General features: G+C 35.2%; 1 protein-coding gene and 2 non-coding genes across 3 annotated transcripts; 2 read left to right on the forward strand and 1 right to left on the reverse strand.

Annotated features, from left to right (window-relative positions):
* Positions 1–9,750: 9,750 nt before the first annotated feature.
* Positions 9,751–25,566, reverse strand: LOC149167687 (ubiquitin-conjugating enzyme E2-17 kDa-like). Its single transcript, XM_089433088.1, has 4 exons — positions 25,213–25,566; positions 15,689–15,816; positions 10,381–10,485; positions 9,751–10,251 (listed from the first exon to the last, which is right to left on the reverse strand). Exons 1-4 carry the CDS (start codon positions 25,280–25,282, stop codon positions 10,108–10,110), a joined length of 447 nt encoding a protein of 148 aa, XP_089289214.1. The 5' UTR covers positions 25,283–25,566; the 3' UTR covers positions 9,751–10,107.
* Positions 25,567–31,364: 5,798 nt separating this feature from the next.
* On the forward strand, positions 31,365–31,496 carry LOC149167688 (small nucleolar RNA snoR135). The gene has a single exon (XR_016261049.1). It is a non-coding gene; the product is annotated as a small nucleolar RNA snoR135 (small nucleolar RNA).
* Positions 31,497–31,811: 315 nt separating this feature from the next.
* Positions 31,812–31,941, forward strand: LOC149167689 (small nucleolar RNA snoR135). Its single transcript, XR_016261050.1, has one exon. It is a non-coding gene; the product is annotated as a small nucleolar RNA snoR135 (small nucleolar RNA).
* Positions 31,942–72,089: the final 40,148 nt, after the last annotated feature.

A 72,089-nucleotide genomic window follows, 5' to 3' on the forward strand; every position in this document is an offset into this window, starting at 1 on the left:
ATTGGTCGTACACCATCACCAAGGTTGTAGGGGTCAATGCCTTTGAGCTCAGTGTTCCACAATTCCTTGGCCTGCACCCAGTATTCAATGTGGACCGGCTGCGACCATACTTTCCCCCATTTTTGGACACATCCGACGTTGTTGAGAAGATGAAACCAACAGAGCTCAACCCAAGTTGCATCGAACAAACCACAATTGACAGGATCATGGACACACATATCAAGAACACTCTCCAACAAAGGATCTAGCTATATCAAGTTGTTAAAGTAGGCTAACTCCATGATTACAATAAAATAAATAAAATCATGATTACAATAGACATTATGAAGACCCGACCTAGTTACATATTTCAACATCAAAGAGGTTTGGGAATTTCTTGACAAATTTTCACTTTGGTAAGGTGTTGGTTGTTATATACCTTGGATTTGAAAACTTGTCAAAAATTTCTATATTCCTCTATAGCTCCTACTAGTGGGTAAGTGGGCCCAGGAAAATTGGGAATGAGGCTCAGATCTACATCAAAATTTACCCAACTTGAGATTGATATATAAATGGTTTATATTTCCATTGGATTGATTAAAATATTACACATAACAACAATCTCCCTTTGTCTAATGCGCATATGAACCTGGAGTTTTACTACTTGAAACATGTCATCTTGGAATTTTCGCTATAAATTTTTTATGGGAGTTGTAAATGATCAAACCTGGATAATATTAAGAAGAAATCTTGAATAATATACACTCAAATTTTATATATTTGTTCACGATACTTTCAAATATATACTCTAAGGAAGTTAAGGTCCCTGAACTCACCTAAAATCAGCATCAAACAGGTCAATTTGGCATTTTTGCTATAACTTCTCTTGAGAAAGGTTTCAAATAGTGAAACTTGGAGAACACTTAGGAGAAATATTTGGAAAAATATGCTTCAAATTTAAAATATTGGTACACTATGCTTTCAAATATATGAATTAAAAAATTTAGGGTTCCTCAATTCTCCGAAAATCGGTTCCAAGCATGTTAGTTTGGAATTTTTGCTATAGCCTTTTCTTGGGAAGTTTTGGACAGTGAAACTTGGTGCATATTGAGGTGAGATAGTGGTGAACATATAGTTCAAATTTCATATATTAGTTCGCTATATTTTCAAAGATATGCTCTAAGTAATTCAAGGTTTCTAAATTCTCCTAAAATCAATTTCAAACAGGTCAATTTGGAAAAAAAAAAATATTTAGGAGATTTTAGAGGTGAAACTTGGATCATATTGAGGAGAAATGTCATTGAACATCTAGTTCAAATTTTTGATATTTTTTCTCTATACTTTTGGATATATGCTCTAAGGAAGTTAAGAGTTCCTTAATGCTCCTAAAATTAGTTTCTAGCATGTCAATTTGATATTTTCGCTATAACTTTTTTTCTAGGAGGTTTCAGATGATAAAACTTGGACCATATTGAGGACAAATTCCAAGGAACATCTGGTTTAAATTTTAGAGACTTTTTTCCCTATACTTTTGGAGTTATACTCTGTGGAAATTAGGGTTTGTGAAGTATCTTGAAACTAATTTCAAACAGATCAGCTATGTATTTTGCAATAACTTCTTTTTAGGGACTTTTCACATTGCAAAATATTTAGATCTTATAAGACATAAAAGTACCTTAGATACAAATTTTAGAATTATATTGAATAATTAGACATGTGGCACGCTATACAAGTTGGCTTGTGGGAAGAGACCAAAAATCAACACATTTTTAGGTCTAATGGGAGATCCAAGCATTAGAGTGGTCTATTTATTCAAATGTCGACTACTAATTTTGTGAAAAAAATATGACCAAAAGGATCATCTACGGCCCACATAACATGTGAGAGGTAGATACACAACCAAATTGGGATACATGATGATGTTTATTAAAGAGTGGTGGTGGTACAATATCTAACTCATCAAAGCCCCACTAAAAGTAATATATTTTATGCAAATTGATATTTGCAACAAAGTGCTTACCTGGGATATACTTATGGAAGGATTATTGTTAATTGTTAAGAGAAAAAAAATATTTATCATTTGTTGGTAGGTTTTCATTATTCTAAATAGGTTTGGGGAAAAAAAATTATCCTAACAATAGTGGAAGGTTCTTGGAAAGGCGACTCCATAAAGGAAGCACTAATATCATGTTAGAGGATATATTGGTTGTTGAGCACAAAGATCCTCCTTTGCAATATGCTAAGCCATATGATTGTCAAGAAGCGGTATGATATTTTAGGATCTCAAGTTATCTCCACTACAAGTTTTCTTCAAGATTCCATATTCTTATGAGAAGCTCCAAGATAGGTTGGTCCTTTTGAAATTGATGAAGGGAGGCATTGGGGTCTAATTTGATGTGGTATCAATTGAGAACCCATGTCTCTATGGTATTGGGGGCATCCTCTTTTTAACAAATCCACACTACTTGACCTTTTCTTATGGGCTTCATTGTAGAAGTAACAATATGGTGTAGTTCAAGTCCATTATGATTCTAGTGGGCTTAGCTAGTAACAATGACATACTAGGTCTCCAAATATTAAAATGACATACTAGATCTCCAAATATTTAGGGACCCCAAGTTGGTTGTAGATTGGGTTCTTGTCAAACTAGAAACCTTAACATTGGAACTAACCATTGCATTGAGAAAGTGAAGACCTAAATCTCTAGGTTTACCTCTTGTCTAGGCACTCATATTTAGATAATTAAATCACGTAATGGATGACTTGCCCAAACAGAGAACGAATGGGACTAGCTCTATCCATCCTAGCAAACATCCATTCGAATAGTCATCTCCGTACTTAAATTTAGATTTGACTCTATTTTATATGATCAATTGTGATTCAAGACCTCTCATGATCTTTTGGTTTATTCTCTAATAGAGACACTAGTAGTCATTAACAGTTTTATAGATTCTTAGATGAAGGTAATAAATGAGGTAATGGTTACAAACTTATTTAAAGATAAAATATTGAGTAGTGTTAACAATAGTTTGGTTGCTACTTGCTAAATGTAATGCCACAATTTCAGTTGTTAATAAAGATATTACTACATTTTTTCTTGTTCTTGAAAAATACACTTTCCAAGGGATCATTTCAAGAATATTCTAGGCATACCTCCATATATTAAGGGAGGTTCAAGTGTCCCTTGACCTATAACCCATTTAAGGCATTGAAATAAGCTTATAATAGGAATATTTCAATGTCCAATCAACCAAGCATGTGACCAAAAGTCACCCTTAAACCTAACTTGGTTTCTCGAACCCCAATTACTATTTCACTCATTTTACTTATTTTGGAGGCAAGAGGAAAGCTAATTTGGTTTTTCTAGGCACATAAGGGAACTACCAAGCATTCCATTGTCAAATTGTCCACCTTTGGAGAATTCATAGCAAATAATCTCAAGCCATGGACATTGTTGGGCTAAATATTTGAAGGTTTGTGATGGAGATCTAATGCAAACAATGATTGTATTAAAGTTTCTTCCCTCTTTTTTTATAAAGTAAAAATTTCCATTTCTGTAAATCACAAATTTATATCAAAAATCAAAATATTATGTCTTAGTCTCCCACTAAGGAAATGAGATCAGTCACGAAATTTTAGTTTCCTTAAAAACCATAAAAACATGTTTGTGTCTTTGAGCCACATTAGAATGAAAGTGCTCTCTTGGGCAGATTTTAAATTGAATACTAGGTGATCTAGAACTAGAAAATGGAAAACCTGCTAACAAAGATGTTATTTTAGGATTTGATTGAGTTAGTAGCTTCAACCAAGATGGGAATCAGGGTTAGGCCAAGGTGGATCTCCATTCTTCCGATTTTGTTATCCATGGAGGGCATGTGCACCTGAATCTAGTCCCATTGAAAGAGGATTTATTTTTCTTTAATCCATTATATCCCTTTAGCATGTGTAGTTTCCTCTTGGACGAGGTGGAGTGAGTTCACAATACCGAGCAATGAAGTTCTCAATTCAGTGTTGAGCTCAGTAGCCTTCTTGCCCCTGATAATAGGTAGTGCCTTGTTAGATCTGAGCTCTCTAGTAAGACATGATGAAAGTAGGAAGGGGAGAAGGGTCAAGGTTTGCAAGGACGAGCAAATCCAATGAACCAGCAATATTGAAGAGGAATGGGAGGGCTAAGAGCTTTGAACCATATGGTTGGAGAGGAGGCGAGAGGATGGAAACTAATGAGAGGGTCTGGGAAATGAGAACCCCAACGAGAAAAGTGCCCTTACCACTATGAGTGAGGTCAACTGAGAAAGCCACTGGAGGAGCACTAAAAAGCATACCCGATAGCAATAAACCACCAAACCATTCTACAAATTACTTGAGGCCATATTTGAAACACTAATCATATCCATGTCCTAATTACCCAAAGAGCATGATGTGACACACTGGATTTTGCATCATCAATGCATCTTGTACTCTAATTAAACCCATTAAGCTACATGAAAACCAACCGCCTCCAAACACAATCAAGAAGCACCATAAGGTGGAGTAAAGCCCAACTAAAATATTGAGTGCATCAAGAGAGCACCATCAATAATGTCAGGCCAAGTAATAAGAATACCCTCATAAAACTGACTTGAATCGCTGAGAAAGCCAACGTGATGGGATGTATGTCACATTGATCATAGGGGGGAGGCATTGCCACTTCCACCCATATTATTAATTGGTGGGACAACAACATCAAGTCCACCCACTTGTTGCACAATAGGCACCCCATCCAAGGAATGATTGTGAAGTTATTTCCACTAAGAGATTACCAATTTTATAGTCTTATATGAGCATTTTTAATATTACATCATTGGGGTAACGGTGTCTTTTTAATATATGTTATACAATCTTCTCTACAATCACTTTTTCAAAGGAAATTTTGGAAATATAGCCATTGTGGCGAGATAAATTGTCTAAAATCAACCAACCAATTACTCAAGAAAAGTAAAATTCAATTAAGTACAACACTTAGAAAACTTATTACAATATGTGAAATTAATCACCGAGAACCAAAAAAGAAATAAGTGACTCTAAGGAATGGTTATGTAGTTTTCAAACCATGCTTTTAAGGGCAGCTAGGCCATAGTTTACCAACACTTCTAGGCATTCTCAATGAAGGAATGAACACATACACATGTTTACTTTGAAAAGGAACAAAATAACTATGTTTCACATGGGTTGCCATAGGAATAAATGTAGACAAAATATTAGATTGCTCCCCTCCTTTAAACAACCTAAATTTAAATAGATAGTTATCCTAAGTAAATGATAGAAATTGGATGGCGGTTAGTGTCACATGTTCTCTTTATGACAATGAAATGGTGACGAAAATCATAGATCCCACTTCCAATTGTATTCCCTTTGGTTAGAATAAAATTAGGACATTGTTAAAAAGTGGGGTCTCAAGGATGCAAGGGTTAATGGAAGGCCCTAAAAAATATCAAGTTTTGTCATGATGTTAAATCATGAATGAATGGATAGATATTCAAAAGAGACCCTCATTGAACATTATTTCCACCTTTTAAAAAGGGCCCTGCTTCTTAAGGGAAATTAATTGTACTAGAAAGATGAATGATGCATCATTACAATTTGAGATGTAAATTATCTAAATGAAGAGATTGGTCCTTCTAATGTAGTTTATCCTATCATGGCATATATTTTGAACTCTCAAATGTGTGAATGCTCGAAAAAATGCACCCAAGGACATTGGTGAATTTCCCCTTATCATACGTATTATTTTGGATGCAGAGACACAAATGTGGGGTTGAATGCAAATATGTTACTTCTTTCACAAATCTATGACTAGGTACCCATGATTGATAAGATAACCTCAATTATTCGTATTCGTTACATAGACCCTTGTTTAGAGCTTTTCAAACAAATTCAAAAGTTGATTAAAAAAAAAGGTAGAACATGTTGAACACCACTCTTCAAATGATTCTATATGTCCTTACTTTGAAGTGGTATATAGAAATGCTAAACAAGGTTGCAACAATAGATGGTAAAGAAGGTATCTAAATTCTTGATATTTTGGAATTATTTAATTTGCTTTGCAAGCCCTTTGTTCTTCAATATTTGCACAAGAGGAAGAAAAAGAAACCATTGTTGTGATTTGTGATAATAATTAAATATTGTGGTAACAATGGTCAATTATGCAAGCAATTCAAGATACACTTTAAAGCAACTACACCAAAACAAATGTAGATTTTAAAACGGAAGCAACAAATATAAATTTACTTTATGCACCACGTCCCTACTCATAAAAATAAAAGTAAAAAATTATGATTGTCATTTGTAATTTTTACTTTTTACCTTTACTATATGGTGCCATGAATTCTAATCATTTTTGTTATACCCTCAAAAATTAGGGGAAATATGGTACAAAATCATTATATCATTGTCTATATCTCAAACTTGATAGATTAGCCCTTGTCTTCCCTAGCATGCTTTAGTGTGTGCAACACATGTACTCAAACAAACAGCATATGGTAGATGACAGTTGGGATGAGATTGTATTGAATATGCAATAAGAGAATTCACAATCTCAAAAACAAGTGCCAAAGAATTCACAAAATTGGAAACAAGTGCCATAGCCAAATCGATATACAATGATATGTAAGATGCTAGTTCTATTTATAAATAGCTCAGGTTCACATGGTTTCAAAGAATACAATGGTCTAAAGATACTTACTAGCTAGCAATTTAATATAATATATCAAGTGAATATTTATTTTATTACAATACAATACAACGCAAAATTTTAGCAGTCTTTTGGAAAATACAATACTTTGCAAATTCTGTGATCATTATATTACACCATTTTCTTAGATATTAACTACTTCGCAACAAATGAGACTAAGGCCACTTAATCTATTGATTTGATCACTATTATTCAACTTCATGGAATTCATTAATATTTCATGCTTTTGCACCACCACCTGCACAAGTTGCATTGCACTAAAATATGTGATTGAACTTGTTTAAGCTCGTGGCATCCAATAACTTCTCATAGTCTACCATCACATTTGAATAGATTACAATGAACACTTCATGTAAAAGAGACCAAAATTCTTAAACCCCAATAAAATAACACTAGATTCTTGAACAAAACCAACGCCACTATAAAGATATTGAAGCAAATTTTCGCAATCATATGTTCATTACACCCTTTTCTTAGATATTGACTTCTTAGCAACAAATAATACTATGGACACTTAATCTCTTATTTCCCACCACATGCACAAGTTTGGGATCCAATAACTTCTCATAATCTCCCATCCAATAATTTTTTGCAATCATTTATGAAATACAATACAATGCAAATTGTGTGATCATTACACCCTTTGCTTAGAAATCACTAATATTTTCATGCTTTTGCACCACCACCTACACAAATTATGGCATCCAATAACTTCTCATAGTCTACCAAATATAAAAACAAAGTGTCAATAAAATATGCTTTATTGCTAGCTATATATTGATTGTCCCCAATCATAATCATTGCTATAATAACATATGCTTTATTGCTAGCCATATATTGATTGTCCCCCATCATAATCATTGCTATGAAGAAGAGACTACACAAAAAAAATTGCTATAGAGGAGATAAAAAAAAAAGAGATGACAAGTATAGCATAAACACCTAACAAACCCATAGATTGTTTTTTAAACCACGGGTCTGACCATCCCAGGATCAAAGATATATCCTTTCCATGGAAAAATCTAAAGTATGAACAAGAATGCTTACAAGACTACCACCTCTATCATGCCCCTTGTTACCCATTAACATCGGCTACCACCAACTTTGAAAGGGCCCCTTGTTACCCATTAACATCGGCTACCACCAACATGGAAAGGATTCGTGTTACAAGAGCACTATTTCCTAAAATGCAATATGTCAACCAATCCCAAATTATCATATAGAGTAACAAATACACTCAGTCCCAAAATATATATTTCATTTAATAAATTTGAAAATACCATAAGCTCAAATAACCTCGAGGAGTAGCATAGCGGGTTTAAGTGTAACATTGTTCGATCAATTGCCTATAGGTTGGATTCTTCGATGAATGAGAAAACGCTTAATCTACTTCGATAAAAACGAAAAATGAAAAAATTAGACTAAAACTCACGATGGTAAACATAACGGTGCAAATCTGAAATGAGAGCAAGAGAAACAACCCCTTATCTCCTTTAGGTTGACAACGCATCTCATCGATAAGAAGGCTAACTAAATTTGGTCATTTACATAGAAAATATTTGGTCATTTACAAAGATAATATTTGGTTTTAAAAAAAAAAATCCCAAGCTACAATCCAACCAAAACAGTGACCGGTGTTATCAAAATTGATAGATTCTGTCATTTTACTCCTGAACCAACGTGAACTGGTGGTATGAACCAGTTTTGGAATCGTACAACACAACTAATCCAATCTACTGCTTAAACGACCAAACTTACAAGTCTCTTGATGTTCAATGGGCCACACACAATCACTATCAAGAAATAAAAAGAAAAAATGGAAAAGTAGACGTGATCTATCAAACAAACAAAAAGCTTCCACCCCATGCAGGAGAAACCTACTCTCTTCATTGTCCGGCGGATCACATTCAGCCTTGTCCTACTTTAACATTAAAAGTTTACAAAGGACCCACATTTCACCAATTATGTGTGATGATGGAAGTTGGAACTAACCCATGGGGACCTCACGAATGGAAGATAACAATTGAAGCGTCCTGTAACATTCTGGCCGCTGACCTTGATTTTATAATTATGTGTGATGAAATGAACCCATGGGGACCTCACGCATAGAAGATAGAAATTTATGTGTTCTTTGAGAAACAGCGCTTAGAGCATTTCAAGATATACACAAAATAGGGCTTTTATATCTTCTGCATGCACCCCTTGTGCTGGAATTTGTGGCATTCTAAAATTGAAACCTGAAAGGGGAATACGATGTTCAATGGTGGACACGGATAGGAACCTGTAGGCTTCCCAAAGGTGAAAATTATCTTAAAACATTAAATGGCAATAGTTGTTGAAACCAATCAGCTGGAGAAAAAAAATCACAGATCCCTATATTTGATCATGTTGGTTTAAAGCTAGGCTTCAAGCTAGACTTCAAATGAGCTATGTACTCCAATATAATTTTTGCAAACTTTGCATATTTGGTGCCTAATGATTTAGATTTATATTCATGTATATGAATACATTTCTTATTAATATTTGAATATTTCATATATTTATTTTGGATGTGCTTATCCAGGTTCTCAGGCTGGTCCCAGTCCAATTTGCAGTTTTGAAGCAAGATGGCTCCAATCTTATCCAACTATGGGACTTACTAATTTGGCCCTTTCTACCATGGCTGAAAACAAATTTAACGAGTACAATTACTAAATTCATTTTCTTTTTCTGCGCATTAAACACACTAAAAAATGATTCAGCAAGTGGTTAAGTCTAAGTCACATTAATGGACCATGACAACACTCATTACCGTTTGATAAATCGAGTCATTTTATGTTTACGTGGCTAATAGTCCATTCCAAAATCTAACAAAACAGAGATCTACACCTGAGCTTGGCACCCCATCTCAACCATGTCACGAGATAAATTAGAATATTAAGGGTCACTTTAAGCAAGATGCACCAGAACCGAATGACAAAGCAATGTAATGGATTACTAACGTCTAAATTACCATTTATCAACACCAGCTTCGGGATTTCAACAGACTATTTACAAAAGCCTGACAATACTAAGCGTTGACCATGAAATTGAAGAAAAGACCATTACAGTATGAAACTGTAACCTCATTAACTGAACTCACAAAACTACTCGAAACAACTAGTCAAGTGCACAGCCAACAGTTTAAAAACCCGTTTGTTTTACCGAAGTCAAATAAACATAATAAAAGCGCTTATGATTTTACAAGTCAGAAAGAGAGCTGCATTTCTAAAGGAAATTATTACTTCAGTACACGCACAGAAAAAATAACAATTCCATGTAAAGAGTGTAACTTTCCATAAAACCAGAGAAGAATGTCCTCGACCTTAAAAGACATTCTTAAGCAGGACTAAAACTCTGATTGCTGAAATCGTGTTTTCTTAACCCATTGCATACTTTTGGGTCCAGCTCCTAGCAGTTGTCTCATACTTAGACCTGTCTGTTTTGTACATGTGAGCAATCTCTGGTACAAGGGGATCATCTGGGTTTGGATCAGTCAACAAGGAACAAATTGAAAGAAGAACCTACAATGAAACAAAAAGAACCCTCGTTAAATCTGGATCCACATTATGAATTATAATCCAAGAATATTTTAAAATGGAAATATTCAATGTAACAGCATTCTACATCCCATTAAATCAAAACTCTACAACCTTAGAGATGGTCAATGCAGGACTCCACTGTTCCTTCAAGATATCAAGGCAGATACTGCCATTGCTGTTGATATTAGGATGATAAACTTTAGTCCTGAAAGCAACCTGCATGATAAACAATGGTTGACAGAGTAATTAAACGGAATCCCCTAGAGGCAAATTGCTCGTCAGCCAACTTCATAGATATGTTCAATGCCAGAGAAAAATACCCTTGAAATAAAATCCTAAAACCAGTGTACCTAAGTTCAGTTTAACATGGTTCTCGCAGAGTCAAGACAACTTATCATAAAACGTTTTTTGTTGAACTTGAACGTTCCAAAGGAGCATTGATGAGAGAAAAGGTGAATAATTTTAAATCTCTATCAAATAAAGAGACCATTTGCAATCACGGATGGACCCAGGCAGAACATATTTCCTTTCTAAATATTTCACAACTGCATTAGATTACGGGAAAACTCAATAGAGCAGTGAAAGATAGATTATGGGATAGTAACCAATTTGTGTACGATCAAGATCCATAATTGAAGACTGGACAATGAACATGGTAAAGGGCCGACAACATATATAAACAGCATAAATCCATCTTAAATACGGATCTAACATGAGCCGAGGAGGATCCAATTTCTTCACGTGCAAATTTTTTTATGAGCGGACATTATTTAAATGTTTTGTATAGTTATTTAATTTTTTTTACTTTTAAATTTATTTGGCCGACATGAGCAAAATTTCAACTTTGATGATGGACGGACAGGTTTACACATCATACTGGGCTGTAGAATGAGCCTCTCAGCTCAATCAAATTCTTACTTCAGTTAGTAGTATCATGGAACATACATGATGAAAACAAGCAGAAAGGAACATCCAGTGCCAACCATGGATAGAAAGATCAATAAGGATAACCAACATATAGCAAGAACAAAGACAAAATACGTCAAAATACGACAGCAAGATCCAAAAGTGATGGAGAACTAAGCACATTTAGGGAGTAACAATCAAGGTTGCTCCAATGCTTTGGTATGCACTATCTGGTCAACACAAGGCTGCCAAAAGACATCCATAGACTAAAACAAACAAAACATGTTAAAAGCAGCCTTATTGGAACCCGCTGGTCCAGATCGTTTCACACTGCACTGGGTCCAAACTGGTTGCCAAACAGGACCTACAGGTTGATTCTATCCTAAACCAGTCTCATCCATACACACTGCAACCCTAATCCACACATCACCTGCAAGCCACATCCACCTAACAATGTCAGCAGAGTTTATCGGCAACCCATTATGCTCAGAGCACAAGCCCCAAATCGCACCTTGCTCACAACAAATCCGCACCTGTACAACCCCACACTCACCAGTGATTAGGGAGGACTTTTAGAGCCTCGATGTCTATGTAGTTTGTCTTTGATATGTATTCCACTCAGTTCCATTTTGCTATATTCCACCTGACATGCTATATACATTATAAATCCTTGCATATTCGGTGTCTAATGGTTTGGATTTATTTTGATATGTATGAACTCTTTTAATTAAAATTTGCATATATTATGTATCATCTAGTCAACCAGTTCTTCAACCCAGTTTTATAGCTGGTTCTTGTCTCTTCCCTTATTTAGCCTAGCCTTCCTTTTATAAGTTTGGGTTATTGACCGAATCCACAACCCTAATCTACAAAGTGATTTACCGTTGAAATTAGATCTCAATTTCACTTGAGATCAATGGTTGAGATTCATCTAATTCACTAATGCAAGTAACCTTTGAATTTCATTAAATTAACTCACTTTTTCTGATAACTCACCATTACCTTCTTCCTCTCTTACTCATTGTGTGGCAGGTATTGGGCTAGTTTCTCATATCAACTTTGGGGAGTTTAATTCTATGTTTTTCAATGGGGATTCTATCTTTCAATTCAAGAATTTTCAGTTCATTAATGGTAATAGTGGGGTTTCGGGCTACTTTGTCCTGAATCCTGGCTATTGGCAACCTCAAACTCTGAATCTAATCAGAATTCTGACTGGCTATTTCTTTCTTGTTACTCGTTTGGGTGTACAGAAGGTTTACCTTGGACCTTTTGTTGATTTCTTGGATTCACCAGATTGTTGTGTCCAGGTGACACTTGTTGGGACGATTCTGATCTACTTTTTCTCTTTCCCTATAGTGCAAGTGACCTGCTTATTGTGATAAGGGTCGACAGTAAAGACTCCTACAGAATTTCTTCTTGGCTGTGATTTGGCTTATGTTCTGTTCAGATGGATTACAGAGAACTCCAAGAGTTTCAACAAGCTCTGCGGAGACATGAGGAAGACATACTGAGCAACCAAAGCTCAATTTTTACCACTTTTGAGAAAATCTGTGAGCAGTACAAAGTTACAAACATGTCACCTCCCAAATTGTGCCTACAATGAGTAACCTGGTGCAGCAGAAACATTAGATAAATGTGGTGGAGGCAGCATGTAATACACTCGGGAATATGGTAGTCAGTTCATCCAAGGGTAAGCAGTGTGGAGCCTTTAACAAGGTGCAAACAGTTAATTCAAATTGTGGGAGACAATGGGAACATAATACAGTCCATCTGCTTCCCAGAGAATTTAGAATTGGTCAAGCAAGCTTTGGATTCAGCCAAGGAAGCAGAAAATGAAGCCTCCAGCCAACATGCCTTCTGTTAAGTTTGAAGGTATTTCAAAGTTCTTAGATTTTTAGGTCTGTTCTGTAGAATGTATACTACTAGGTTTTTTGGACTGTCATGTATCTGAAAATACTTATGTTGAACAGCTTTATGCTGGTAGTTAGCACCATTTTGAACTTTGTTAGCACTGTTTTGAAACAGATTATGATGTACTTTTGCTGTGAGCATTTCTGCAGCTTTTGCTTAATATAGAATCTTCCATTTAAGTTTATATATATATATACACTGTAGACTAGATGAGAGTAGCTTCAGAACACGGCTGTGAAATCTGAGGTTAACTGATGATTATGTAAATGTCTTTAAAGCGAAGCCTTAATAGCATCTCTCCATATGGATGAACGTAAAAATATAAATGGCAGTTTTTTCTAATTTTTTATGCTCATAATGAGCAATACCTGAGTGCTCCAAGGCACATACCTATGTATATTTTGCATTTCTACTTGAAATAGTAAATATACAGTTTTTTGGTGGGGAAGAAACCAATCAGATCACAACATTTTTCCATTTGATTGAATGTACAAAATCTGAGATTCGAAATATATGAATGTAAGAGAATGTAGGCTTTCACAGTGATTCATATAGAAACTTTCAGAAGAAAACTGTGTCTGAAGATTAGTTTGTCCAATGATTAGCGAGTGCTGAGAAGCCTTAAAGAGATAAGGACACAAAGTAGCCGTTACAGGATAATTAATGGATCAATGAAAAACAGAGAAATTTTAATTAAAAAATTTAAACGAAATTGGAATGAAACACATTAATATTTTTTTTATTATATTGAAATAATAGATAAGGAATACCAAAAAGACAACGGATTAGAAACCATTAATTGAAATGAGGAAAGATTAGGTCAAGATAGAAGTAAAATATTAAAAATAAATATGAAACTAAGGTGTGTGTGTGTATACACGAGGAATGAAATATGAAAAGGTAAATTGAATAAGAAGAAAGAGAAAGGGAAAGGGGGGCTATACCAATTTTGGGGGAAACCAAATGAAGAATAATGACAATTACTGGGGGGGAATAAAATAAGGATATATAAACATAAAAAAAGGAGATAAAAAGAATTCAGATTAAGGGGTTAGACTTGAGGACAGGAAAAAAGGAGGAGAAAAGGATAAAACAAAAAGGGCAAAGAACCAAGGAGAAGAACAGGGGGGCGCATAAAGGAGAAAGGAGGGAAGAGGGGGCACAAACTTAATGTGTGAGTTGATGGATGACAGATTGCCAGGATTGGCTTACCTGTAGCCATCTTCCCTGTGGAAGCTGTTGGGGTGCTTCTCGATTTTGAGAACTTCCCGGATGATCCGAGACTTATAGAGAGGAACACTTGATCAAAACAGATGAGATGCTTGGATTTGTAAGTGTGCTCAGCTAAGGCAGATTTTGACCAATTAGATTCCCTCTAACTTCTACTTTTGTACCTTCTAAAATTTTTAATTAAAATTTCTCTTTGTTGACCATTGACCTATTAATTATCCTGCAACAGATACTTTGTGTCCTTATCTATTTAAGGCTTCTCAGCGCTCGCTAATCATCATCGAGCTTTCTAGTCCCTGATGATGGGTGGAGTGTCCACCCGAAACGTTGGACAAGCTAATCTTCAGACACAGTTTTCTTCCGAAAGTTTCTAACTATACGAATGTATCATGTATTTTGTTCCAACACAGCACCCACAAACTATGCTTCATCTGAAATCACGTGGGAGTCTCCAGCCCACAATCTATGCTGCATTTTAAGTCAGATTGCGTCTCTAGCCCACATCTTGAACATGCTATTCCTCTGAACCCTAGCAACCTTAATCTACCCATGTAATAGATGTGTGTGTGCATTATCCATAATAATTTCAACTTTGATATGGTACTACTAAAACAATGTCTTTATGCCAATCATACAGAAAGTGAATTTGTAATACTCTGAATCAATGTATAAAAGCATACAATAATTCTTGACTGCAATTTTATTGAATGGCAACCTTTACACATGCAGCTACATGTTGCAGAGGTGGTCCTTGCAAACTTAATTATCCTAGCGTGGAAGTAACACAAACAAGGCAGCATTTCTAATCCATGCTCGATTTAGTTTTGTGTAAAGGTAGAACTCCTCATCTGATGAATAGAACAGAACGCTAATAGTTATCCTTTAACACGGTCAGATACCCGTCAAACAACTATTTCAATCTATATCAGACATCACAAAAATGAACACAGATAGATGGGTCAGATGGCTACAATAATTTGTGTCGCCAATCCAATGCACATCCAATGGAAACCCATCCAACAGTTCTCATCATTCTGAGGATGGTACCTAGGGTAAACCGTCCAGTTACAGTTTTGGCAACCCGAACTGGTGGGGACATGAGTAAGACCCATAATATTCACAGAGGCAGCCACCCAAAGGACTTGACCCCACAACCTACTGCAAATTCACAGCACCCAACCAATCCCGCTAAACCACCAAGCTCAGATGCCTTAGATAATCTGCAAATATTTTTGGGAGTAAATTATCTGGTTTTTTAGTGCAGGCAATATCAATCATTGTCAGTCAAAACTCAGCATAAAGAACAAAATTAGATGATATTGGAGGCAGTTCATAGTATGCACTCACTAAACATGATGAATAATAAGTATACCTTAGGTGGCTTGAATGGATAATCAGGTGGAAAATGAATTGTCACCAGAAACACACCACCAGCATATGGACTGTCAGGAGGTCCCATAATTGTCGCTTGCCAATGGAACATATCATCTGCCACCGGTCCTATACAAGCATGGAAGTAAATAAATAAATTTTGACCTAATCCATTGCAGTATAAAATATAACTAGAGCAAGTACAGAATATTGTTATCTTTAAAATGCAATCCTTCTATTTAATTAGGACCAAGTCAAATCAAATATAGATTTCTAAATTCTAAGTTAATTTCTAAGTTAATTAACCAACTTACTAAGACCAGCTTGCATGGCTGACAAACATGCCAAATTATCATTCAAATGTGAAACTAGCATTCACAAAACCATAAGCACAGCAATCAGGAACTCATGATGCTGAGAGATCCTATTTTTCAAGATAGTACTCAAGGGTACCATTTTATTTACCTCAATAGTAGCTATACAACAAATGTGGCCCCTCGATTTTAGGAGATTAAATTTTGAAGAAGATACACAAACAAGGGATCAACGGTTATAATTCAATGTATCTCAGTCAAATAATTGATTGATGCTAAGGACTGGGATCCCTAGTAAGGTCAATCGAATATTAAGCCGTAAATTGGCATTCCATTCTCATTGTGGTCTGCCCAGTGCATATTTACATTCCTATACCGTCAGCCTTAATTCCTGGTGCAAAGTACCTACTTTTCCTTGATGACTTCTCTAGGAAGATGTGGGATCACGTTTTTATAAGAAATCTCATGCTTTCACTGAATTAAGATGTTTAAGGCAGCAGTATATCAGGAAGAAGGTACAAGTATAAAGGTCCTTCCATCTAAGAATGGAGTGGGCTTTCACTATAATCATCTGGCTATTTTTTGTAAGAATGCATCTAGACTCTAGAGACAGTTTTCTGTGCACACACACTCAAGTAGTAATAGCATGACGTTGCAGAGAGAAAAAACAATACAGTTGTTGAAATGGCCAATAGCATGTTACAGGGCAGAGAAGTTCTAGATAGGTCTTGAGCAAAAGCAGTGCATATTGCATTGTACTTTCATAACAGGAGTCATACTAAAGTTGTGCACGATGTTACACTACAGAAAGCTTGCTCCGGTAGAAAACTGCAGGAAGATCATGTTTGATCTGGAGGGTAGAAGAAAAAGACAAGTAACAAAGTGGTACTACAATGCTTTGGAGGATGTGAGGGGGGATGAACTTCAACCTAGACAAGAATGGCCAAACAAGAAACCAAAAAGGGTAGGTAAACAAAGTTCAAACTAGACAGAGGGTTTATTATATATTACTATCCTTTGTGGCAAATTATGCCACTCAGAGATGCAAATTGCAGGAAAGAAGGATCTTAGTAGTAGGAATCTCTTCAAGTTCCAACTTCCGATAGATTCCAAAGGCCTAGTTTTTCACGTTAGAAGATCATGCAACCGAGGTGTAGATAAGAGGCATTTATTGGAGGTAAAATCAACATCTGCGTTTGTGGTAAGTGGGCTAAAATTTTCAATCAACATTGATTCTCATCTGACTAGCAAGTCAATAGATGGATATGAGCTCGAGGTTTTGACATGCCATATCAACCATGTAAAATACAGGGCATACAATTAAGTTTTATCTCCCATATGATATTTTGTTTTGATTAGTAAAATTACAAACATTCTTTTGGAAAAAAATCATAATATGCATATCACATTAAAATAAATTTAAATAACAATGATTCATATTCATAACCATGATATTTCAGCGCATATAATTAATAAACATATAAAAGCTTAGGAACTTTAATTAATAAACATATAATTAGAAATAAGAATATTCCTATATATAGAGATGTGAAATATATATAAAATATAAATAGTAGTTATAAATTAAGTTCCATTTTACCATATAAATTAAAATAATGATTCATATTCATCACCATTATATTTCATAACTTCATCTTTAAGTTTATTGGATAGGAGCTTGAGGTTTTGACATGTTCCGTATCAACCGTGTAAAATACAGGCGATACAATAAGTTTTATCTCCCATATGATCTCTTGTTTTGATTAGTAAAATTACAAACATTTTTTTGGAAAAAAATCATAATATGCATATCACATTAAAATAAATTTAAATAATAATGATTCAAATTCATAACCATGATATTTCAGCACATATAATTAATAAACATATTAAAGCTTAGTAGCTTTAATTAATAAACATATAATTAGAAATAAGAATATTCCTATATATATAGATGTGAAATATATATAAAATATAAATAGTAGTTATAAATTAAGTTCTATTTTACCATATAAATTAAAATAATGATTCATATCCATCACCATTATATTTCATAACTTCATATTTAAGTTTATTAATAAACATATAAAAATTATGAGCAGTGATTTCAAGGAAACTATATCTATCTGAAAGAACCTAGAAATTGGAGTACCAGTCTTGGGGATATTTCAATTATAAGGTCAACATGGAGACCATTCCCCACAGTTAAGCCTAAAACAACATGTCAACTTAAAATTGGCATTATCTTTGCTAGAGTATCCAAATTAGGTTTTAAAGGCATTACAAAGAGGAAATAGATTGTAATATCAGTGAAAAGTAAATATTTGGATAATCATTGTAAAGAAATTGTCTTTCAAAGTTAGACATCAAGGAGGAGGCCTATGGTTAATGTTTTCTCAAGTTAGACAGATAGTCAAGATAGTAATGTACTGAAAGCTTCGAAAAGAAATAGAAGAGACTAAATTAAATTGTAGGAAGGAAATTGAAAAGAAAAATGATGAAGTATTCAGATTGCAGAAGAAATCTGAAAAACTAAGAGCTTTTGCAAAAAAGGAATCAGTTCTTCAAGTTGCAAGGCCTTAATCAAGTGCTAGGAGGTTGTGAACTTAAAAGAAGGAAAGGTGAGCAAAGTCAATAAGGACAAGGATAATTCAACAGGAAGATATTGTGGGTAAAAAATACCAAATTATGAAACCATTCTCGAACACTGCATGAAGAAGTTAAAAGATTAAAGAAAAGAATTAACATCAGCAAACCCAAAAAAATCAAAGATAATAGATGAAGAGACAACCAAGAGAATTGAAAATGAAATATGTAAGAAAGTTGAAGAAACCCTAAATATAGATTTAGTCCAATAACTAATGCAGACAAGACTGGCAGGAGGACAGAGGAAATTGATGGATAGCATCAGCTTTCAACTTCAAAAGGAGAAGAAAAAGAAGGTACAAGGTGGTCATTGGAAGATAATTGAGTAAGTCCAAGTACGAGTAGTCCAAATATGGTTGTCACTGTTTCCTGGGCAAGACAAGATTTATCAAAGATTTTATTTGCCTCTTGATAGAAGAGGGATTCTCTTTGGAATGGAAGAAATGGTTAACAAGATCTGGTACACTCAATAGTTGGGATTGAATGCTTCATGGCCATACTATCTTATCTCAACGCTTTCTAGGGAGAGTGCATGCATGATATTTAAATATAAAAGTCCAGGCTCCAGATTCCATTGTGTTGAGGATTTACAATCTCTCAACAAAATTGTCTGAGGGTTTCAACTCTCAATATAGATCTGCTAATTATACCTCCTCAAGAATGGATTCATGCAATGCCAAGAATGAAGACCAAGCTCAAGCACAGGCAGTTAATTCTTATTGCTAAACAACATATTATTTTCTAAGGCTAATGGCTAGAGGATCCTTCTTGGCCAGTCAATTATCATATAGGCAAATGTTTTGACACATTTTAGCCGTGCATCTGCTTCAGGGAGCAGTGAGAATAGGAGTACCCTCTTCTTCATAGTCAGTTTCATTCAAGGATGCAGTTCAATCTAAGACATCTCCTTCAAACAGATCAATCCCTCAATCCCCTTTTAAGCCAAATCCATACATCACAGAGAAAACTCATGGGGTGACAGCTTTGGAGATCTCTTAGCCGGAGGCCAATGAATACCTTGTTTCATATAAAACAGCTGCTGTAATTTGTTATTTTAATAGTTTTTGGCCTCATACAGCAAATTTATATAAGTGGATCTACTCCAACTAGTGTAAAAAATGTCAGGTATTTTTGTTTTCTAAAGGTTTTTTTGTAGTACAGTCTTTTAGTCAAGATGATTATGAAAAAGTCCTCAAGGGGCCATGGTTTTGGGGTGGTTTGTCTTCCAAATTTGCACTCACAGATGTTATAAAGACTTTGGGCAGATTCCTGAAGGCGCATTTTGAGCAGATCCAGCTGGGTATTGCTACTTATGCTTAAATATGTGTAGAATGATCTTCGTAAGGGTCTTCCTGAGAGGATATATCTAAAACAGAACAAAGGGCAGTGGACTCGAGTGTTGGATTATGAAAACATGGTAGTTAGTTGTCAGGTTTGACAGTAAATGGGACATCTACATGAATCTTGCCCTCAAGCTAAAGCACATCCAAAGAGGAAAAAGAGTCATTCTTCCAAATCTAAAAGCTGGCAGCCATATGAGGCTATGAACTACCAATTTCAGATGCTAAAGATGATGTGAGTACAAAAGATTTTCCTTCTCATGAGGTATAAAAGAGGAACAAAAAAGAAACAGTGGCAAAGAATGAAGAAATATGAATTAAAGAAGATTCAAGGATAATTCACAAATTCCAAAAATCACTCTGTTGCACAGAATGCTATTATAGTGGGAGGTATAAAAAGATATCATGATTCTGAAAATTGAGAATCTGATAAGGAGATGGATGTGCTCACAAATCATATGCAAGCAGATGTTGCAGGGATTTGAATTTTACTGTCAGACTCCCTCCTACATTTTTTCTTAATTTCACTATTACCAAATTCAAACACAAAAACAAAACATGTGAGATTAGTGTGAATGAAAAACATGCATGGACCTTTGGAAGTAGATGGCAGCATCAGCAACATTCTTGGAATGCGAAGTTGAGGAACTATGTGACAAGATATTATCAAAAGACCAAAGGAAAAGAAACAATGCGCCTTCAAAGTTAATCAACAGAGGAGAACTATGTGACAAGATATTATCAAAAGACCAAAGGAAAAGAAACAATGGGCCATCAAAGTTGATCAACAGAGGAGAACTATGTGACAAGATATTATCAAAAGACCAAAGGAAAAGAAACAATGGGCCATCAAAGTTAATTAACAGAGTCAAATATGGACAGATAATCAACAGGGGCATTTACACAGAAAAAATCTCTAAGGTTTCATCCTATGTAAAACCCTCAACTACAAATCTTTCAGTGCAAAGCATTTTGAAAGGGGGTACTATGTTATGATCCTAATAGGGGTGTATATAAAAGGATCACATGTATGGTAAAAGTTAAAACATGTATAACTTCTAATGCCTAGCCTACATGTGATGAGTGAGAACTAGTATATATGAGGTTAACTTTGTCATCACGGTGCACATTGTCATATGATTATTGTATATGGAGGTATTTGGGCTATTTGGAGTTCTCCAAGGATCCAAGTTAATGCATAGCTCATCATACTAATATTCCTGGGAGTTATACTAGGTGTTCACATTTGATGAATTTCACATTTATCATGCTTCCGAAATGTTATGAACCAAATAACCAAATGCAGCATGATAAACATGAAAGCATGCAAAATTGACATGAAGCACAACTCCCATTTATGTTATTTTGATGAGTTACACTCCAAAATATTTGGATAACTCCTCAGTAGCCCAAATACATCCATATACAATGATCACATGACATCCTATAAATTAAAATCCTATGTAATATTAGTTTCATTCATTGCAAGTGCAATGCTAGGCCGATCAATTTTCTTATGCACGTGACCAATTAGGGTCGTAATAATGGAACATGTTTGTTTTCCATATGGGCATTAAAATCACCATATCAATTAGCTTATCGCGTGACCAATTAGGGTCATAACAAAGGCAAGTGTTTGTTTTCCATATGGCCATTAAAATCACCATGAACTGTACTTACACGAAAGTTTAGTCTATCAACCATGCTCTCATAATGCATGATCTCAGTGGAGGAATGAACGTAAGAAATTTGCTTCCTGATACCAGTGTTCATAACACTAGCATTGACAAAAGATTGGTGATGGTCCGGAAAACATCTTCTCAGAAACATCAGAAAAAAATATCAATCTAGGTGAGCTTGCCAAGTCAATTAAAGCACAGCATTGTTAAAGCCCCTACTGGGGTTCATGCCTCCATAAGGACGTGTTGACCCCTTGTGGGCCACTATGCTTGTATAGTGATAATGTTTGCGCTTATGATTGTGAATTGGGACCAAGTGCAAGTCCTAGAAAACTTAGAATAAATATGCCCCAGTCATGACTACTTTGCTAAATGAATGGCCTCATAGCTTGTGAGATCATTATACCACATTGTAATATTTCACATTGAAGAGTTGCCACTTGCAGGTGTTCATAAGAAGCAATAGCACCAAAGAAATAAAGACAAGCATCTTCCTATCTGGATAATTATTGATGTGAGATGTATCATGGGACAAACAACTCGACTAGCCTCTACATGTATTTCTTAAATCTAGAGTACGATTATACAAAAGACTTTTCATGGTTATGTCGAAGATGGATTGTATGACTACATAGAGCACATGGTCCCCAATACGAAAGAACATAACGCTGTTCCTTCTGGACCATTTCTGAAATGCTATCCTTGAAATCCAAATTGGGTCGCTGTGTGGACAAAGCAGGAACTACAGCAGTGTCTAATGACAGAGATGGATGGACAGAATTTTCAGTGGGACGATACCAATCAAGCAATGGTTTTCAAGACTATGTATTCTTTGGTTTGGCTCATAAAGATTGTTCATGATTAGCCATTTGTCCACAAAATCTGCATACCTGGGACATAGCTTAAAGTATTCTAATCTCTTCAAATTTGTGGTATGAGTTTACAGCACAAGTAATGGCTCCTTCTACTTTGAACTTTTCTTTTTTCCTATGTTTTTTATGTGGATACACAGCTGGAGTGAAGGCTGGGGCCCCTGGCTTTATTTCAGATACTACTTTTAGCTTCTCTTCATGTTCTGTGTTCCAGTAAACTGCTTGATCATGAACATGATAGACAATCCTTCAAGCAGTTCATTCATAATGTGCCCGAGCCCATAAGCATAAGCACATATTTTCTCTGAAAAATGTCCCAAACTGAGCCATCATACTTAGAGCTTCTAAAAAGCTTCAATCCAAATTGCTTGTTCTCTGTTCTTCATGGAATTTCAGTCCTGTTTTTATTGTCAACCAAACTCTGTTCTTAAAGCCCATCAAAGTATTCCCAGCGGGCCAGCAGTTATGAAACCAATTTCACCATTTATCTTATGTGCTTCAACACCATGAGGGAAGAGTGGCTCATTCATCTTGGCCCAAACCCTAGAATCCATCGCTCTATAATTTTTTACTTCAGACAGTTATAAGGAGTCAAACACGATTACAACAGGAGGTATCAAAGCATCAAACCTGTCATGATGCAACCTAGTCACAAAATATCCTTTGCCAAAACCTTCACGGCTGAAATAAGCTACAAGTGTTCTCAAGCCAAAATGAGGCCTGAAGAAGTTCGTTGAAAAGCTCAGGGCATGGTTTGGAAACCCGCATATGGGCACACTCCGAGAAAGGTGAGGAATAGACAAATTCAACGCCAGAGATTGTTCCTCAAAGTTATTTGCAGGAGGCTGATTTCTCAATTTTGACATCTCCAACAACCAATCCTTACACAGTTCTATGAGCAACCTGAGAGTACGTATTTTCAATATAGGATCAACCAAGAAATTCCTTGCTTCAGATGGCACATCCTTCGACTCTATCATCTGACTGATACAGGCTTTCCATAGTCAAGGCTACTTTCCTTGTGTTGTCCATAACCTTTTATCTAAGATCACAAGGGAATATGGGCACCAATGATGTAGGAGAGAAGAACTGATAAACATTGGCTGCTCAATATCAAATTTGAAACTTGCACGGAGCCTTCAGGGTTTATAATGAGATTGTCTACCTGTCAAGCCACAGGTTGCAACCTCAAATCATGGAAATGAATCTCTTGTAGCTATAGCCATGCATTCCATCTCACAATAGTTATCATAAACAGGAGCTCCACTGAACCGTAAAATGTAGGTTTGATGACCTTTTGGCTCAATCTTGAGTAGCAAAACAATGGTTCTATCAGACACAATATCAGGGAGATCAAGACTAATCTCTTGAACCTCAGTAATGCCTTCACATTGCCTTTAAGACTCAATAATGCCTTCACATCGCCTTCAATGATGACTCGTTGCTTGCTGTCACCACCCATGTTTAATGCCCCCTGAATAAATCTGCAGATTTAGTTAAATAGGAACATGACCAATACAAGGTCATGTTTATTCGGGGAGGGGGTTGGAGGGGGGCTTGCATTACATCAAATTCGTTTTTGGATGTTATCAAGAATATGTTTTGGCATGAGAATAATATTAAAAACTTTATGGATAATAATAAGACGTAGGTAAGCCCAAAGGTCTGTGATCTGGTGGCAAGCAGCGATATGACAAGACTTCTGTTAATGCAGAGATCCAGGTTTAAAAAGCCCAAGTGGATGTGTATGATATCAGGTGCAATTCCTGTGTGCTTTCGACAGTTTAGAAACGTCTGTCATAGCATAGCAGATTAGCTGAAGCGCAGGTGTAAGCTATTGTAAGCAAAAATTTCCTGGAGAAAAAGTAGGAAAATTATAGATGATCATAATAGAAATTATATAAGGATACAATAATGTTTATATATATTATAGATCATAAGGTACTATCAAAAACTTTACAGATTAGTTAGGCGTTGAGATGTATTCTGGGTAGAACGGAATAGATGTTAGGATGCACTGAATGAAGTGGGGCGTCGAAAAAACTCTCACTTGTTTAGAGTATACGTAGCTCTGAGAATTTGGGAATTGTATTTTGGTGAAGTCAGATTTATAATGTCCTTTGGTTCTTTTATCCGCTGTTTTTCTTTCGCTGACATAATTCATCAATTTTTTGACGCCTTAGTGACTCGGGCATCCCAGGCGAAGATCATTTTTGTAGTTTTAGTGGCTGCCACAACAAGAATTGGGCTATCCAAAAGGCATATTCAACAAAAAGGCCAAGTTCAGCTACAGGTTTTGTCAGGGTGGATGATCCCGGCTGGTTTCTTCTTAGAGGTTCTAATCATTTATCAAAAAATGAAACGATAGATATTGCTCAGCTGTTTGAACTTTGGGATAGCACTAATTTTAGAAGATTTTAATCCAATTTATGACTTTAGACAACGAAACAGAGACATTCACTAAACTGTTCGGAAGAAAACACGGAAAATCCACTCGATCCAGCTGCGTTTGAGATCATTGGGAATAATCAGTGTTCCTCACATTCCCGTAAACAAATTAAAAAATAGACAGGCAAATCATTCATGAGAGAAAGAAATAAAGCCCTTTGCCAAACACGGGCAGCTATTTCGAAATACACATGGAATTGACATGAGAGAAGATGTTAATATGTACCTGCACTGCATGAAGTAGGAGGATCCTTTTGGAGATCCTTAAGTTCCTTTACAATCCGCTTCGACGCCATAGATGCGGTAGCAGCTTACAGAACAAACCCTAGAATTTCTCAGCGCTTAAAAGAGCAATTGTAGAGCTGGCAACCAATATACCGCAGAATTGACCAGATCAGACGCAAACGGGCAGATCGAACTTGCGATCTATGATGCGAATTACGGACGACCTGGCAGAATGATATCTCGGCCTCCGAGACTTCCAGCTCCTCTGGAGAAGAAACGAAAGAGAGGTTCCGCAAGATCACCACACTCCTCGCACAATGGCACGATGGATGGAGGGAGGAGTCATCAACGCATTGATATTCCTTAATAATTATTATTTATATGATTGCTCTTCTGGCTTTGCGTACCACTTTTTCTGCTTTCGGCGTGCCAATTTTCTTACCGCGGTTTAGAGGTACCTAATTTCTTTTTCATTTCTCTATTTTCTTCTACCCATCTCCGTCCAATGACGTGTCTTTTCCGTAAATTTGGGATTGTTGCTTCGTAATAAAGTTGGTTGTGTAATCTACGTTGTGGGGATACCTTGTTTCAATATTTTGGTGAGATTTAAAAAAAAAAAAAAAAAATTAGATTTTTTTCGTCTAATTTTTCTAAAATTTTGTAAAAATTTATTGAAATCACAAGTTTAATGGGTAATCCCTGTATAATTAAAGTGTTTTAGGGTTTTTCAAAATGTTGAATCCATATATACAGTGAAAAATAAGTTTAAATAACACAAATCGAGATTTCACCTCAAAGTCCAAAAACTCCTACCAAAGCAACTTTGTTTTTTTCAATTTGAACTTAAACGAGTAATTTCTTTCATATATTTATAATATTTTTTGAGTTTTTTAATTAAAATTAATATAAATAAATTTTAATTCTGATTTTATTATATATTAAAAAAATATAATTCTATAAAGTGCAATATTATTTTTTTGGGCCATTATAATTTCGATATAATGTTTATAGTCCACCATTTAATGTTTAGATAAAAACTTATGATATAGTGTGGAGATACCCCAAAGGCATTCAAAGGTCCACATGTTAATGTTTAGATAGAAACTTATGATATAGTGTTGAGATATTCCAAAGGCATTTAAAGGGTCAAAATCCATAGAATAGTGTTAATAGTTCATAAGTTTGTGCCTCACAAGAAACTAATGACTTAAACTAAGGTCATTGTAACTTTTGGCTAGTGCTACCCATAAGATGTAAATTAGTTGGTTTGTGTGAAATTTAGTCCTCATTGGATCTCAGATTCAAATTGAATGGGGAGGAATGGAGGGTGGGAGCCACCTATGGGGGAATAAATTATCCCAAGGGGCATCTAGGATCAATCAAGTCTCGCAGAATTCTAGTGATAGCAATCCCTCAGTGGGTAGATCACTCTTCCATTCAACACTAGGGTTGGCCCCAGCCTAGGCTCCACCTAGTTGAGAAAAAGGAAAAAAAACTCATAAGTTAGTGTCAACAAACCCACAAGCCAACACTTCGCAAAACACTTACAACTTAGCAAGGGCTAAGACGTCCCAAGGCACTTAAGGGAGCATTATAAACCTTGAGCTAGTGTTGACGTCCCACAAGCTAATGCCTAGTAAGAAAGGTATGATTTAGCAAGGCTCAAGACGTCTCGAGGCACTCAAAGGGCGTCTACCCTTCCAGTCTTATCACAACGAGCCAAGTGTCATTATGGATTTGACCCTAAGTGGGGAGAGTACAAGTCCTACCTCACCACCACTTGAGCCATTACACCCCAATTTTTTTCAATTTAAAAATGTTTTCACCTCAAGTAACTAGATCCCTCTTTGTGCGTGATAGATCTAAAGTCGATATAAATCTACATTGGTTCTTAATGTGCACATACACACATGCCACACTTCAACTCCATATTGAGCACAGAAGAATTAAACATATCCCACAAACTTAGTAACACAACATTAAAATTCCCCCAAGGAGGGTGCCCAAGAGTGGGTGTCCTCCTCCCCCCCGGCCTTGATATGATGCCATCGCACATAAAAGGGGGTCGTGGTTTCCACTATACTTAGTGCATTGTATGCACTCCCATCACTTCATCAATCATGGCATGAAGCCAGTATAACGTTAAACATCATATGAACATTGCAGGCAGCATAAGGAGGTACAAGAGGACTCAGCACGAGAATTCTATCAGATTAGCAGAGCTGGAGGAAAAAATTGACAATATAAATCACAAGCTTACCATTCTAGACAGAAGATTAGCCAACATCTCCTTCTCTTCGAATGAGGGTAGTGACCAGCTAGCATGGATACCTGGAGATTCTGCCCGATAGTTGTTATGACTCATTGGTTTTTTGCTACAACAATAGTAATTATTTTTGTTTTCTCATGTCGATATATGTCAAAGTCTAGCATAAGCAACTTTTTTTATAAATTTTTATTTAAAAGATACTCTAGTTAAACAAATTCTTAGCAACCTCAAAGACTCATGAACAACTAAAAAATTACTCTATATAGTCTTCATTTTACATACCTTCAAAAAAAAATTAACAAGACATTAAAATAATTTAATTATAAATTATTTTATATATAAAAAAATATATTCGAATATTTTACTTATATATTAAATTATTTTTTAAATGTCAAATGTAAATTCATATTAAACATTACACAACTCTTTAATAAAAAAACATTTATATATTAAATAATATTTTTTATTTTTATATAATTTATGGTAAATATAAAATTATTTTATTTATAATTTAATATTAAAAAATATATATAAATATTTTTTCTAAAATTTCATTTATAAACTTACCTATATTACATTTAAAAAACGAATTTCCATACAATAATTTAACACGAAACTTATTAAATATTTTTGGTTTTTTATTTATGGTTTTTAAATATAAAAGAAATTAGATACAAACTTATATCCCTCTTATATTACATTTAAAAAAACAAATTTATATACAATAATTTAATATTAAACTTATTAAATAAAGGAGAAAATAAAAATCTATTATATAATGATATTGGTATATATTCAAAAATTAAAGATATAGTAAATATGTATATATTATAGTAATTTAATGTTATTTGTTGGTCTATCGGACCTAAAAAAAAAATTATTTATTTTGATTTAAGATTTTATTCCTATGCTCAAAAAGTTTGGAGAGAAGTCTCCCGAGCTCACTATAATTTTGATATTGTAAAAGGCTAGGAAGGTCAGTGTTGTAACAAAGATTGTGAAACTGAGATCTAATATGGTTGTACACGGGGCACTCTAAGAGGAAGTGGTTTTCATCCTCGATGTTCCTATTCTCACATATATGGCAGATCCTTTCCATCCATGGCGTTTTAGGAACTACCCGACGACCTGTTTCACTATGGAGCTCATGAGAATTCGTTCTAATCTTTGCTATATTAATTTTCTTCTTTGAGCTAGTTAAAATAGAGAGATACTTTTGATCTTCTAGGGTGGGGTTGATGACCTTCTTATAATAACTTAATTTTCTTTTAGCCACTAAATCTTTCTCACACCACATTTTTTCTTTGAACTTAGAAGTAACAATATCTTTAATGTTATTTATGTTTTGCAATGCATCATTCTCGTTGATCTCCCAATAGTTTAACTAGGCCCTTGTGTCTTTATGCCACCCCCGATTGAGCCTTAGGTGGTTTTGGCTGGAATTTAAAGCTAGCTTAGGAAGTCTATGATCGTCTATGTTATTGAGTTTGTGCATGTACAGCAGAAACCTAATCATAGCTAGGCTCTCAATAGGGGAAATACCTACTTCTATAAGGAGAATAGGATAGGGTGTATTACTTTTAATTTTCAGGTTATAAGTTATAAAACGCTTCTGGATTTGCTCAATCTTTCTCCATGATTCTCTGGAGATGTTGCAACCCCAAACCTCACAACCATATAAGATAACAGGAGTGACTAAAGTTTCAAAGAGGAACTTCTTTTTATCCCACATTACAAGGTTCGTTGTTTTACAATTATTTTCAAGACCAAAATAAGCTTTCCACCCCCCATTAATCCTTTTCTCAATGCTATGGTTCCAATTGAGCTTGTGATGAATATCAATTCCTAGGTACTTGTAAGAATACATTTCCTCCAAGTTATTATTGTCATACATAAAATTAGCGTAAGTGTCCTTCTTGGATTTGATAATCATAACTTTTGTTTTGTCAGTGTTAACAGTCATACCCATGGTAGAGCAGAAATCTTTAAGAAGCCTGAGTTGCTTATCAAGATTAGATGGGCACCTTGCCAAAAGAACAATATCGTCAGCATAGAGAAGAAGGATGATGACTATCCCAACTAAGATCGTGCCACATCCTACTTCCTCTAAATAGCCTTCGAGCTTATCGATGTAAATGCCAAATAGAGAAAGGGAGAGGGGGCAATATTAGTTATTAGTTATGAAGATGTGGTTCAATTTTGAATAGGATTATTTATACCTAAAACTTGTTTCAAATACAATTTCTTCGTTGAAAAAATTGATATTTATATATACTCAAAAATTAAAAATACAGTAAATTTGTATATATTATAGTAAATCTATATTTATTTAAAAAATTAGAAATAAAAGAAAATACCATAATTAATTTATTATTTATTTTTAATTATTACTAGGGGTTTTAATCAGGTTTATTTATTATTTATTTTTAATTATTATAACGGATTTTTAATCATGTTTATTAATTTTTATTTTAAACTATTACCTTATTTATATTATTAAGTTAGAATGCATTTTATTTTGTTATTAAAATATTAAACTAATTTAAATATTTTAAAATTTTCTTAATTATAATTATTTTATTATTTATTATTTATTAATTTATATTATATGCAAAATTAAATTCAATATATAATATATTTTATTTTATTTTATAATTAAAATTCAACATTATCCCTTTTCACGATAGATGATTATCATTATATTCATAATTATTTTTGAAAGATTTTTTTTATATAAACTTGGATTTTAGATGTCTTATTTAAAGTTTAATCTTAACCATTATTAATAAATAATTTTACACTTATTTAATTTTCAATTAAAATATGTAACAATGTCCTTTATAAAAAGAATATAATTATTATTTTTCACCATATCATTATATTCATAATTATTTTTGAAAAATCTTTCTTTTGATAAACTTGGATTTTAGATGTCCTATTAAAAGTTTAATTAGGTCGATAGGCTTTCCTATGCATCAACTTCTTCGTCAACACTTTCATTCTCTGACTGACATCTGGATCTTCTGCTGTTTGACATCTGGCACAAATTTTCCTCTTTCCGCTTGACATCTATTTCCCACATGCATCATTATTCTGGGTTTCTCATCAGCTTGGGTTAGTTATGGTCGTAACCACCTTACCCCTAACCACATTCTCGCTTCATTTGCCTTCTGTGTGCTTGGAGGAGCTCTGCTCACGACCGACGACATTGATGATTTGTGGCAGCAATCACCTGTAAGTACTTGAATCATTCTAACATTAACTTGTTGCTCTGTTTTAGTTTTTTGCTGCTTGAAAGAGAAAAACTCGTTGCTCTGTTTTCTTTATTTGTTGTTTAACAGTTTGTGAGCGAATATATCGTAGATTTGGAGGGCGCGGTATTAATTAGGGTTAGAACCAGGGATAAGAACCCTAGACGTGGGCTATATATATCCTTTCGTGCTTACACTCCTATTTCGTGCTTTGTATGTTGCTTTGTTGTGGGGTTGGTTGGCAGTACTGGCGGCAATTATTTTGGCTGTGGCATCGCATGGGCCGTGTTATGGTTACTCTTCGATGTCCTGTCATTGCGTTTCGGTGGTTGTTCTCTCTAATCTCGATGTGATATTTATTTATATTTAGAGAAATATTTTTACTTGCCCAATCAAGAGACTTGGTCTATTATCATGTAGTGAAGATGCTCTGCTTCATTTGGGAGGCTAAAATGAGTTAAATCGGCAGCCAAGTTGTGGATTTGTAATTTGGCGTTGGGCAGTTAATGACCTTTACATTCAATTTATTTTTAGAGTAAGGGTTTTTATTTTCCCTGGAATTTCTGGAATTTTTATTTTATGATCTATCATATGCGTATTAATTTAGGCTTTTGAGTTTTACATGGATAGTTCAAGGCAGGCCTTGTGTATAGCAATATGCATGTGCATATTAGCTGAAGGGGGCTTTGCGAAAGCAATTTAGGGCGAATGGGCAGTCGAGTTTTAATGTCAATTGATTCGTTGACAATCATTTTCCCAACATTCATACAATGTTTACGCTGATTGTGCCGAGTCTGTATTTTGGGGATGAATATTCTTTTAATCTTAGGCTTTTTCTATGCTAATATATACTACCATGTTTACGCTGGTTGTGCCGAGTCTGTGTTTTTTGGGATGAATATTCTTTTAATCTTCAGCTTTTCTATATGCTAATATATACTCTATAAGGCCTATGTTGTTCTTAAATGACTATTTGAAATTATTACTCATGATTTCAGTCATGCACTCGAAACTAGATCTATCAATTTGAAATGAAACCAGGCCTAAACTTAGGGGTTTTGATGTTCGAATTGATAGTTCAAGGCATGCCCTGTGTACAACACTCTGCATGTGCTTGCTGAAGGGGGGGCTTTGCGAAAGCAATTTAGGGCGAATGGGCCGTCGAATTTTAATGTCAATTGATTCGTTGACAATCATTTTCCCAACATTCATACGATATCTACTTTGACCGTGCCGAGTCTGTTTTTTGGATGAACCCTTTTTTAATCTTCAGCTATATGCTAATGTGCAGTCTATAAGGTCTATGTTTTTTAATTATTCTATGCGCTAGAAACTAGATCTATTTATTTGAAACGAAACTAGGCCCAAACTTAGGGGTTTTGAGGCTTGAATCAATAGTTCAAGGCAGGTCCTGTGCGTGCATAGCACTCTGCATGGGCATATTTGCTGAAGCAGCTCTGCAAAAACAATTTAGGGAGAATGTGTAGTCGAGTTTTAATGTCAATCGATTCGTTGACAATCATTTCCCCAATAGTCATACCATGTTTACTCTGGTTGTGCCGAGTCTTTTTCTTGTATGAATATTTTTTAATCTTCAGCTCTTCTATGACTCACATCTGGATCTTCTGTTGTTTGACATCTGGCACAAATTTTCCTCTTTCCGCTTGACATCTGTTTCCCACATGCATCATTATTCCGGGTTTCTCATCAGCTTGGGTTAGTTATGGCCGTAACCACCTTACCCCTAACCGCATTCTCGCCTCATTTGCCTTCTGCATGCCCGGAGGAGCTCTGCTCACGACCGACGACATTGATGATTTGTGGCAGCAATCGCTTGTAAGTACTTGAATCATTCTAACATTAACCTGTTGCTCTGTTTTAGTTTTTTGCTGCTTGAAAGAGAAAAACTCGTTGCTCTATTTTCTTTATTTGCTATTTGACAGTTTGTTCGTAAAGAATCTGCAGGTAATAACCGAGGTGCAGGGAATAAGGATGGTTCGTGTCCTCAGTTATTTCTATCACGTCTGGGAACCAGAATCAGACGAAGAAGTCACATGGTTCAAAAATTGGTGTGATGAGGTTTTGGGAAACTGTCTGAGGAAGTTGATCGACCCTAAACCATATCGTTTCAGGAAGTTACAACTTGTTGCAACTGAAGATCGTCATTTAGAAAGCATACTGAGGAGGGTAGAGTCACCAAACCCGATATGGCTACACTGGAACAATTGTCCCTTCTCTTGCCCGCCTCCCTGGATTCCGATGAAGAATATAAGGGTTTTAGAAGTGGTATGAACCAAATTGAAAAAACTATGGCAAGCAGAATCTCAGGTTAGGGCTAAAGACAATTTTGTATTTATTCTCTTTTTTTACTCTGCCGCCCTAATTTATGGTAGATTGTTGCTGCAATTGTTATACTAACACAGGCTCTCGAATGAATTTGAAGGGTTTTGTAGATAAAGGCTATCATCTCTGTATTTTTCTTATTGTTGAAAGTTGAATATTGTGTGGCAGGCACCTCTGGAGTTGCGGGAGCTACATGTTTATGCTCCTCTTTCAATGATCCCAAAGTCCATTGGACGGATGAAGCATATCGAAAAGATTGTGGTGACTTGTATGTCAGATTTGATTCATCTCAAAACTTTACCAGAGGAATTTTGTCATTTGTCCTCACTGCAATACCTGTACCTAAGATGCCCAAATATGAAGTCGCTGCTTGATTCTTTTGGGTTCTTAACAAATCTCGAGCACCTCAATCTCTCTCGTTGCTGGAGTTTGCATGAGCTTCCAAATTCCTTCGGGAATTTAATTCGACTTAAATATCTGAATTTGTAATATTGCTCCGATTTGACCTTGTTGGAGGAAACATTTGCAAATATCATGACGCTTGAATATCTAAACCTTTCGGACTGCAAGAGCGTGGAAGTGTTGCCTCGCCAAGTTGCACATCAACTGTCCCTGGAAATATTAATCCTGTCAGAGACAAATTTAAAAGAATTGCCTGGGGATATTGGAAACCTAAGCAGTTTGGAAGAATTTTCTTTGGGAAATGCTTTGTTGGAAATGCTGCCCTGTTCTCTAGGTCACCTGAGCAGCTTGAAGAAGTTGTGGGTTTGTGATTGCCCAGAATTGAAATCTTTGCCCCATTCGTTGGGACTGTTGACTCAGCTGTCAACTTTGTGGGTTGGAGGCTGTGGAATACAGTTCTCAGTCTTGATGGATCCGAGGCATCCGATAATATCATGGTTTCTAATGGAATTAACTTTTTAATAGCAATATATCAACATGTTTTCTAATATTATGTTTTGACTTTCTAAATGTAATATACAATTATGGTTTTCAATGAAATATATTGGTAGGGGATAGTCATGGTGGTTATCGCCTTGGTCACTAGCAAGCTTCGTATATGCTTGGCCATCTATAGAGGTTTCTTGATTTTGGGTAATTAACTTAACCTCTTGATTTTTGGTAATTAACTTACTCTAAAATGAAATAAGACATTCAATGTGTTCCTTGTAATATAGATATAAACAAAACATCTAAAGAAAAGTAATTGCACAATGATCTAGTCTAAGAAAACAAGGTTTTCCACAAACCAATTACGCCTTTCAACCTTTTCGGCTTATTTGCTTATATCAAACATTTGTGCAGGGTTTCAACCAATTAACATTTCATTGAGTATGTATTTACAAATCAATGATTCTGGGATCAAATCCCACAAAGCAATTCTATACCTGCTCTTCAAATTCCTTCAAGCTTTTGAAAGTAAAACCAATGAATTATCAATATAATTTTACCATAATAAAAAACAATTAGAAAGCCTTTAGCCAACTCAAATTGCTCATTGGTTAGGCTTGGACCAACATCTCTTCTAGAAAAAATCAACAATTCCAATTTAATAAACCTATCGGCCTCTCTTTGTACCTTTTGGGACAATTGCTAATCTTAACCATTATTAATAAATAATTTTATACTCATTCAATTTTCTATTAAAAATATAATTTCACTTATTCAATTTCCTATTAAAAATATGTATTATTTATTTTTAATTATTATAAAGGTTTTTAGTACGATTTATTAATTTTTTATTTTAAATTATTATCTTATTTATATTATTAAGTTAAAAAGCATTAACTTTGTTATTAAAATATTAAATTAATTTAAATATTTTTAAAATTTCTTTATTATAATTATTGTATTTAATTAATATTTATTAATTTATATCACAAGCAAAATTAAATTCAGTATATAATTTATTTTATTTTATTTAATATAATTAAAATTCAACATTATCCCTTTTAACTGTGGGTGATTATTATTATATTCATAATTATTTTTGAAAGATCTTTTCTTTGATAAAGTTGGATTTTAGATATTTTATTAAAAATTTAATCTTAACCATTATTAATAAATAATTTTACTTTTATTGAATTTTATATTAAAAATATCTAACAAGTTTCTTTGTAAAAGGAACTATTGAATTTTATATTAAAAATATCCAACAAGTTTCTTTGTAAAAGGAACATAATTATTATTTTTCCGCGTGGATAATTATCATTATATTTTATTAAAAACTTAATAAATAATTTTACACAAGTTCAATTTTCTATTAAAAATATGGAATAGTTTATATCATATTACAATCAGGGGAATTTTTTTTAATAGCAATGAGTATATTTCATGGGGCACAATTGGTAACTTCGTAAAAACAGTTGCCACTATTCTATCATTAGTAGAAGTATTTCATAAATGTCACACAGGCCAACATGTCTCTAGAGGTTCGAAACTTGGCTACTTGGAACACAAATCATAAACCATACCACTGAAGCTAAGTTCCTTGACTAATTTTACTTTTTTTTTAAATAACGGTTCCTTTTTACTTTAATCATATTGCTTATTCTATTTTATTAGGGAGCAATTTTATTTATAAACAAAACAACATTTTTCATGACATTTTTTTGGTGTATTTTTAACCAAAAGATTTTTAAAAATTTGAGTTTAAGTTGTTTAATATGTAGAATTTGAGTGTCCAAGGGTTTTTCAGATGTTGAATCCATTTGTGCATTCAAAAATGTATTTTAAACAACAAAAAATCACATTCTCGGTTGAAATTGCATTGTTGAATTCAAGTGCAAAAGGCTATAATTCAAGTGGAAGAGGTTATTTCGTCTGTAAGTTAGACTACGTTTTTTTAATATTATTTTTTGATCATATTTTCTTCCAGTAATAGTTATGAAAGCACATATATGTTTTTTTAAAATTGTGGGAAAACATATCATAACTCAGTTGTCAAACTATATCCGCTAATGCAAGTCCACTCATCACCCTTATCCAAGGAAACCCACACCACCTGGAATGACCCACTAGTGACCAAATGAGCTCTTAGCCAAACAAAAACAATTTTAATTACTAAAATTAAGATTAGAATTTAATTTGATTCCTCGATATATATGAAGAGGGCTAAGAATGACCCACTAGTGACCAAATGAGCTCTTAGCCAAACAAAAACAGTTTTAATTACTAAAATTAAGATCATAATTTAATCTAATTCCTCCATATATATATATGAAGAGGGCTAAGAATATGTCCGGTTTATTAAATCTGAACTATTCACATAATTTTTCTTACTTGAAAACAAAAATTTCAAATTTTATTGAAAACAAAAATTTCAAATTTTACTTTTTTTTATAGGTTTGACTGGTAAGACATGTCTTGGGACATTTAACTTGCAATCACTTAGATTCACAAATACTTGCCAACATGCAATCACTTAGATTCATAAAAACTTGCCAACATGCTTTATAAATTATATTACCACCCACCCATTTCAATACATACTTTTAAATAAATATAACTAGTAAATATTCTTAAATTTAATTGACCATTTATTTCATGACATCGAAATTATTGAAAGAAAAGAAAAAAGCTATTTCGGCGAAGGTGGTTTTTTATTCCTAAATTTTATTCATTGCGTATCTGATTCTTCCCTCATATAGAAACTATTATTTTAATAGAAGATTTTTTATTCTTAAATTTTATTCCCCGTCTATTTGATTCTATCGTGACAAAGAACTATTTTAAAGAAAGATTTTTGCAATATATTTAAATTGGATTTCCTTTATATGTATCATTAATTTTTTATTTTATTTTTCATCATTATTTTATTAACATTAACAAATATATTTAAATAAGAAGCATCTTTTTTATATAATCACCTTTTTCTCCTTTTATTTTATGCACGCGGTCATTGACATAATTGTCGTATCTTTAAATTTATGGGTGCTCATGAATCATTCTCTTTATCAACATAAAATAATAGATTTTTTATATTAAAAAAATATTTAATACATAATTAATAACATAAAGTGAATTTTGTTATTATTAAATAAAGGTTAAGTCATTCGTGATTAATTAAGTTAGTTAGTGAAAGGCAGCATTATCTTGATTCTCAATGGCATTTAAGAAAAGAATTCATAAAAGAGATTGACGTGCTCCCACCATGGTGCCCAAAAAAGTGATAGAACCATCATGTTAGAGAGCCTCACTTTTTTTGAATTTCTTAGATTTTTGGGTGATTCTTCCATAAAGGTTTATGGATAAATCTTAAAAAAAATACCACTTTTAATAATAATGTTTAAATTAATAATAATGAATGGTTTTATTTGTGATTCTTACTGATTCTTGTTTTTGTAATGTAAGCAAGCAAGAAATTCATTTGATTTATTGGGTGGCTCCTCTCAAATAAGTAACTAAAAAAGCAATGGCGGCCTTAACAGTCGAGCGTTCGTTACCTCTCCCATAGCCCGTCATATGTATAAGACCAATTGACGCATTGGCCATAATCTCAAGGACCTTTTAGAAGCTCATAAAGGTTTCAAAATTTAAATGTAATTTTATGCATCTTTGTTTATAAAAGGTTATCCAATTTTGTAATAAATTTATTTCTTATTATTAAAATATGGTCATACAAAATATTAGAGTTTATATTAACTTATAATTTTGATAGAATTTTATTATTATTTAAAACAAGATAAAAATAAAATTTTAAGTATTAATTTATTATGTATATATTTTAGATTAGGGTAGAAATTTGCTTATTTATGGATTGTGTAAAATTTTTATGAAATTTGTGGTAAAAAAAATATCTATTTAGTATAAAATTAGCTTATTCTATTTACAAGTATATATTTCTATGAAAAGACTATTTATAAATCTTAATGGTAATAATTTAGGAGAGGGTTAATATTTATAATAAAAATGTTTTTTAATATCCTAGATAAATGCTATTAGCATATGTTTGTTTATTACTATGGGATTTGATAACATGTTCACTTGGTGAACAGTGATGAGAGAGATATCACTTTCATAGTTAATCATAACAAATTTGGCAAGGTTTACAAAAGTTCATCTAGAACATTTCTCACCCTTAGCATAGTTGTAATAGATGCAAATTGGCTTGTGTTTATGGCTTACATGAGTTGGTAGATGGAATTTGTCCTCAATTTAGATAGAAATATGTTCTCAACTTCACTACTTATCCTCAATTTAGATAGAAATATGCTCCCAACTTCACTACTTATACTTGGCAACATGATTTATTGAGCCTAAACACATATTTGGCAATTAGGATGGCTTAGCTTTGCATGAGTTAGCCCCTTCTTATAATATCAAGTGACTTATTTGCAACAAATTTCCTTACTCAACTTAAGTCAATATATTAATTGCATGTTTAATTTTGTTATGGCAAAACACAACTATTAGGTAGTTTAAAACATTATGTTAAAAAATAGCTCTACATATAACATTTGCACCTCTAAAAGCATTTTGCTAATTTTAACAATACCAATCCGATGGTCAAAGACACATATTTCTTTTTGGAAGTTATAGGTTTAAAACAAGTAAAATAATTAATTTAAACGACAATAAATTAAAATTTGTACATATTAAAAGATTAATTTAGCACGTTGTGATGAGACTCATAAAAATAAATATCCCTTAAAATGAGATTTCTATATAAAAACAGAGTTGTCTATAGTGTGACTTTTTGGAGTTTCCCATGCAGAATCCGGTGGAAAATTTCGAGGTGAAATCTTGATTTGTGTTATTTGAACTAGTTTTTTTACTGTATATATGGATTCAGCACCATGAAAAACCCCTAGGGCACTTCTATTGTGTAGGATTTACCCATCAATCTTATGATTTCAATGAATTCTGGCCAACTTTAAGAAAAATTAAACCAGAAAAATCCACTAGAAATCCATCGTAAAAACTTCCAAAAAATTACACTAAAAATTCTGGTTAATATTAACTTGCAAACTATAAATACCAACTATACACAATTTATGGTTAAAGTTTTTTTTAATAAAATCACGGACAATTATAACAATCTTAAGGGGAATGTGAAGCCACGATAGGAAACTTTCAAACTACTTCTGGACCACAACGAAACCAACTTCACAATGTTATTATTGTTGGGTTAGTGATGTGGTGCCATGGCATGTGAACATATTCAAAAATAAAAATAAATGCTTTATCTAGGTAAGGCATAAAATATCTATAACACAAGTCTCTATCCTTCTTTTGGAATTGAGGCTCGAATATCGAATATCTACCTTTTATTACGGAGTACAATTCTATATTACGTGAATGGGTATATATAGATTCCCCATGTGCATGTTACGTGTTTTAATTCACTATGTAAATGGTTCTGTATTTTTTAATTAAAATTAAAATGATATTTTTATTATTATTAATTTAATTGAGGATAATAGTAATAATGGTAATTGTACATCGTTTTATATTTTTTAAATAAAAATAAAATTATATTTTATTATTGTTAATTTAATTGAGGCTAATAATAATAAATTTATTTAGATTGTATAGTGTTAGTTTTATTTAAATTTCAATTTTATTTTAAAGATATTTTTTTAATACTTAAAAGAATTTTTACAGAAGAAAAAAACAAAAATAATTATATATATATATATATATATATATATATATATATATATAACTAATTATTTATTCATAATTTATAAATATATATATATAACTAATTATTTATTCATAATTTCAATTTATAATGGTAAGTTATTAAACAATTATTTAGAGAATGTCAAGTTTAAGAACACCAAAGGTTTATTTAAAGAAATTAATTGTAATATACGAGTTAAATAAGGTTGTCTTTTATAAAACCAATTAGGTCCTTTCTATTATGCTTGAGCTGATTGGCTCCCTAATCGCCCTTGATTCATGTATGCTCCATGTCTCCTCCGAAGTCCTCTCCAAGGGGAGGCCAATCCTTCCCCCCCCCCCAACCCGCTTGATCCTATAGCGATGGCCTTCCTCTCTTTGATATCCTCCCTTGGTCCTCTGCACGATTGACTTGTAGTTTCAAAGTTTGTCAAACGATTAGAATTTATCCCTAAAATCAACTTGCCTCCTTCAATTCCTCGTAAGGCAACTCTCTCCCTTGTCGATCAAGGCATGGTAGGGCAGTTCACCAATCTTTGACCTTCACCAAAATCAGTGCACAAGTGGATTGAGTGTAATTGGTCCACCAAAATCAAGGGGCAAATCTCAGCTTACTTTTGCGGAGGAGGATTTTACACCTTCTACTTCGAAAGTAAGGAAGACAAAGATTTAATCTTTAGAAATGAGCCTTACTTCATGGATTCGAGAGGTCTTTACTTAAACAGATGGACCCCAAACTTTGATTTGGAGCTTGACATCCCCAATGTAATCCTGATATGGGTTCGTCTCCCCCACTTGCCACTCCATTGTCAGGGATATGACTCAGTAAGAGCAATAGGAAATGTAATAAAAAAATACATAGAACGAAGCGAGCCAAAAGAGAACAGGCATGCATGCCCAAGGATCTACGTGGAGGTTGACTTAGAAAAAGGCCTTCCTAAAATAGTAAAGCTCAAGGTTGACAGTTGGTCACATATACAACAACTTGACTACAAGCAATTGCCCTTTAAATGCAAGGTATGTCATGAATATGGTCATTTTACAAATAGATGTCTAATACAATTAGTAGCAGAAACCGAAGAAAACAAAGAAGAGCAACAGGAAAAACCAGACATAAAACCAACAATACCAGAAAAAACCCAATCCCAAACAGGAAATATCATCTTGGTATCCCTCCTTCGGCTCCTCACTCTTCTCCATCTATCCTAGATTCCATCAACACCAACCTTTCAAGCCCAGTAGGAGTCTCCATTCCTTGCTCCTCCAACATTTTTGAAATCTTGGGCAATACTCCTATTGATCCCAATGAACAACAAAATATAACTATCGAGCAGAAGGACGGGGAGGCTTTACAGAAAAAACCTCCACCAACCCACCTAAGCTCTATTCACCAAACTATTGTTCTTGATCAGACAAGAGATAATCTCCATCCTCCTCTAAATCATGAAGAATCCTCAAGGCCCCATGAATCAATGCATGATGATTTCACTTTTCTTTCCTTTGATATGCCCCTTATTCACTCGCCCTAATTAGATCCCTTCTTTCCTGACATCTTGACCAAAATTAAGGGTAAGGAAACAGTGGTGCCCCAAAAGGATCACAAAAGAGATCTGGAAGAAAATCCAATAAGGAAATTCATGTTGAGGCAGTACAAAAAGACATGGCATTGGGCATTCAACAACTCATGGACTCATTTTTAGCAAAAGGGAAAGCAATGAAAGAATATCTGACTCGGGCAGGGAGAGGAAAGGGATTTGCCACCCCTTCCCAAGGTAAATAATGATTATGATATCTTGGAATTGCAAAGGACTTGGAATTGCTCCAAAGATAAGTGCAATAAGAGATCTAGTTAGTTAAAAACAAACACACAATCCTTCTCACTCAGGAGACCAAATCAAGTGAGGAAAAAATGGCTTTTATAATTAAGAAAATTAGTAAATATCTAGGAGGATTAACGATTGTTGGGTCTCCAAAATAGGTACAATTCAAGAGCCCATTTGACCATCCTTCAACACCTATTTACCTCTCTCTTTGCATTTGATGACATATTTTTTAGTTATAATGTGTTCACTAGGAAGGTGAAAGAATATTTTCCATATCTTTTAGCCTAATGCATTGAATGTGCACGATAAGGAGCATGTATTGTGCAGAAGTATGTTGGAGACCAACAAGAGAAGGTTTAGAAGGATCGTTCCTCACATAAGCTCATCAACAACTAGGCTAGCTTGTAGGCAGTTACTACCCCTCAGTGATTGTGAGAATCTCAGGAGACCAGATCCACTTCTGTAGGAGTTTTGGAGGGAAGCAACCATCCCTTCAATGAGGTTGCCCCTCACTCATTTTTGTATAAATAAAGGAGCTTAGCAGCTCAGTAGGATTCAACTTTTTAGAGGAAGATAGTGACTATTAGAGCTAGAGCTTGCTACTTGTTATTTCCATTTTCATGTTATGTATTTGAACAGTTTCTGAGATCAATGAAAAGCATTTTTTTGCCCCCAATCTGAGTTTTTTTTAAGGGAGCAAAGTTTCCTAGGGTTAGGGCCCAAACCAAGCACTCAAGCCCCTCTCTTGTATAATTTTGTTATGCATTTCTTTTTTCTCTGCAATTAGCCTAGTTGTATCTCCTTTTTGCAAATATGTTTATATGAAAATCTTGTCTCTGCAAGTTGATCAGTCAACCCTCTTGAGAAGTTTGGTTGTAGGCCTTGTGTAGATAAGAAAAAAAATATAGTCTTTCTTTTATGCAATAACTAAATCCTAGTTTAAATTCAACTCATCCTTTCCTACAAATTTTGGTTTTTTGCAATTAGTATTTTAGCAGTCCTTTAGTCATGATGTCTTTGTTAGTTGAATAATCACTTTGTGTGCAAGTGGGATCCATTGGTTCAAAAGGCAAAATAACATCATTTTCCATCACCAACACCATATCCTTCAACACCATTCTTCCCATTTCCATTTATTCCTCCAAATTGTCTGCACAAAGAAAATTACATGACAGAGCTACAAGAGATCGTTAGTTTGTTTTTCCCCTTGTGCAAGATGGGCTACTGAGCAGATATAAGCTTAGCAAGGTACTTTACATTCTTCCACAACCTCCTACTACCTTCTCCCACCTTCAGGCTACTTTTAGAACCCCTATATCGCTCTTGGATGCAATCCTATAGGAATACATGGCATCCCGTAACATTTTGTAGTAGTCTTGTATCAATCCTGTAGCACTTCACATAATTGATCATAACTCAACCAGAATGGCATCTTAAGCCTAATTTTTTCTTTTCATCACTCTACAACATCCCTTAAACCTTGGAATCCAACTTGATGATACTAGAGACTCTTTGCACATCATCTTTTCATCGTTGTAATTTTAAATATGTAATTAGGGTTTATTATTTTGGTTATGAGTTGAGTAGCATAGAAATGGTTTACATTGATTTATTTTTAGCATTTGATGGTTTCTGCAAATAGAATAGAGTTTACCATGATTGCAGTAATGTAGGTTTGATTTCTTGCAAGATAGATTAGAGTCATTACTTTTATGCAAACTAGATAGGGTTTACTTTCCTGTCATTTATCTTCTGCAAAACAGATTAGGATATTTTTTCCAGCCTTTATTTCCATGCAAATAGATTAGTGTTTTTTTTATGTAGTAAAGTAATGCTTCAATTGTTTCCTTTTCTTGCAAAGTTAAGTTCAGTAGTTTTCCTTCTTTGGAATTTTGCAAAATGGTTTTTTCACATTTCAGTTCAATCCATTGCTTCATAGGATCTTAGGTAGAAATATTACTTACTGTGCATATAACATTGTCACCTCTTAAGTTTGTACGAACTTCAGATCGATAAATTAAATCGGGTAGCCCTAGGAGTTGTAGCATTCTTGTTGTAATATCGGGACTCATCACTTTTTGGCGTCGTTGTCGGGAGGGTGTCGAAGTAGGTACTACTTTCTTTTGTAAAGTTGCTTTCTTTTCCATCCCATCTTCTGAAGAAAAAAAATGCATTAGTATTTATATTGATAAAAAAAAAAATCAAAAAAAGAAGAATAAAAGCATTTATTTCATGCCTCATAGAGTTAGGAATAACTCAAGGAAATTTCTTCCTAAAACCCCCACCTCTAGAAGCAGTCCACCTTCACTTTTTAGACTGTGGACCTCCTCCTTTGACCACAAAGGATTTGGATAACCATTTGGGTGAGAAACCAGATATTTTTTAGGAGCCTATAGGGGAAGAAGAACCTCCATCACCCCTAGTAATGGTTGGAACATGCAACATGAATTCTTTCCTATTAGGGAGACAAACGGGGAAGCAAGAATGAATAATATTAACCCTACTTCCCTTCCAAATTTTCATGGCTTGGCTTCTAAAGATCCTGATACCTTCATGCTTTAATTTGTTGTTACATGCAAGACATATGATCACACCTCTGATGAGCAGAAACTTAAATTGTTTCCTTCCACTCTCAAGGATGCATCCCTGCACTGGTTCATGAGTTTGGAAGGAGGCAGTATCACTACCTAGGCTCAAATGCAGCAAGCATTCATCTTAAAATCCAAGGATTATTGTAGAGCAAGGGACATAAAAGAAGAAATCTTCAGGATGACTCAAGGGTCATATGAGTCCCTAGAGGACTTTGAAGAAAGGTTTCAGCTAAGCTATAGGAGGGTTAATTGCACCCTTGGTCCAAAGTCCATGAAGTTGGTATTACTCTGAGGGATTAGAGACAAGTTGATGGAGACCCTCAACATGTTGTTTAATGGAGACTTTTACCAGCTTACTTATGAGGACATCAAAACAATATTCAAAAATCACTTTAGGGCTGCAAGGAAAAGAGGTAGATCCAACTAATCTTTGTTAAGCTCTTCAATTTCTACCTCAACCATCGAGAATGACATAGGAAGCATGTTAGAGGATTTTAAAAGTGAAATGTTACATACTTTTTCCTTGCAGATGGACACATTGTAGATCAAGAAGAAACAAGAAGAGGCAGAAAGGGCATTAGCCATATTCCGCCCTATATGCACCAAAAGACACCCTAGAAATGAGTGTCCATTGAGTATAATAGAAATCTACTTTGTATGTGAGGAAAATCTTGCAACTCACAAATGTCCATCTCTTTCAAGTTTGAAAGCAGTGTATCAAGGAGCAGAGGGAGGCATGGAGTAACTTTGTTTTATCAATCAAAGAAGGCCACAAGGCCCTAGGCCATATCAGTAAGGCATACAAGGTCTACAATATCCTCCTTCTTTCCATTCAAATAGTATTCCACTTGGCATTGAGCATTTAAGAAACGTGGTGGAACCATCATGGTTATCAAGTTAAAGTTAGAGAACCTCACATTTTTTGAATTTCTTAGATTTCAGGATGATTCTTCCATAAATTCGTTCGATCCCATTAAATAAGGTCTATGGATAAATATTTAAAAAATACCACTTTTAATAACAATGAATGGTTTTATTTGTGATTTTTGAAAATTTAAATGTAACTTTATGCATGTTTGTTTATAAATAGTTATCTAATCTTGTAATAAATTTCTTTCTTGTGGTTGAGATATGGCAATACAAAACATTAGAGTCCATATTAACCTATAATTTTGATAGAATTTTTTGTTATTTAAAAAAGTAAAATTTTAAGCAAAATAATTTAAAAAAGCAAAATTTTAAGTATTAATTTATCATGTACATATTTTAGATTACTGTAGAACTTTGCCTATTTATAAATTATGTAAATTTTTTATGAAATTTGTGGTCAAAAAAAGGCATTTATTTAGTATAAAATTAGCTTACTTTATTTACGAGTATATATTTTTGTGAAATTACTATATTATAAATGTTAATGGTAAGAATTTAGGAGATGGTTAATATTTATAACAAAAATATTTTTTTAATACCCTAAATAAATGCTACTAGCATATTTTACTATGGGATTTGATAACATGTCCACTTGGTGAATTGTGATGGGAGAGTTATCACTTTCATAGCTTATTATAACAAATTTGGCAAGGTTTACAAAAGTTCACCTAAAACATTTCTCACCCGTAGCGTAGTTGTAACATATGCAAATTGGCTTGTGTTTATGGCTTACATGAGTTAGTAAATGGAATTTTTCCTCAATTTAAATAGAAATATGCTCCCAACTTCACTACTTGTACTTGGCAGCATGACTTATTGAGCCTAAACACATATTTGACAATTAGGATGGCCTAACTTTGCATAAGTTAGCCCCTTTCTATAATATCAAGTGACTTATTTGCAACAAATTTCCTTTCCAATATATTAATTGCATGTTCAGTTTTCCTATGACAAAACACAACTACTAGGTAATTTAAAATATTATGTTAGAAAATAGCTCTACATATGACCTTTGCACCTCTAAAAGGGTTTTTTTTTTTTTTTTTTTTTTTTTCTAATTTTAACCATACCAATCAGATGGTGAAAGACACATGTTTCTCTTTTAGAAATTACAGGTATAAAACCAAAAAGAGTAAATTTGTAATATGATTAATTTGGTAGGTTATGATAAGACTCAAAAAAATAAATACCCATAAAAGAAGCTCTCTGCACGTCTCAACTTTTGCCAAAACATAGATTCTGGTTAATGTAAATTGCAAACTATAAATACTAACTATACACTATTTATGGTTAAAGTTTCTTTAATAAAATGACGGAAAATTATAACAATCTTAAGGGGAATGTGAAGCCACCATAGGAAACTTTCAAGCTAGTTATTATTGTTGGGTTAGTGATGTGGTGAACATATTCAAAAATAAAAATAAAAATAGTTGCTTTACCTATGTAAGGCATAAAGGATAACCCATAACACAAGTCTCTATCCTCCTTTTGGAATTGAGGCTCAAATATTGAAATAGATAAAAATCGTGTATATTCTCTACCTTTCATCATGGAGTAGAATTCTATATTTATGTGAATGGGTATATATAGATTCCCCATGTGCACGTTACGTGTTTTAATTCACTATGTAGCTGGTTTTATATTTTTTTAATTAAAATTAAAAGATATTATTATTATTATTAATTTAATTGAGGATAATAATAATAAAGGTAATTGTACATAGTTTTATATATTTTTAAATAAAATTAAAATTATATTTTATTATTGTTAATTTAAGTGAGGATAATAATAATAAATTTAGTTAAATCGTATAGTGTTAGTTTTATTTTTTTTTAATAGTTGAAAAGAAAATGTTTATATATGTAACACTTTTTTCCCATATTTACTAAGTAATCGACGAATTGGGGTAAACATGTGACGAGAAGTTACAATGATATGATTCGACTCCCTATGTGTCAGTTAAGGAAGTGGAACCAACAAAACACATCACATAGACCTTCAACATTAGCAACAAAACTTCCAAGAGCCATTCCAACCACTCAGGTAACCAGCCTCTGGGACCAATTGAAGTTTTAGTGCATCAAACCCTTGGAAGCTCCCTTGATATGGACGAGGGTGCGTTTAGGAGGCGCCAGAAGCTCCCACAACAAGGGCAAGGGAGATTCCGAGGAATTTTTTCCCAGCGTTGTGTTTGTGACTCCAGGATTTGTGCCACTTTTTCAGGCCCAAGTTCTGGGTGTTATGCAACCAGGTCACAAAATAGAAGAAGAGATAGATCAACAACTTCAAAATAAGCATCTTCGAGGGGGAAACCTCCTTTACATTACATAAATGAATAATTCGTGGATGATACAAATGACAAAACCTCCTTTCTATATATAGGAATCTAAGGGGTCACAATATAGTCAGAGCCGACATAAAAATAATAATGTAAGGGCACAACAATAACAATAGTGGGCTTCTATGGGGCACAATAATAACAATATGAGGACAACATTGACACAATGATAACAATAAGGGGCTACAATGACAATAATAATGGGGGAATACACTAGTTTTATAGGAACCTAACATGCCCCTCTCCTTCAAAAAAGTGTTGTCCTCAACGCTTGAGTAGTTATGGATGCTTCTGTATAAAATTCTCATCCTCCCATGTGGAATCTTCAGCGGGTAAGTTCTTCCACTTGATGAGATACTCTGAAATTGATCAATTTTGTAGTTGTCGAGTTCTTGTTTCTGTGACTATTTTAGGTTCCAATACGTTTTTTCCTTCCTCGTCAAGTTCTGGCAATATTGTTTAAATTGGGAGCTTGTCACCTATAACCGTCTTTAAGCATGAAACATGGGAAACTAGTTGCAGTCGGGAAGATGCAGGAAGCTCCAATTTGTATTCCATAGTACCAATCTTTTGCAACACCTTGTACGAACCATAATACTTTGGTCATACTTTATTATTCTTCTTAGCTTGCTTGAGGGACATTTGTTTGTATTGTTGTAGTTGTAGAAATACCCAGTCACCTACATCAAAACTCCTTTCACTACGATGTTGATTTGCCTGTTGTTTCATTCTATTTTGAGCCAATATAAGGTTATCCTTTAAGAGTTGGAGAACTTGTTGTTGAAGCTCGATGTGATCTTCCCTTGTTTGAACCTTAGAATTTTCTCTTAAAGATGATGTGATGGACGGTGGATGATATCCATAAAGTGCCATAAATGGGGTCATTTTTGTTGCAGTATGGAAGGAAGTGTTATACCACCATTCAGCCAGAGGTAACCACTTGACCCATTGTGTTTGTTTATCATATACAAAGAAACAAAGATATCCTTCCAAACATTTGTTCATTATCTCAGTTTGCCCATCAAATTGAGGGTGATAAGATGAGCTATGAGATAACTAAGTACCCAGACAAGAAAATAATTCCATCCAAAAATTTCCAGTGAAAATGGGATCTCTATTGCTTACAATAATCTTTGGGTTTTCATGTATCTTTTGAATTGTTTCCATAAATGCAGTAGCAACTCTATTGGCTTTAAATGAATGAGATACTGCAAAAAAGTGTGCATACTTGGTAAGTCTATCAACTACCACCATGATGACACTCTTTCCTTCAGACTTGGGTAAACCTGTGATAAAATTCATTGAAACCTCCTCCCAACGTTGACTTGGAATGGATAAAGGTTGTAACAGACACAGGGTCTTAATTGTCTCAAATTTATTTTGTTGGCAAACCAAACATTCCGCCACAAAATTTTGAATGTCAGATTTAAGGCCATCCCAAAATGAATCCTTCTTAACCCTGTGGTCAATTTTTAAAAATCATGAGTGCCCTCCTAAGGGAGAGGTGTGCAATTCCAGAAGAATCTTTTGTTTGAGTTGGGAATTCTTATAGAGGTATGAGCGATCTTTGTACCATAACGAATCATTTTTCCAGCTAAATGTATCAGATGTACTGGGATCTTGCTGCAACTTTTGAATGAGTGTCCACACTTCTTCGTCGTTCTTCCATTCATCCATTGCTTCGTTTATCCAATCTGGTTGGATAACAAAAATGGCACAAAGCAATGCTTCCACATCCTCATCCTTTCTTGAGAGTGCATCTGCAACAACATTTTCCTTCCCTTTTTTGTAGATGATTTCAAATTCATAACCCAACATCTTTGTGACCCATTTTTGTTGTTCTTTTGAAGATAATATTTGTTCTAAAAAGTATTTAAGACTATCATGATCTGTTTTTACCTTAAAGTGTTTTCCCATTAGGTAATGTCTCCATTTCTTAAGTGCATGTAATATTGCCAACATTTCCTTCTCATAAATAGCTTTGCATAAATACTTTCCTTTGATTAGACGACTTTCAAAAGCAATGGGTCTTCCTTCTTGCATTAAAACAACACCAATTCCATTTCTTGAGGCATCACCTTCCACAATAAAGGTTTTTGTGAAGTTTGGCGTAGCTAAGACCGGTGCTTGGCACATTGCCTCTTTAAGATGTTCAAAGGCCTTCATTGCTTCTAGAGTCCAAGAAAATGCATTTTTTTTTTCAGTAATGTTGTTAGAGGTGTTGTTATTCTCCCATAATTCTTAACAAACTTGCAATAATACCCTGTCAACTCGAGAAATCATTGCAGATGCTTTATGGATGTGGGAATTTTCCATTCCTTAATGGCTTTAATTTTGCTAGGGTATACCTTAACACCTTCATGAGATACAATATGACCTAGATATTCCACCTCATGTACTCCAGTAAACATTTGGAGGTTTTTTCATATAATTTTTTCTCCTCCAATAGTTTGAGCACCCTGTCAACATGTTGACCATGATCCTTCCAAGACTTGTTGCAGATTAGTATATCATCAAAAAATACTAACACAAGTTTTCTAAGGAAGGGTTTGAAAATGGAATTCATCAAGCCTTGAAATGTAAAAGGTGCATTGGTAAGGCCAAAAGGCATGACCAAAAATTCATAATGACCCTTATGAGTTCTAAATGTTGTTTTCGGAATGTCTTCGATCTTCATTCAGATCTAATGATATGCTGAATGAAGATCCAACTTGGTGAAGTAAATTTCTCCATGTAATTCATCTAATAATTTATTAATGACAGGAATGGGAAATTTATCTTTAATCGTAAACTTGTTAAATTCCCTATAATTTGGACACATGTGCTATGATCCATCCTTCTTATGCACCAATACTACTGGAGCAAAGAAAGAACTTTGGCTAGGTTGAATTATAGCAACCTCTACTATCTTTGCAACCATACTTTCAATTTCACTCTTTTGGGCATAGGGATATTTGTAAGGCATGATGTTTGGAACACTTCTTGGAATCAAATGAATAGCATGATCCTAATCACGAATAGGTGGGAGACCTTTGGGAGTCTCAAATACCTTGGAATGATTGTCCAAGACTTTTTGGAAATCTGGAGAAATAAATTATTTCGATGTGGGAACCTCTAGTGAACATAATTGTGCAATTATGCCTCGTTGTTCTTTATTTAGAAGCTTTGTCACGCCGTTAGGGTTGAATATCTTTCCTGGTTTCCCAGTGATACCCCTTAATTCAACTTCCTTTCCTTCCCAAAATATTTTCAAGAAAAGTTCTTGAAAATTAAAAGCTATCATACCCAAATATTGTAGCCATTGGACTCCCAGTACAACATCAGCACCACCCATTGGAATGGAAAGCATTGGACTATTCAATACATAATCTCCCATGGAAATCTTAATATTATGGCACTTTTTCGAAGAAATTTATGGTTCTTCCATTTGCAACCATCACTTGACACTATGGTGCTGAATATATGAAGCAATTCAATTACTTGGCTATCTTACAATGAATAAAATTATGGATACTACTGAATGAATCAACACTATTACTTTTTTCTTCTTGATATGTCCTTCTATCTTGAGAGTTTGAGGAGTGGTAATTCCTGCCAATGCATTACAAGATATGGTCGGATTCATTTCTTCTTTATCTAGGATTTGTTCCCGGTGTATATCTTCTTATTTTGACGTTTCTTGTTCCTATCCTTCCTCCTCTTCACAATCTATGTAAAATAATTTCTTCTTAGCACACTTATGACCTTTAGTGAGTTTTCTATCACAACTGTAACAAAGCCCTTGTTCTCTTTTTTCTTCCAATTGTTGTGGTGTCAACCTTGTATGTTGTGGAAGGCTAGGGGCAACAACACTTCCATATTTATAGTTGTGAGTGGTAGGCTTCCTTGTTGCCATAATTTTGCTTTCAATTTTTCTTTCCAACATAAATGCCTTCTCCAATGAATCAGGTTCCCAAAGGCAAACCTCATGTTGTATGTTATCCTTTAAGTCCTTATGAACACATCAATCCTATGCTCCTCTGTAATATCTTTTACCCTTATATTCAATTTTTGGAAGTCCTCAATGTGCTTCACCATTGAACCCTTTTGTTTGAGATTTATCAATTGGATAAAGAAGGTGTTTCTCTTTGTATCATCATAATGTGTTATCATTTCCTCCGTAAAAATTGACCACGTCACAATTTTTTTACGAGAGCAAAGCCATCGATACCATACAAACTGATTGGGTTCCAAATATAAAGTTGCAATGCGTACCTTTTTTGTGTTTTGCACATTATGGAGATCGAAATATTGCTCCATCTATAGTATCCAAGTTACAGGATCCTTGCCATCAAACTTATTCATATCGATCTTTGTAACATGGTGGGTCTTTAATCCAATGTTAGAGTCTATGAAATCATGATTAACATTTATTTTGTTCTCATGAGTTTCCTTTACTACCCTTTCGTCATTAGTAAGCATTTCTTGTAGCGACTTTGTCAAATCTATCTTCAAATCTTCCATGTTGTCTTTAAGTTTTGCTTCTATACCATCCATCTTAGCTTCCATTCCATTCTTTAAACCATCCATCTTAGCTTAAGTTAATTTTAGTGAGAGTAGAATTTGTTGCACTTGGTCTCGTAATTTTGATATATCATGTTGCATTTCTTCCTCTTCTTCATGTGTCATAATAGAGCTTTCAGGGTGCTTACTAGGTTTTGCCATTTTCTTTCTTCGATGCATGAACTAATGACAATTTTCTTCATTGTGCCCTTTTAATCACTTCAAACTAATTTTTCAAACAAAACTTATGCAAATTTTTAAAAAGACTACACACCTTTTTTCGCTTTGTAGGAGCTCGATATTAAATCGATTGTATCTTTGTAATTTCAGATCTTCAAGGTCTAAAATTTCATCCTATGGTAGCACTCTAAGTCCTCTTTCCAATCCCACAAGTCTGATCAATATTGGATTTTCAAGAAAGAGTTATGCCCAATCTCCCCCAATGTCCTGATTATAGACTGGTCCACTAGAGTGAACTTATACGAAGTGCCACGTGTCATTGTTTTTACCTTAAGCCTAAAAATGATAACCAACAAACTACAGTTCGTCCTCTTTCTGTCACTTTTTATGAATTTTGAATCTGATTCTCATAGATAGAGTTATGATGATTTTCCCAAGGTCACCTATTTGATATGGAATTTGGGAGCATTCAAAAACCCTAACTTCCTCGATTCATATCTCCGAAAATATAGCGAGAAACGATCTGAAATTCAGACATGACGTTCATCATGATTTCGTCTCATTTTTTTTTTTTTTTTTTTTTAATTTTTTTTTTTTTTTTCAGCTTCTAAAGCTCCATAGAAAAAAGTTATATCAAAAATGCCGCGATGGCCTGTTTGAAGTAGCGAAACCCTAAAATCCAAAGCCCTAATACCAAATGTTATGCAACCAACTCACAAGATAGAAGAAGAGATAGATCAATGATTTCAAAATAAGCCTCTTAGAGGGGGAAACCTCCTTCACATTATACAAATGAATATTTCTTGGATGATACAAATGACAAAACCTCCTTTCTATATATAAGAGTCTAAGGGGTCACAATATAGTCAAAGATGACATAACAATAATAATGTAAGGGCAAAACAATAACAATAGTGAGCTTCTATGGGGCACAATGATAACAATATGGCAACAACTTTGGCACAACAATAACAATAAGGGGCTACAATGACAATAATAATGGGGGAATGGGGGAAACACTAGTATTATAGGGACCTAACACCAGGTCACTGCCCAAAACTCAATGACACCTTCAGAAGTGAAATTTCACAACAGAACAATGATGCAATTGCAAAAACATTGACAAGGACTAGACTGGCCCCTACTAGCCATGACAGGAATTTCGTCAAACATATCACAAATATGAAATCTACATGTCTTAACAACAGAACTGAGCATAGGGTGTTAAAGAATCTTGGGCAATTAGATTTAATGAGATTCTTCTAGCATGATAACTACTTGTGAGGTATTTTATTTTTTCTTCTTAGCACAATCTTCACTTGTTCTTATTAGAGTGTGTCTTCTTATATTCATCAAATAGTTACCAAAGACAAAGAGACAAGAACACAAGATGTTTGGCTTTTTTCCAGGGCAAAAACCTCTCTCTCTCTTGGAGAGGAAAACCCGCACAAAGTTCTTCTTATAGAGATTCTAATTGACGAATACCAAGACCATGACCCTTGACCTATGCTGCCATTCCAAGACCAAGACACCAATTCTCTTCTTCGTCACTGCTAAGGTCATCATCATTGTTGCTTCATCAGTGTTCCATCTTCACTTAGATCATTGTTGCATTCTCACTGAGATCATCTCTACTGCACCACCATTACTATTACATCATTGTTTCACCTTGTTGCACTGAGATATTCATTAGAACACCACCGATACCATGGTTGCAACTGTATCTAGAAGGTATGCAGAGACTGTATGATCACATATATTATCTTCACCATGAATACATCAAGACTGTGAGACAGTGGTCACTATGACTGTGTTTATAATATATATTCTGAGACAGAGTATTACCTAGATCCTTCTTCTAACATGAGACTATGATTATGTCTTCTCCTGCACTGTGATTTTCACCGAAACTGTGACCATGTTCTCCATGCACCGAGATCTGCCACAACTATGTCACTGTAATTATCCATGAAGTTTCAAAGACATTCGAAATGTGTCCTTCTGTAATGTGGATTGCATACTTTTACCCATCCAAAAATCACCTGTGACAAACCTTTGAAAATCTCATACAAATCTGAGTTCTTCACTTCTATTTTTCGGATACCCTAGTTGGGTATTTATAGTAGTTATGTCTCCATAATAAGCTGACTTGAACCAGCAAAGAGATGTGTCATTTATGAAAACCGACATGACTGTCTTTTAATTCATTTGCAGGCCGACATGATGAAGATGATTGTGCTTGTCATTTGAAGGGCTTCTTCCAAGTATAACATGACTTCATAAATATTACAATGACTCTTATTCATTATGACAAATCCTAAATACATTAAGAATAAGTCTTTGACCTATGAATAACACTTCTTGCTCATGAAACCCATGATGCAAGGAATACAAATAAATATATTTTGTTCTCTTTATTACATTATTTACATCAATCATAATTACATGTCATTATGAAGACCGAACCTAGTTACACTTTCTTCAACATAGGGATCTCATACTTATCTGAGAATCGCTAAGAAGCATTGGTGCCTCAACATATTAGTTGCAATTTCATCTATTAGGCCATAGATACATTGTTCATTCATTTACAAGTAAAAACATGATGAGATCCATACATAGCCACTGTCATAATACATGTTCATAACCAACATAATAACAATAGAAATACCAAGGAAACAAAAACCATATAATCCACATATGAACCAATATAATACTCATGAATTAACAAGGAGATTTAACCTCATATTAATGATGCAAAATCCAACCAGGTTTGGGACTTCCATGAACCACCCGACCATAGATTGGCTGAACCAAATCTTTCTTTCATCCAATCACCCATATGCTATATTCCAAGCATGAATGTGGGATCTCATGGAACAATCCATCAAAACCAAACCAGGGCTTCCAGGGGCCAAACCACCTCAACCCATAAAATAATGATTCCACCTCACAGTCGGACATCATAAACCATCACTAGATTGGTCTCTACCCAAGCCTTCAAGGGATCCAAAGCGTTTGTTCCAACCAAGGCTTCCAATACTAGTAACTCAACCCACAATTGTCGCCAGGCTTCCAGAGTGTTTTTCCAACCAGGGCTTCCAGGACTAGTAACTCAACCCACCAAGGGCTTCCAGAGCATTTTTCCAACCAAGGCTTCCAGGACTAGTAACTCAACCCAAGTGGTTACAGGGCTTCCAAGGCGTTTATCCAACCAAGGCTTCCAAGAACTAGTAACTGAACCCAAGCTAAAGGAAACATGAGAAACAACCAAAAAAACAAAGAAATGAACCCACAACAACATGGCTATCTAGGAAATGGAAAGGCTAGGCAAATCCATTGTCAATCCAGGAAATCCTCCATGCCAATGACATATCATGACCAATAAACCACATGCATGCCAAAACTAGTGAGGAAAATATACATGCAATTCAGTACCTGCAAGCAAAACTCATTGTAGTTGTTGATCCCGATGTCCTCTTGCGCTTTCTTGCTCTTGCTTTTCTCCTTTCTCCAAGCCTCCAAGTATGCCACACTCTCCAAGGGTGCTCCAAGAAAACTCTAAGTGTCCAAGAGTATGAGAGAGAGAATAGAATGAGAGCTCCAAAACTGAACCGACAAAAGCTTACACTGACCAAGCCTAAGCAAAAAACTTGAGCCAAAATATTTTTTCCAACTTATCCTTAGAAGCATTTTTATCAATGAGGCCTCTGTTTTCTTCATTTTCATTATTTTCCTTCAATTTCCTCTTCACATGCAACCTATGACCTTTCACCTTCCTTTTCTCCTAATTTCCTTTATTTTCATAAATAAGATGCCAATAAATGCCCCATGCCTTTCCAAAGCCTTTGCCAATTTCCTTAGCCATAATAAACCGAATGAACACCCAATAGGATGTTTTTCCCACCACTTATCTCGGAATACGTGTCCCATGACCTTCGTTTTATATTTTTTTACATGATTTTTTTTTAACTAGGGTTGTTACAGAACCCTCCCCCTTGGGGGAACACCGTCCTCGGTCTTCAATGACACCTATAACCAGCAAGACCGCTGAAAACAAAACATACTGCCCACGAAGCTTTATAACACAACTCGTTGCAATATTTACAATGACCACTGCTAAAACATGACAAACATACCGTTTACTAGAGATTTATAGCATAACTCACTACTGTATTTACAATAATAACCACATATACACACATACACATTTGCTTCAACTAGCAAATAATCATACTGTCTATGGAGTTTTATAAATCCATCTTATTACATTATTTACAATAATACATACATATACACATATGCACATTTTCTCAACCAACAAATAAAAGGATATGATGCCTACATCCACAATAAGGAAATTCAAAGGCTCACACCTCCACCCTAAAAGTAATACCAGGATTCACCTCCTTCCTAGGAAGTCCAGAATCCACTGCAAGGTCAAATCTGCATCCAATTTCCAATGTTATAATCTTGTGCCACTTGTCCTCTCAGTGAACAGTTATCGACTCATTGTTCCATGGCACACTCCCAATGTGCATTTCATTCTATCTGGCAATGCTAATGAAAAAAAAAAATCCCCAACCTTCCCTTCTTTGTTACACAATCCCTCAGGCAATCCAGTCACCTCCTTCTGTGCAGTCACTCACCTTCCAAGTTCCACTAGCACCCCCATCCCGGGCAGTCCATCCCTCGGCAAGGCTTCCTCGCATCAGAAGGTCCAAAAACCAAGGAATATACTTGCCTTAAAACGGTCATACCAGTCATAGCATGCTCATGGCAATCAATGGACACTATTGGATACCAGTGTACCAGTCTCTCTCAGCATTATTATGTCCATAACATAAACATAGACATAGTATAATCACATAATATCAATTCATATCCACATGATACTGACCTCAGAGATCTATCAGGCAACTCTTCCCACTTGTTTCCTCATGAACGAGGAATCTCTTCAAGCCATTCACCTGCATAAGCAATCATTCCTCCACAAAAACGATTCCTAATGACCATGTCAGACAATGGTATATATATATATATATATATATAAACATCAACATAAAACAACCATGATCCTGTCAAACAAAGACATACATACATATATACATGCATATATTTAAACATTAGCATAAACATGATCACAACATAATTACCAAATATCATAAGGTCAAGGTTAAGAGAACTCCCTTTATCCATGAACAACATGCACAACATTGAGAACAATCATTCCCAACATAGCCAAGGAATTATATGCCTCACATCCATTCACTTTACCTTTCCTGTTAGCTTTCTCATGATTGTCCTGCCACCATCCATTTACATTAGTGGACCCAACCAACTTAGTCGACTATCATACGTTTACCTTTAGCTTCCCTTACACATGCACCGGCTTCATCTGAGTCTTTCATTACCTATTGGGTCTCATTCATCTCTCCTAGAGTTTCATCAACTTTCTTCTTTCCCAACCAATTCCCAAGACCCTCAAAATATAAAAGGAAAGAACAAGAAACAGACAAGAAGAAAATCATGAAAACCAATAACAATACAACACCGCAAACAAGGTGGCATTATCATGCACTAGACATAACTGATGAGGCTATCAATAGGTAAACTATATGGGCCTTAATTCCACTCTCCATCTTATTAAAATCAACTTTTCTCACATTTCTTTACATACTTTATTATATTTTTCTTAGTGAGAAGGGTAAAGTTGAGATGTTATGTCATGTGGCCTAATGTGCATTAATTGCAAGATTTGGAGCAGTTTTGGGCTAATTTAAGTGCAGGAAATCAAAGTAGACAAGCAAGAGGGATTTTATGACATTGGGTTTCCATCCTTAACTCCTCAATCACTTGAAGGTTCCTCCACTAGATCTCATCAGCTCGGAGTTACAAGCAGCCAAGCCCACCGAGTTCATTGGCAGCCAAGCTAGTGATAGTTGAAGACAAGTCAATCTCGAGTTTGGGAGCCAAGCCTCCCTAATTTTAAGGAAGTTGTTGGTAACTTCAGTTGTATAAATAAGAAGGCCTAGGGCCTCATTAGGATTTGACTTTTTATTGTAGCCAAGAGGAAATTTTGAGCTTAAGATATTGTGACTGTTATTCTCATGTTATTTTTGACATTTTGGTGATAATGAAAAGGGTTTCTTTGATCCAACATTGAGTTGACTCAAAGGGCTGAAGCTCTTGGGTTAGGGCCCAACCCTAGTAGCAGAGGTTCCTCTTATTTTTGTACATGTATCCTAGATTAGAGTCATAGATTAGTTGCTAAGGTTATTTCTATTTTGTTTAATTTACAAGTCTTTGAATGATTGGTAAGTTTTGCTTCCTTTAGTTGGAGAAGTAGATCAGTGTTATAGTAGTGAAAAAAAGACTTCAGAAAATCTTGTGACAATGGCCTCATCCTCATCTCCCTCATGGGATCATAGTTTGAGGGCCCCACTCTCATAGCCCTAAAAACAAAGTTATCTTTTGGTTATTACATAGCTTAGGATTTCTTGCTGAGTAGATCATTGTTCATGATTTTTTTGAAGCACCTGCAATTGTCATTTGGGTTTCCTAAGTTTTCTATAGACTAGAAAGCATTCCATTTCATAGATTTGATCCACTAGCCACTAATAAATCAGTTTCTCAAATTCAACTCATCTTTTCCACATTTACATAAAGTTATGCATAAATGAAGAAATGAATGTGTTGTTGTGGGAGTTGTTGATTTGCAGGGAGGAACTCAGTCCACCAGCCTCATCTAAGTCTTCTCTACCTCTCGCCAAACCCTACCAACCACCAATTTGGATTTATGTTTTGTAGCCATCATGGACAACCATCTTGAGCAAATCCAACCATCCTAAAGAGTTGGATTGATCCTTGGGTAGTGTGCACCTTCCCCATACCTTATTCCACCATCATACACCTTCCCAACACTTCCTTTCACCTTCCCTACCTTCCTACAGCTTCAACTAAGTTTCTTGTAGTAAACTAGGACATCCTGTAGTAACTACAAGAAATCCTTTAGCAACTACAGGAAACCCTATAACAGCCCGTTTTAGATTGTTTTGGGCAGAAATGATGATCAGAGCCTAGGGTAGGCCTTCAACTTGACCTCCATACCCCTCAATGCCATTTTTTGACCAGTTTTCCCATACCTTACTCCGCTGCAAAAGATCAGTTTGTTTAATTTAACATTTACATTTCTAAATTGAAAACCAAAAGACTCTTTTTTGCAAAATTTAGCTAGTGCATGCATACATCAGTCTTAGCAATGTTAGGATCATTCCCATGCTTACTTAGTCTAGATAACTAGATGATAGAATGCAAGGTTAAATTAGGTCTCTTCTACAAGTAATGTGTGTTAATTATTAGCTAGGTAATTTCATGTCATTTCATTTCACTTTCTATTCAACACTCTCATTTCCTTAACATATGCACATTTACTTTCTGCATTAGAGATAGTTTTACATTCACTCTCAATAGTCAACCTCCTTATAGTCAATAGAAGACTGGTTTGAAAAACCCTACTGGTCTATTGCCGTAGTTGAGAAGTGACAAGAGTGGATTTTTGCATATGTTGTGCATATAAAATTGTCACCTCCAAGTTTGTACGAACCCCAGATTGATAAAGTAAAGTTGGTCACCCTAGGAGTTGCAGCATCCTTGCTGCAATACTGGGGCTCATCAATAACAAAAATACAAATCAATCGCAAGAAAATGACAAGGTACCAAAAGCACAAGACTCTTAACAGACACCATGACTCAATCCCCATGGGTTCCCAATGCTTCTAAGGGAAATCTCAACCTGAGCCTTCTTCAAGATTCCATGAAAATTTCTTTGCCATGCAATTATTTATATTATACTGCCATAACACATAACTTTTAGTGCATAAATACATGTAATAATATACCAATTATCTTACCTTGTTGTGCCAATCACGCTACCTTGTAACTGAACACACATGTCAGTCACATGTTCCAAATATCAAGACAACATATCTACTAATTTGAAATCAACATTTACCAAGGCTAACAATCATGTCATAATCCATAGTCAACTCATAGTCATTAGACATAATGCTACAACTGTCACCTACTTACACTCAAGTACATATCATTTATCTCAACACATATGTGTGAGTAAAACCATCTTAAAACAAGATCATTCCTTCAAGCAATCTTACATACACATAGTCATATTATGTAATTCATCAAACATTCAACCAACTTGCAAATGTACCATGTTAAATAAATCAACTAGATGACATAATCAAACACTCAAACATCAAATAGATGACATAGTCAAACTCATACCTTAATGTCATAACCCTAACCATTTTCATAGGCCAATCCAATTTAGCATGATACATATAACATCAAAATCTTAATGCAATAACCCTAATCATTAACTAACATATAACAACAACAAGTTAACATATAACATTCTTATTAGCAACATATAACACAATCATCAAGTTAACTATCATAAAACAACAATAATAATGTATACAACCACAGGTTAATACCATTCATGATTATCTGACACGTGCATATAACTACACTAATCAACTAGAATTTGTCATGTATGTAACCATAACATCAATAAAATGAAAGGCATACACATAACTGTCAGGCCAGGCAGTGACTCCTCAAGGTAAAAATGATTCATATGTATTATTCCATCAGGTAGGTCTTCACTATATACATGAGGGAGAGACTGTTCACTTCATCTCTCGATGACTGTTCATAATACTTATTTATCTATTTACATTATAGTCACCCAATCCTGAGGATTAGGTGTCAACATTACCCCCCTTAATCTGAAGGGATGTTGGTGAGTCCAAGCATCATTCTGAATCGTTCAAGCTTTTCTCTTCCAAGCGCTTTGGTGAAGATGTCTGCAATTTGCTCATTAGTGGAACAATGACGGAGATGGATTGTTTTGGCCTCAACATGATGTCAAATCAAATGATATTTAGTATTGATGTGCTTCGTTCGATCATGGAACTTTGGGTTCTTGGCCAACTTTATTGCAGAGGTATTGTCAATCATGAGTGGAGTTGATTGTACTTGTTTTACTTGCAATTCTTCAAGAATTTTCCTGAGCCACACAATTTCTTTTGTTGCTTCAGCTGCTGCCACGTGTTCTGCTTCTGTTGTGGAATCTGTTGGAACCAATTGTTTGCGTGATCTCCAGGAGACAGCTCCTGATCCAAGACTCATAGCATATCCTGAAGTAGATACCCCAGTTTCTTTGTCTCCATCGAAGTCTGAATCAGAGTATCCAATCAAGCTGAAGTCGTCCACCTGTGTATACTTGATTCCAAAGTCTTGAGTTCCCTTCAAGTACCTTAGAACTCTTTTTGCAGCAGACCAATGTCCCTCACAAGGCTTTTGCATAAACCTGGAGAGGATTCCAACAACAAATGAAATGTCTGGTCTGGTAGTAGTTAGGTAGTTGAGACTTCCTACAAGCTATCTGTACTTTGTTGCATCCTCAAATTCTTTTCCTTCAATAGATGTGAGCTTTAAGTTTTGTTCCATTGGAGTAGTAAGAGGATTGCATTCTGTCATGCCAAACCTGTTCAACAGATCTCCAATGTATTTCTTTTGAGAAAGAAATATGGACTTCGGATGTTGGGTTACTTCAATGCCAAGAGTAATGAACATAGCCCAAATCAGTCATTTCAAAACTTTTCCCCAATTCCTTCTTTATGGATGCAATGTAGCTTTCATTGTTCCCTGTCATCAAAAGATCATCTACATATACCACAAGATATACAACTGTTTTTCCAAATTTCTTGACAAATAAAGTTGCATCATCAAGATCATAATGTTTGAAATTGAGTTTCAGAAGATGCTCAGTTAGTTTTTCATACCAAGCTCACAGTGCTTGTTTGAGGCCATACAAGGACTTCACAAGTTTGCATACTTTATGTTCATGTCCTTTCACAACAAATCCTTTAGGCTGAGACATAAAAACATCCTCTTTTAGATCTCCATTTAAGAAAGTAGTTTTTACATCCATTTGATGGACTTTCCAACCGTTCTGAGCTGCTAGGGCAAAGAGTGTCTGGATGGTAGCCCATTTTGCTGTGGGGGAAAAGTCTCCTCATAATTGATCCCTTCATTCTGTGCAAAACCTTTTGCCACAAGCCTAGCTTTGTGCTTGTCAAGTGAGCCATCAGCGTTATACTTGTTCTTGTAGACCCACTTGCAGCCAATTGGTTTGGTTCCTAATGGAGGATCAACCAGCTTCCAAGTGCCATTCTTTATGAGGGCATCATACTCCTTTTGCATTGCTTCTTTCCATTCATCATGAGAAGCAACTTCTTTGAAGGAAGTTGGTTCAAAATCTATAGACAAGTTCAATTCACAATCATAAGAAACATCCATATCAACAGGTGAATTAGAGTCATCTACATCACCTCCATTTTGCCGGTTTGAATTTCTAGTTCCTGTCTTTCCAATCTCATCCGGATGAACACTTTCAAGTGTCTTTGTCAGCCACTTTGGGGGACCTTTCTCAGATGGTCCAGGCTGCCCCATTGATTGAGTTGGGACTGAATCAAGATTGAATCTCCCAATTCTATCAATCACATCACTTAAAGCATCATCCGTTGTTGGAGTTTCATGCGGGAGAGAGTGTTCTTCAGAAGAAGATTCCACATGTTAATCTAGTATAGGAATCCCCCCTTCAAGATGTGGAATCTGATTATCAAATTCTTGAAATGATTTTGCATTTGTGAATCTATCCAAGCGATCAAGTTGCCGCTCAACAACATTGTAAGTTTTGGATGATTCAAGAAAAAATACATCTCTAGATACAACAAACTTTTTATTTACTTCATCTTAGAGACAGTATGCTTTGAAGGTGTTTGAATACCCCAGGAAGATACGCTTACGATTTCTAGCACCAAGTTTGTTTCTATGTACCTTTGGTATCAAAGCATAACAGGTGGAACCAAAGACCTTGAGATGCTTTACCGAAGGAACATGTCCATATCACATTTCATATGGAGTCTTGTTTCTAATAGCATTAGATGGACATCTATTCTTTATATATGCAGCACATAGAATAGCATCAACCCAAAACATTATCTTTACATTTTTGAAGAAGAGCATGGATCATACCATATTTAAGATTGTCCTATTCATTCTTTCAGCTACACCATTCTGTTGGGGAATATAAGGTACAATTGTTTGATGTTTGATCCCATGTTGGCGAAGATAGTTTTCAAATTCATTTGATGTATATTCTTTTCCATTATCAGTGTGAATAGACCCAATATGAGAATGTGCATCATTTTCAATCAATTTATGAAAATTCTTGAATGTTTGAAAAGCATCAGATTTGTTCTTCAATAAATAAACCTAACACATTTTGGTGTAGTCATCAATAAATGTCATCATATATTTATTTCCATTTGCAGAAGGAACAGACATTGGACCACATAAATCTGAATGAATGAGTTCAAGTTTTCTATGTGCTCTTGAATGTGAATCATGAAAAGACTGTTTGCTATGCTTTCCTAGAATGCAAGCATCACATTGCTTAAGTTTCCTAGGAATTGTAGGCAAACCAGCAACACCATTTTTCTTCAACAAGCGAAGGCTGTCATAGTTCAAATGTCCAAATCTAGCATGCCATAATAAACTTGATGGAAGAGTACCTTCTTCATGATGAGAATTGTATGAGAAATGTTGTGCACGAGTAGAGGTTCCTTGCAGCTTGAGAAGCCTTTCTTCTTCTATTCCCCTCATGACAAGTGAGTGGTCAGATGCTTTTCTCACCTCAAGCTTGCCATCAAACATATGAATGGAGTGACCTTGCTGGCGGATGTGAACCAAGGACAACAAGTTTCTCTTCAGCTATGGGAGATATAGAACATGGTGCAGAAGAAAGTCTGGAAGACCAGGCAATTTAAGCCTGATTGTGCCAAGCCCCGATGGCTTGATTTTTGATTGGTCTGCAAAGTATACTGCTCCATCAAAATTGTCAGTAAATTCTTCAAAAAAATCTTTTCAATGAGTCATGTGGCAGGTCGCTCCTGAATCAAGCAACCAATCATTTTTCCAAGAAGCAAGTGAAGCATTAAATAAATCTTCATTTACTCCAATGTTACATTATGCCACAACATAGTGAGCGGATTCAGGTGCTTTACCTTTGTTTGTATCATCAGTTTTACCTTTTTGTTGGTTTATTTGCTGCTCAATTTTGTCCCATGGTAGCTTGCATGTAGAGGCATCATGTGATCCATTTCTTTTGCAACGAATGCAGTGCAAATATGCCTTTTCGCCTTGAGAGTGTATGCCCCCCCCGCCTCTGAAATATCTTCCTCTTCCTCTTCAACCACCTCTTCCTCTTGAAGAATCTTGAGCATGATGCTTTTCTTTATGAGCAAGGCACACAACCTCTTCAGAAGATTCAGGGGTTGTCTTCTTTCCAAAAGCTTTCTCTCTTTCAACAAACTTTTTCACAAGAGAGTCAAAGGTGATATCTTTGAGATTACCATTTGCTTGCAATGACTCAAGATAATTGGAGTAAGTAGGATAAAGTGCCTTGAGAAAAGCGATAAGAGGAATATCCAATTCAACCTTAGTGGATTTGATATCATGCATTATAGACTTTACTTCAGATGCAAGAGCAAGAGGATCATTATTTTGCAGTTCAAGAGTGAAGAGTTTAATCATGAGTTGAACAACTTCAAGTGTAGAATGTGAGTCATAGAGTTCTTTCATCTTTTGTAAGGCTTCAAAGGCAGTTGAAAATGGCGAAATATGGCGACTCACCTCTTCATTTATAGATGCTGCGATTAATGCATAAGCCTTGCTGTTCTTGTTTTCCCAAATGATGAGCTCTTTGTCTGAGGTAGGCTGTTCTGGCTCTTTGTCTCTGTCTCCAATACACACTCCTTTCCACAACTCATTGAAAATGAGGGTGTGTTTTATCATGCAGGACCACTCAGGATAGTTCTCCTTGCCAATGAGAACTATTCCCACAATAGAGATGATTGAATGCATACTGTAAAAAAACTTCTGCTGGTAAAAAAATCTGTGTACTGTATTTAAAAAAATACTTATGCTGGCAAAATGTGCTTTTGATGTAAAAAAATGTGCTTTTTTTTTTTTTTCTTTTTTTTAACAAGAGCTCAACCCATATGGTTATTGTAGCAGCATTCGACATTTTCTAAAAAACACACAGAGCCAGTGAGGCAGTGTGGGAAAACTGTATGGCTACTAGCACGCATGTATTAAAATGATGTAAAAAATATCCAAAAGCCACAAACTTATTCAACACTGCCTTTTGGAGAACACCCGAAAGCATTACGCAGCACAACACATTCTTGCAAACACAATCTTATACATGTTTCATAAGCTATAAGAATCTTCCAAGCACCATGACCACTGCAACACGAAGATGTAAGGCCCTCATCAACCAAAACTGGAAGGAGCATATAATTATAAAATAAAGGCTCAAAATTGAAATACTGCTCCTCTGCGTAGCTACTCGAGCCAGGGATGATGCTACTCATAGCTACTCCTACCAAGGATGATACCATTCATCATTTGAACCAGGGCGCATGGAAGGTTTGGTCTTGGAACCGCCACCTAACGAATTTTGCTTTAACCAACCGCTCGAAGGGATCTTTAGAGAAGGATCATATGGAGCATATTGGAGAATTCAGAGATGAGTATTAGTGAAATGGATATTGATGAATTGAGGGAGACTCTTCACAGGCAAAAAGAAATGATAGATCAACTAAAGTACGAGCTTGACGAGGAGAGGAACGCTTCTGGCGTTGCAGCAGAGGAACGTAGCAGCGTATTGGGAACTAAACGTAGCAGCGTATTGGGAGCCAAACGCAGTATATTTACACAGGATCTCTCCAACAAGATAGAACGACTCAATCAATCAAAGTATCCTGCGTGGAGGCACCACGAAGGCCGAGGATATCACCACATTTTTCGTTGCGCTGTTACCAGAGGTTCTGAGACGGTTTAGGTTTGTTTTGGAGAATGGCAGCAGCATTCAAGGCAGGTATCGAGCAATGTAGCAGTAGCAGTCAATGGTGCAGGTAGGCTTGAGAGAAAATGTCAGGAAACTAACACCAACGTTATATGGGCAGCGTATTATATGGACAACGTATTGTATGGAGCATTGCTTTTAAATGGAGAGCAGAGGAGCAGAATAGGGAGTTACAAAGGGCATAAAAGCTAAAAAATGGAGCTGGCTCTGATACCATGCCAGTCCAGGCAGTAAATCCTCAAGGAAAAAATGATTCTTATGTATTATTCCATCAGGTAGGTCTTCATTATATACATGAGGGAGAGACTGTTCACTTCATCTCTCGATGACTGTTCATATTACTTATTTATCTATTTACATTATATTCACCCAATCCTGAGGATTAGGTGTCAACAATAACCATAATGCATATAACAACCCTTAACCTACATACCTATATGCCCAACATACAAACTTGTATGACGACATGCTCTTGCCTTGAGGTCCATTATTGCAACTTCACTTTAATGATCCACATCTCCTGTAATATCTCAGCCAACACATTAGCATCATAACATACCAATATCATCATGATGACCCAATTGCATACAATGACCTTGTGCACAACAACCTTCACCATGAAAATGCATGCATAACATCATATAGACACCGACATGCATGACAAATTCATATATAACCATACACTCATGATGACACATCCCACAACAACACCATCAACCTTCACATGGCGGCATCACTACAACCATGATCAACACGATGCAAATGCAACAAGCACATGGACTACAATCATAAGGAACACATATAAAACCAACATGAATGCATAACCAACACACCGCCCATCTAGTCCAAGGGGTGAACCATGCTCTGATACCACTCTATGGTATCATATATTACGCAAAGTGAGCGCAACCCGCTATGATACCACTTTGTAACAACATGTGACAAGAAGTTACTATGATACGATTTGACTCCCTATGTGTCAGTTAAGGAAGTGGAATCGACGAAACACATCACACAGACCTTCCACATCAACAACAGAACTCCCAGGAGCAATCCTAACCACTCAGGTAATCAGCCTTTGAGGCCAACTGAAGTTTTAGTGCATCAAACCACTGGATGCTCCCTTGATATGGACCAGGGTGCTTCTAGGAGGCTCCAGAACCTCCCACAGCAAGGGCAAGGGAGCTTTCGGGGAAATGTTTCCCCAGTGTTGTGCCTGCGACTCCAGTATTTTTGCCACTTTTTCAAGCCCGGAGCCCAGGTCACTGCCTAAAACTCAATGACATCTTTAGAAATGAAATTTCACAATAGAACAATGATACATCTGCAAAAACATTGATAAGGACTAGATTGGACACCTACTATCCATGACAGGAAATTCATCAAACATATCATAAATATGAAATCTACAGGTCTTCATAACAGAACTGACGTAGGGGTCCCATACTTATCTGAGAATCACTAAGAAGCATTGATGCCTCAACACATTAGCTGCAATTTCATCTATTAGGCCATAGATACATTGTTCATTCATTTAAACGTAAAAACATGATGAGAGCCATACATATCCACTGTCGTAATACATGTTCATAACCAACATAACAACGATAGGAATACCACAAAACAACAGCCATATTATTTACATATGAACCAATGGTTGTTTTAAACTAGTAGTATTACACTTATATTGATGACAGAGATAAGATAAGCCCATTCCTTATAATAGTACTGTTAAGTTGACTCTATTCATATCTCTCAGCTTACTCATACAGTAACTACAGGTATTGAATACCAACAACTAGGGCATATAGTAGTCTAAATACCATGGATGTACTAGTATGAATATCCTATATCACCCTTAGTTCTAGTACCATACTTTTAGATTACCCTGTGACTAGGGAACAAGGGGAACAGATAGGATGGATACTACACAAGGTTCAAGCTAATCCATAATAACTAGTCTCAACTTAGTTAAAGCATAGAGCTCTTGTTTAGTGAGCACATATCCATAGCTTAGTTCTAATCACTATATTACCGTAATCATAGTGTACCAATAATTCCGAGTAAGCTTAACCTTAATACGAGCTGCTTCTAGTTTAGTATGAGACACAAGTCCATGTGTTTTAATTAGCTACGGATAATCAAAGCTGGAGCTTAGAGTGAGTGCCTACTTATTCATACGTATTATTTATAATAACTAGCATTCCTGGAGTTCAACCCTATAGTTGTAACCATTCATAGAACATAGGTTAGGCAAATAAGAAGAATCAATATGATGTTTTACAAGATTACATGTGCTTATCACTAATCGTCAGTGCTTGGTTTGTGTCATGTATACTCGTGAATTAATTGTAACAACCCTCGTTAAAATTCTATGTAATAAAAGTTAATAAAGGCAAAATAAGACCACAGTTAAAGAACACTTATTCCAAGTTGAATGTTGGGCAAAGATATCCTAGTGGGAATCACTGAATGTGTGTTTTGGCTAAGGAAAATTGGCAAAGGCTAAGGCAAAGGCATTAAAAGGCAAAAGGGATTTTTAACACATGTATTTATGAAAATAAAGGAAATTAGGAGAAAAGTAAGGTGAAAGGTCACAAGTTGCATGTGAGGAGGAAATTGAAGGAAAATAATGGAAAATGAATAAAATAGAGGCTTGATTAATAAAAAGGCTTATGAGGATCATTTGGTAACCTTTTGTCAGTTCAAGTTTGGAGCTCTCTCATTATTCTCTCTCTCTCTCTCACACACACACACTCTTTGTCACTTAGAGTTTTCTTAGAGCACCTAACTTTGGATCAAGGAAGGAAAAGCAAGAAAAGGGAAAGGAAAGGAAAGCAAGGATCAAGGAAGAAAAGCAGGATCAAGCAACTTCAACAGGAATACTCACATGTAGCCTTTTGCATGTGTGATTTCCTGGTTGGTTTGGACATGCATGGATTTGGATGTTGGTGTATGGTTCTCTTGTTGTTGGTGGCATGGTTTTGTTGGGTTATGACAGTGGTTTTCAGCCTTGCCTTGCCTTTTTCTGGATGCCATGGTGTTGGGATGTTTATTTTGGTTTTTGAGCTTTAGTTTTCCATATGGATTTCAAAATCCGGGGTAGAGGTGGTCTCAAGTTTCATTCCTAAAGGCATAGAAATCCCTTGACCGATTTTGACAGGATACACAATAAAGCCTATGGGAGAAGTCTCGATTTAGGGCCTAGTGATTTGGGTTTGGATTGCTGTAAAGCCTAAGAGACTGGTCTCGATTTAGGGCCTAGTGATTCGGGATTGGATTGCATTAAAGCCTAAGAGATAAGGAGACGAAAAATTACTTAAGGAGAGTGATGGATTCTAGATGGCTTTCCAAGTTGGGTTCAGTTGTGATTGGAGCACCGGTTTTGGTGTGATCATGGTTTGATGAGGGTGGAGGTGGTTGAACCTCTGGTTTCTCTTGATTGTTCATGGATTGGTTGTTCTATGATATCCCACATTCATGCTTGGAATATGGCACAAAGGTGACTGGCTGAAAGAGAGATTTGGTTCAGCCATGTCTATGGTCGGGTGGTACGTGGAAGTACCGAACCTGGTCGGATTTGCCTATGATTAATAAAAGCTAAGTTATCTTACTTTTGCACTAGTTTATATGTGGATTTAATGACTATCATATATCTGACATTTATATGGTTTTATGTTGGTTATAAGCATGGTTAAATGATTGGTTCCCGTCATGGTTATTTCATGTATTTACTTGTAATTGTTAAATGGATGGATGCAAGACCTAATTGATGATATAATAGTTCAATGGAGAAGGAGGTGATCCTTCTAGTTATGTTTCATAAGTTCTTTCAGTCATTCATGCTCTGTTTTTTATCCTAGACTCGTAGGTTGCATTAATGCCAAGTGTTTGACAGAATGTCAATCCCGGTTGGGGATGCTCAGGCCTAGTCCTGAGGTTTATTTTTTATTTGTTTATATTGTCATCATGTCTTTGATGGATTATGAAGGTTATAACAAGTTATGGGCAGAGGTCAGGATTCTGGGCTAGAAAATTGGCTCAAATCTCGAGGACATTGGCACAGGTATGCTGGAAAATGTCCAGAGACGCTGACACATAGGCCTACGAGAGCGACTTTGGCTTCTGTCATTTTCTTGCCTATAGCATGAGAGCGATCAGGGTTAAAAGGCTTAAATCATCAGTGGGACTCAGGGATAGAATGTTTGAGTGGCTGAAATGTCTCCTGAGGGTGTTGTTGCTGATGTGGATGGGTTTGTTTAATATGTTCCATCAGTTTCATTTCCTTAAGGTCATCAAGGAAGTTGAATCCCTTATAATAGCCTCTCCCATCGCATGTTTACCCCGACTGGCCGGTTGCTTGGGTGGACCTAGGAGGAGGGGGTGTTATAGATTGGTATCAAAGTGTGGTTGCACTCTCCTTGGGTGAAGGTGCGCGGTCATGCATGCATGTTAGTTTCATGTGTGTCTCTTACACTTGCATTCCATGAGCTTGTTGCATTGCATCATGTTGATCATGATTGTAGTTTGTCATGAGGAACTTGATGTGATTTTGTGCGATGCATCGTCGGAAGTATATGACTAGTTGCATATGGTTATATGTCGCTTACATGTTGATTCTATGTCGCTTGACTACATCCTTGTATGTCAGGTGCATTCTTGAATGTTTTGATTACATGTATCATTATTGTAGGTTGATTACAAGAATTGGTTGTTTATTCTCGACTACATGTGTTCATACGTATGTGTAGTTGATTAGGCATTGCTTATGCATGTGGCAATGTGTGCAATGGAGTAATGGTTGTTCTCATGCATGAGGTCATAACATGCATTTTTGATATGGCCTTGCATTGATGACTGGACCCTAGCTAGAATGGCATTTATGTGTTGATACACTTATTCGATATATGTATATATGTTGTTATTATTATGTTATACATGTATCGTGCTATTTTAATGATCTTGCAAACAAGGTATCCTCCCCGAATTATGCTAAGGTACGTTGGTTTATTATGATTTGGTTTAGCTTACATAGTATGCCTTGCAGGAAAGAGATCAAATGGCTAGCAAGATGGCAGACTACATAGAATCTCCTTATGCATCAGATGGGTAGTGTGGTGCGGGACACTCTTCTAATTTGGCAGACACATCGAGAATCCTAAAGGAAGAAATATGGAGTTTCAAAGTAGACAATGACACAATCATGCAGGCACAAGAGAAACAAGGAGAGGTGAATGTGATACTACTTTAGATTTTGTCAGATTTGCAGCAACAAGGACCACTGTTGGTATCAAATTATGACTGTCCCTTTCACTTAAAAATCCTCTTTTGATTATCATTTTTGACCATATAACCTTCATATTCCATCTATAATCCTTAGAAACTAAATGATATGATGTCATTATCATTATTTTTAGCTTGAAATTAATCTTTGAAATTATTGTGTTAAAAATGACATTTTCCAGAAAATTACAAGAAGTTGTAACTTCCTGTAATTGCTCCATGGTTTGAAATGTTGCATAATAGGTTGGTGAATTTGAAGATTGTGGGCATGAAGCTAAATATACACAGATGGTGGATTACCTATCCACTTTCGAATTTGAAGAAAATAGTTGTCTGGTCAACGCTGGTCAAACCCAACCACTTCAGCAGAATTTCTAGATTTTGTGAACAAAATAATTTCGATTTTGAGAATTTTTGCATAAATGAAGGAAATGATCCAATTTCAACCTTCTTGGATGTAATTAATAGAATTATTTTAGGATAATATGGAGCAGGAATAGATTATTTTTTTATAGGATTTGTGATAAATAACCTAGGAGGAAAAACTATGTTTCTGCTAGATTTTGGACACATGAAAGTACAGTTTATGCATTTTTAATTCTAGATTTAATACAGACTTCACTATCGAGTTTATGCCTTCAGATCCAATAGTCATATTTTTCTGAATCAATTTACATTGTG

Source organism: Pinus tabuliformis, chromosome 5_1, assembly GCF_031772625.1.
Source record: "Pinus tabuliformis cultivar Carrire ecotype Pingquan chromosome 5_1, CPIR1, whole genome shotgun sequence".
NCBI lineage: Eukaryota > Viridiplantae > Streptophyta > Pinopsida > Pinales > Pinaceae > Pinus > Pinus tabuliformis.

What these genes read in the sequence shown, in the direction of transcription:
- LOC149167687 (XM_089433088.1), bottom strand. Translation starts at nt 25,282, where the DNA reads ATGGCGTCGAAGCGGATTGTAAAGGAACTTAAGGATCTCCAAAAGGAT. An exon ending in TCCTACTTCATGCAGTGCAG is followed by an intron (nt 15,817 to 25,212) that starts GTACATATTAAC and finishes ATGCTTGTATAG; the next exon opens with GACCGGTGGCAGATGATATG. An exon ending in ATCCATTCAAGCCACCTAAG is followed by an intron (nt 10,486 to 15,688) that starts GTATACTTATTA and finishes TTTATCATGCAG; the next exon opens with GTTGCTTTCAGGACTAAAGT.